Below are 60948 nucleotides of genomic sequence, written 5' to 3'. Positions count from 1 at the left end.
GGAGGAGTGTAAACAGTGGCAGGCCCCCTACTGCTTGGTGGAGAGCTAGTGCCCTTATATTCTAGTTGCCCTTTTAAACCATGGCTTCTTATCTGTATCCCAAAACAGATAAATCTCACAGGCCCTCAATTTTATCCCTCCCCACTGCAGTTTACACTGTTAGACATGATAATAACTGGAAACCCCAATCCCTACCTCTTTTGCTGTTCTCTAGGTGTTCCCTCCAACCTCTGTTGTGCAGAAGGTGTCTAGTCAGCCCTCGGTTCTCCAGGAGGAACTGCTATCTATGGAGAGATAGATTCACCGTGTCCATGCAGAAGGTGAGATCAAGGTTTTCCTACTTCACAAACTTCACTCACTATTTCGTTTCCACTAGAAATTAGAGTTTCTAAGTGTTAAGAATCCAAATTAGTGAGTTAAAGCTACGCAAAATAAGGGAAACAATTCTGTGTACAAGGAAATTGTTTTCAATAAGAAAATGGTATGTGGTGGCAATACATTTTTGTTGAAAGAAAACTTTGGACAAAATCTTAATGTAAAAAAGACAGTTTATAGGTTTATAGAAAAGAATTTTATATATGGCCAGTAATGGCTAAGACTAGAATAAATTTAAGTTTTAACATTAAAAAGTTTGGTTTATAGGGGTGCCTTAGTTGAGCATGTGACCTTGGCTCAGATCATGATCTCATGGTTTGTGAGTTTGAGCCCCGTGTTGAGTCCTATGCTAACAGCTCAGAGCCTGGAGTCTGCTTCAGATTCAGTGTCTCCCTCTCTCAAAAATACACGTTAAAAACAAGCATTCAGGAAAACTGAGTCATCAATATTAAAAGAGACAAGCTTTGCTCACAATTATGTAACCTTCTATATTTGCCTTTAAAATCTTTTATTGTCACTTTGGTTAGATAGTTCATAATGATCTGTGATCCTATTTAATAAAATGTACAAACTTCCCCCAATTAAATTCTAAAAAGTCTTTTCATCACAATCTAACCAAAATATTCCAGAGGGCCCATGGCATATTTCAAAACATTTGGTTTCCTTATATAAAAAAAGAGATTACACTAATTAATCTTGTTGAGTTACATGGGAAACACTGTCAAATGAGTGATACTAAACCCTCTCAGATTATATTTACATAGCCAGACAATAAAAACTGTATGAAACTCCTAGAAATCAGGTTATGTCCTATTATCTTGAAATGTGTGTCAAAGAAGTAACCAAATTTCCCTGTCAACTGCATCGTAATGAACACTACTCAGATCTTTAGCTATGGGCGTTTTTAAGTCTTTTGTCATTTACAACACCTATAACTTAGATGTGGTTACAAAGCTTCCTGCAAATGTGTTTCATCTGCACTGATACTCATGGAAAGAAATCTGAGTACAGGTTTCTGATAACATTAAGATCACACAACTGAACTGGGTAAGGATTTCCAGAACTAATAAAAGAACTAGATGTAAGCAAAACAAGAGTAACATGGGACTGAATGAACTGAGGATTATAATTTTTAGGATTTTCATTTGTTGAAACATTTTTTTTTTAATGATTTGTTTTTCCAGATTAAAAGAAATTTTTTCTCTTAAGCTAACTATAACTTACATCAATTTGATAAATGTTTTGTTTCACAAAGGCATATTTTGTCTTTTTTCCCTGATCCCTTCAGAAGTCAAAAAAAACTCTGTGTTCTTACATTTTCATAATATAGTAAAACCCCGGATTGCGAGTGACTGGTTCTGAGTGTTCTGCAACACAAGCAAACATTTCTTACAAATTTTAACTTGATAAATGAGTGATGAGGAGTGGTATGTGACACCTAATGTCACATGATCACAACTGAGCCAATGCTTCTTGAAATTCGCTTTGATATAGGAGTGCTTTGGATTTCAAGCATGTTTCCGGAATGAATTATGCTCGCAACCCAAGGTTTTACTGTGCATTCATCTGCACAAGTTCAATAGTAAGAGTACCAGGACACAATTAGAAACACTGGTTATATTACCAAGGCTTTGACTGGAATGTCATATTTGAAGGAAACATGCATAAACTCAGATCTAACCAGACAGCTTAAGCAACTATGATTGGCCTTATGGAACCAATAGAGCCCCTTGGAAAGATAGCTTGACACCTTGCTTACAGGGTTCCCATCAGACTTACCAGGTGAACAGAGAAGGTCACTTCTGGGCAGGTGCAAGAACCTGCACCTTGAGAAGAAATTAGCCCAATCTGCATGTGTTACAGGCGAAGTCTGTGGCACGTATCTGGCCTGGCTTTAGACCTTGAGAGGCTGTTAAAGTTCAGTCTGAAAACAGCCTATACAATCAATCGCTATTCTTGATGCACTTATGTAAATAATCAGACCAAGTTTTAAAAAACTAGACTTCCTTGGCAAACAAATTTTAATTAGCTGTCTTTGGTAAAAAGGAGTGTGATTGTAAAAATTGTTTTAATAACATACCTTTGTGAATATTATATTCTAATACATTTCATTATAAACTGGATGAGATCCTGATGTCTTCTGGTTTTCTCCAATGCCTGGCTACAACTCTCCAAACCAACATGTTGGGTTTTTGCCCATCTTTTGTACTTGGAATAATCTGATAAAACTGCCCTGTTTCCTGAAGCCCTGCAAACTGAATATAAACAACTTAATGTAAACTTAACAGAAATCACAACAGCTCATATGTAGACATTTTCCATGTCTGTTGCTCTATGGGCTTCTCAAAAAAAAAATCATCAGACACTCAAACTACAAACCAAGAATATATGCCAGATTGTCACTGCCTTCCATCTAGAAATTCACTTGACTGGCTACCCTCAGAAACTGGTTTATAATTTGATCCAATCATTAATCATTGCTTTTGTTTCCACAGAAATGGATTTTCATTACCTGATTTGAACCATCGGACTTTGAGAACACATCACCACCTCCTGAAATGAGTTTAACTAAACTGACCTATTCTCAAGAACTCAGAAACTGGTTCATGGAGACAGAACAACCTACCAGGTCAACTTTTATTTTTTTGAGAGAGAGTGCGAGCAGGGGAGGGGCTGAGGGAGAGAATCTAGAGCAGGCTCTATGCTCAGGGCAGAGTTTGAGCTCACGACCATGAGATCATGACCTGAGCTGAAGTCAAGAGTTGGATGCTTAACCAAATGAGCCACCCAGGTGCCCCCAACTCAACTTTTAATGTGTGAAACTTCCTGGGAAGTTTCAGAGGAGGGAAATGTAGGGGCCAAGGACAGGCCCCCTTAATGTCCCACAATGGCATACTGATCATTTTGAATTGAAGCTATGTGGTAAATAGCCAGTGCAAGGACACTCAGACCCTCCTCTGCCCTTTTGAAAGAAAATAAATCTCTCACATGAAAGGTAGCCTCCCTGCTCTAGGAACTAAAATTACATCTTTATTTTAAAGTTTATTTACTTTGAAAGAGAGAGGGGTAAGAGAATCCCAAGGAGACTCCACACTGTCAGCACAGAGCCCGATGCAGGGCTCAAACTCATGAACTGTGAGGCCATGACCTGAGCTGAAATCAAGAGTCGAATGCTTAACCAACTGAGCCACACAGGTGCCCCAAACGACAAACCAAGAGGGGTGCCTGGGTGGCTGCTGGTTGAGCATCTGGCTTTGGCTCAGGTCATGATCTTGTGGTTTATGGGTTTAAGCCTCGTATCGAGCTCTGTGCTGACGGCTCAGAGCCTGGAGCCTGCCTCGGATTCTGTGTCTCCCTCTCTCTCTGCTCCCTCCCTGCTCACACTCTGTCACTCTCTCTCAAAAATAATAAACGTTAATAAAAAACAAATCTGCAGAAATAAACTTGCTTACATTTTTACTAATCTACAACCACAGCCCGAGACCTTACTAATGCTCCCAAACATTCATTTTCTTTTCCTATCAATTCCTGACAGATTTACTGTCTAAAATGTATGTATTTTTTAAGTGCCTGCTTTAGTCTTTCATTTGGGTGTCAGTTTCATTATGGGTACTGTGTGCACAAAATAAAACTGATTTTTTTTTCTCCTCTTAATCGGTCTCATGTAAATTTAATTTCGAGTCCAGCAGGAAGAACCTTGGACAGAGGAAAATTTCTTCCTCCCCTTCACTCTAACATGCCAACTGGTCCACCCATGAGCAGGCCCACAGCTAACTCATGGGCTTTGAATACTTCCTGAGGTTTCCCACCCCCCGCCCACACCCTCATAGGCGTTTGGCACTGTTGAATAAAGTCAGCTCAAGGTGGGTGAAAAGAGCAAGAAAAATTATTTTCCAAACACAGAAGGGAATGGTAGTTAAGATTCTCAGCCCCAGTTTGAGGTAACAAAATATATAAACATTTTTACATTAACCCTTATGTTCATACTTAGCTATACATATACTCACATATGGGCCAGATATTCTCACACTCCAAGTATCAATGCTGCTAACCATGTATAACAAATACGTGCTACACAGATATAAATACCTTGTAAAAACCCACAAAAACATCTGAGAGGCCCCAAAGAATAGAGGCCTAAACATACAAGATTATAGGTGTTGCTCAGTAGAAAACTACACACGTGAACACAAGCTGCAGTGAAGAAACTGGAGGTGGTGCTGAGGAGAGGAAAAAAAATAGGGCAAAGGTGCTCAAGAAATGACCCCAAGATATTAGAACCTTTTAAAAATGTCCATTAATCTTCCCAGAAGAATACAGTACTGTAGCATTTCATTTAGGATAACTGCGCAGGAAGAAGGGGGAAAGACGAGAGTATGTCCTAGTACTTTAAAACTTGCAAGTTTCTATCAAGCGTTAATAATTGCTTTTGTTGGATGAAAAGGAAAATACAGGATCAAAAATAAATTAATGAAAAGTGAAAAAGACAGCATTTATAATGTGACAACGGAACTGTGGTAAAGGCTACGGAGACACTATGTTAATATAATTCAAATATCTACCATTTTCTCCTGTTACTTTACGATACCAGTCAAGGTGTTAAAACGGGTACACACACGCACACAATACTTTCTCGCTAGTGTCATCCTATTTGATCTTTGCTCTTAAACACCAAACCTCTTTTGTAAACAAACTATCTATGGGGTACAAAGTTACATAGTCTTGACCCAGAGAAAGAAGAGAAGCATTTAATAGACAATTCTCTTCTGGTTACATGGGTCCGGTTTTCTACAAAATGGTTTATTTGCCCCTTTAATACAAGTTGAAATTAATTTCAACCTGGAATGAAAAGCCAGTTATCTAATGGAAATAAATGGTCCCCCCCCCCCCAAAAAGTTTCTAATGAAAGTATTAACTAGTGTCCATTAGACATCTATTTCTTACATTCTGGCCACTAGACAGAAAAATCAACTCACAGGGCATTTGAGACATTCTGTTATGTGTTCTATTTTATTGTGTGAGTGCACTAATCTGTCCACGTATAACCTCTGGTTAATAAAACCAGCAGAGGTATTCATCTGAGAGGAACATATACTCCCTAAAACCAGAATCTAAAACCGAATAGACTCAGTTAAATGCTCTCTGGGGACACCAATACATTTCGATTACTACAAATTTTCATCGACATAAAAAGGACACTAAGTTAGGTAAGGTTCTAGCCTGTTAAGACTCCAGACACTTGCAATCCGATAGCCCCCAGGGGCAGGTTCTTCTATTAAGTGATTTTTTTTTTTTACAAAAGTAGCTTTTATTTTTGTTTTTAAGAGGATATTTAACAGATGCTATTCATAGCACCATCAGTCTGAGGAGCTCTACGTATTTCAAAGAAAATGCCTTTTGGTTCTATAAATGGGTTCATACCAAATTCACCATCTTTTAGAATAAATCACTACCAGCACTAGAAAGTTGTCCATGTCCAGAACGACATATCAGTCTGAAAACCCTGTGACTTAGATGGAGAAACAATATCCACGTTATGGAACGAGCGAGGCAACTTAAGTTACTTCCCCAGAGCGACCCAAAGATTCTAGAACACTTATGTCAGACCCCCTCAGACAAAAGCTGCAGAAAGAGAAGGAAACACGACACACCACAGAGTGAGCCACGGGGACCCGGAGAGCCACGTCGCAATTTAAGATCACAATCCGCGTCCAGAAAAACATGAAAGGCCTTTGTGTGCAAAAAAGAAAAGCATGTGCTTGTGGGAGGTTAATGAAGGTCTGGGGCGGAGTGAAGAACAAGAAAATAAAAGAACAGATTTTCACGCTCTTCTCTCCTCCAATATTATCACACAAGCTACGCGAGTGCGCACACACCTCTACACTCTACGTTCACATTGTTCCTCTTTCTCCAAAGTTTCCCAGGGAGGGAAACTACACCTCCGACGTGATCAGCCAAAGGGGGGCAGGTTTCTACACGGAGTAAAACACACGACCTCCCAAGCCCCCGCAGATTACCCATCAAGAACATTAAGATACCTCATAGGAAAAAAAAACCCAAAAAACTTTTCATTTTAGTTGTGATTTGACCTGACTTACACACCACAACCCACACCCACCATGTATCAGTCTACTCCTTAGCCTGACGGACCAGGACTTTTACCAGACTGACCGGCAGGGCTGAATCTCTCTGGTGAAGAAGCCTTTCGAACATTTAGCTGTGGCTCTCTCGGTGCTGACGAGGGCCAGCTTCTCCCCGCCATCCTGGCGTCACCATCGCATCTCTGAGCTAACGGGGTTCATGTAGAAGACACGGAGAACGTCTCTCCCAATTCATACACGACCTTTCTTTCTTATTAACTTTGTGCCATAGAGATATGCTGCAGGTTTGTTTCCAGCACAGAAAATAGAAGACTTTTGCATAGGGGGAAAAAAAAAAAAAAAGCTGTGGGAAAGGATTCCCATCAGTCCTGCTCCAGCGTTACCAGGGCTCAGCTCACAGGATGACTGTTTCCTTCCCAGGCCAACGTCCTTGGTGTCTCCGTTCACCTGGCCACTCAGTTGTTCCTGATGATGATCCCTGGAGCGTCTGACTGGCTGAAAGTGCTGCTGGGGTTGGGGGGGAGGGGGGAGGGGAAAGGTGACAAAAAAAAAAAAAAGGGACGAGGCCACAGGATGATAAGGACTGTATGGCAGAGAACCATCAGAATAGCAACAAGAGATCATCTTGCCCAAGACCACGGATAAAAAACTAGAAGCTCTGAGGACTCAGAATTCAATAAACAAGTAACAGTACTAAATATTCTGGTAAACAAGTAACAACCCAACTGGCTGTTCAATAGTGGACAACTGTTCTTACTTCTATTTCAGGGTTGCGGGGTTTCCATTCAGAGTCCACAAACGTTGGTGTCTACAGCAGTAAGAAATCTGAGGCGTCCCTCGTTCTGAGGGTTCTCTGGTACATGGCTGGTTCAATACTTCAGCATTAACAAAAGCGAAACGGTGGCCAGACCTTCACCAGACCCTGGCCCATTTTGACACTGGTCTCTCTGTTCCAGGGTGACCTCAGTTCTTCTTGTCCTCCTTCTGAAGCTGGCTTTTTGTGGTCCCTAGGTTGTTCCACACCTCTGTGTACATTAGGGTCCCAACGAAGACAAACAAGGTACCCAGCCAGTGCCACAGAGTGAAAGGGTTCTGGAAGTACAAGATGGAAAAGATGAGGCTGACAAACTTGCGCAGAGTCACGACAAGGGTGACGGTAAGGGAGGCGCATTCTGTGGTGAGGATAAAGACACCCCGGATGCACACGTACCTGGAGTGGTGGGTTAAGGTGGTTTTCTGTAGACTGCCAAGAGAACCCCAGGGAGAACCTTCTGGCATGGTTTAAATGTTCATATTCTAAGAACCAGAAAACGCAGGGATGGGTGATGGCTGCTCTGAGTCTCCTCCCTGGTAGAATATCCTGCAGAATGAATGTCCTGCCATTCGTTGGTGGACCCTAGCTTGAAACTGCCCGAAGGCATGAATTCTTGTTCTGAATTCTTCCCACTGCTTACAGTGAGGGTCCCCTCCCCCATAGTGACAGGAGGTAACACTTTCAGGAAAGGTCAGCAAACCTACTTCATAGGACCTGGCCCTCAGCCCTTCGACCCTCTCGTCCCAAAAGGAACTCCGCGGGCAAATCTCTGAGGTGACTTCGGAGGAATGAGATCGAGCTCCATCTGTTTCATTGTTTCAAAGACTTAACGGTTTTTATAGTGTACTTAAGGTCGTTCAAGAGAGCCATTTACAAAATTAGGCTTTAATTAGTTTGAAATTTCGGGCAGAATTTTGTGGCAGCTGGTGAAATGTCCGAGGCTGCTGAAAAACTCCAGGAGAAATCACAGAGCATTCTTGTCACATACCAATACTGAATTATCCACGGATTTCTCCACGCCACCCACAGCAACTCCTTTATGTGCCCAATGACCTGCTGACCTGCAGCGCTACCAACTCTGGCTGTTCCCAAAAGCCCAGGCTGGATGGGAATCTCTGTCTCCTGCAGTTCAGATCAAGGCAGACGCGAAACTCAGGTCACCGCACCATTAGGAATACAAACCTTCTCTGTGTTACTTTGACACAAGAGGAGGGCATGGCAGAGGGGTGCAAAGGATACTGAGTGATGACATTCATGAGGAGGTAGAACCACATGATGGGCACTGTCACACCAATGAAGGGAACTTGGTATAATTCTGCAAAGATTAAAAGGGGATACAGTCATACATTTAGGACAGCGTAAGTCTTCATCTTTTTGGACAAAGTGATACAGACTGAACATAATAGAGACAGTAACGTTACTCCCCTAGCGAAGAGATTTGGATCGTACACCATTTCACTTGCCCTGATTCCACGCTACACCAGTCTTAAATTCTAATTTATTTTTTATTTTGAGAGCAAGCGAGCATGCGAGTGAACAAGAGGGGAAGGGGGAGAGAGAATCTTAAGCATTAGGTTATCATTAATTTTAATTGTAAAATAAGCTCTCTACCATTCACCTGAATAGGACCCCACTTTACAAAGAAAGACTCAAGTACAGAGCAGTGAAAAATGACATGGTCTCAGCTGACAATTAACACAAGAATAAAGACAACTAGGGGCTCCTGGGTGGCTCAGTCGGTTGAGCGGCTGACTTCGGCTCAGGGCATGATCTCCCAGCTTTGTGAGTTCAAGACCCGCGTCGGGCTCTGTGCTGACAGCTCGTAGCCTGGAGCCTGCTTCGGATTCTGTGTCTCCCTCTCTCTCAGCCCCCAACCCATTCGCATTCTGTCTCTGTCTCTCAAAAATAAATAAATATTCTTAAAAAAGAAAAAAAAAAAAAGAATAAAGACAACTAGTAACTAAATGCCATCTGAAAATATATTCAATCCTACTAGTGATGAGAGAATTCTAAATTAAAAAAGGCTCTACCATTTTATATTTATTAAAACAGCGGTTAAAAATTTGTAAAATCCTGGGCGCCTGGGTGTCTCAGTGGGTTAAAGTGTCCGACTCTTGATTTCAGCTCAGGTCACGATCTCAGGGTCGTGGGATGGAGACCTGCGTCAGGCTCTGTGCTGAGTGTGGAGCCTGCTTGCGATTCTCTCTCTCCCTCTCTGCCTGTGCTCACTTGCATGCACGTGCTTGCTTTCTCTCTCAAAATAAATAACCATTAAAAAAAAAATGATGAGGGGCGCCTGGGTGGCTCAGTCAGTTGGGCGACCGACTTTGGCTCAGGTCATGATCTCGCGGTTTGTGAGTTCGAGCCCCGCATCGGGCTCTGGTGCTGACAGCTCGGAGCCTGGAGCCTGCTTCGGATTCTGTGTCTCCCCCTCTCTCCGGCCCTCCCCTGCTCACGCTCTGTGTCTCTCTGTCTCTCAATAATAAATAAACGTCAAAAAAAAAAAAAAAGATGAAATCCTAATCTGGAATGGTGGCAGTGGAACCAGCAGCCTCGGCTGGCAGTAGCAATTGGTGCATTTTTGTAAAAAAAAATCAATTTCATAATTCTTAAGGGGCAATAAAGTATTTATATGCATTCTTGGGAATTGATCCTCACTAATTCAAAAGATGAAAAATAGTTCTCCATTGATGACAGTACTATTTATGATAAAACACTGAATCAATCTAAATGGCCAATCTTAGAGCAATGGCTATGTATGGCAAAGGAACTTTAAATAAGGCATTAAAAAATTAAAATTAAAAAAATCATGAAGATTATATGCAGTCATATAAAGAAGGAAAGTGAAAAAGCAAGTATAAAATAAAATTTAAAAAATCATGATTATATACAGTCATATAAAGAAGGAAAGTGAAAAAGCAAGTATAAAATAAAATTTAAAAAATCATGATTATATACAGTCATATAAAGAAAGAAAGTGAAAAAGCAAGTACAAAATAAAATTTAAAAAATCATGAAGATTATATACAGTCATATAAAGAAGGAAAGTGAAAAAGCAAGTATAAAACTATATCCGTGCTAGGATGACAACTAGGCAAGAATATACATAAACAATATCTGGAAGGAAACTGGGAAAATGAAATTAGCTGACGTGTCAGGCAACGGAATGGTAACTCTTCTTCTCTTAAATATGTTCTCATATTAGTTTTATATAATCAAGGCTTGCACAGTAAATATTTGGGAGGAAACAAAATAATCAAGATCAAAGAGAATTTTAAGTTTCCAATTTTGTAGCTTAAGATATTTCAGTTTTTATTTATTCATTTTGAGAGACACAGCAAGGGAGGCGGGGCAGAGAGAGAAAGGCAGAGAGAAAATCCCAAGCAGGCTCCGCACTGTCAGCATGGAGCCCGATGTGGGACTTGAACTCACGACCCGTGAGATCATGACCTGAGCTGCAATCAGGAATCAGAGGTTTAACCAAGTGAGCCACCCAGGTGCCCCTTCATCACTTTTTTGAAATTGCTCAATTGTTTGTGGGGTCTGAATTATACAGAATAACTTGGGAAATTCGGACAGTGATATTGAAACCTGGTTAGTAAATGAACGTTACTTTTCTTTTGCAAAAAAATAAAAAGCCATGTATGTAAAGATAATTTGCTATAACTGTATGTCTGGACTAGTGGGAAATCCCCATAATCTGGCATTCTACTGTCTTTGAAACACTTAGCATGTACTGAAATGAAAAGAAAGTTAACAAGTATTATTACTGTTTAATAACTTCAGAGATCCACTGTATCGATTTGCTGGGAAAAGAATCAATCAGTAGGACTTAAAATATTTAGGTGGATTTTTAGTTCTCTTAGCAAATTCAAGGATAACAGGTTCATCTGAGACAACCTCAAAGCAAGCAAGAGAAAGAAGCATATATTCAACGCAGGTATGAGCTGAAGGCAGATTCTAAAAGAGATTTTATATAAACACCCATCCCTGTGACTTTTAGAAGAGCGCTCTAGGAACGAAATCAAATCAATCCCAAGGAATCTGATGTTTATTTTAATAGCCCTTTGCTGTGTGGGGACTCTCAAGGGACCTTAAAAATCATTGTGACAAAAATGGCTATATGTCAATGAGATCTCCAAAAAAAACCCCGAAAATCAGAAATGGAGTAATTCAGAGCCTTAGAAACTTTAACACACTACCTTCATTACACATTTTTTTTTGTGGGCAAATGGGACAGGCAAACACAGCAAACTCAAACAGAAAGCAGTCACAATCACAACCTCACAATATGCATGTTCAGACTTCAGAGGGCAAACAAGTTTTACAGAGCACACACTGCCATTCTACAAAATGTCCTCACCATTTTAGGTACGAGCCACGTAAAGCCTTAATTCTACAAACGTGTATCTGTTCCTGTGTGTTCATTTGTCTGTATAACGCCATGTCTTTTAGTAGATATTCACGTGAGATAAGTAATTTCTTTCAAGTTAGTTGGCAATTTATAGCTAGCTTATTAACTCGCCACTTTAACAAGGAATGGCTAACTTACCCTGCAGACATTTGAACTAATTTTGCTTATTCCTGCTGCCTACCTACCCTGTACCTTGGAAAAAAGCCCCCTCGTGGTTTTTGCTTCCCCTTGCTCCCAGGTGGCTAGGCTAGGACTGGGTCTGTGAGCAGGTCCGCCTTCACCAGCCAAAAAAAAGATGTGCGGGAACACAGAGCTGGACTGCTGCCCGGCTTCTCGTGGTCCCACCCCTGCAGTGTGTTATTGCTAGGTCTTTGCATCCTCAAAACACCAAACGTGCCACATGCAAATGCAAACACACACATTCCAAAGCGTTCTGTGGTGAGGATGAAGACACTTAGAAAATCTGAAGGCAGTTCTCTAACTTCGTTGGCAAGTATCTGAGAAGCACCCGTAAAAGCTTTTGCTGCTGCAACTGCTCATTAACAGCACTATATTCCCGGAAGGCGGAACAGGGAGGTTCGAAACCAGGGATTTGGATAAGACCGTGAAAAGAAGCGGTGGTCAAGTCAATAGGAAAACTGAGAGCTGATCCCAGAAACTGTCAGGTAATTCTCCCAGAGATGCCCACACTCACCAGACTTATTGAACAGAACCGCATGGTCATAAATGTCAGAAGCCAGGAAGATGAAACCCGGGAGGGGAAGGGCGTGCTGTGGGAAGGAAGACGTCATGTAAATTGAAATGCAAACACATCACAGAACATTTACAGCGGCTTTACAGTGACTTTAAGTTTTACAAGGTGTTTGACAAGCAGTGTCAAGAAAAGGAATTTAGACTCGCTAAATTAAATATTTGTATCCAGTGCTTCCGCCCACGTGACCCTGAAAGGCGTGCTGTCAACCCCAAACTACAGCTCTTGCCCTTATGGAACAGAATCAGATGATCATCACTAAACATCACTAAACAAAAAAATGGAGCCGGCATCCTTCCCTCAACAAAAGGGAAATTAACTCCCAGTCATCTTGCCCACAGGATTTGCTGTATTTTGCTACTTTTGAAAATGGCTGAGCAAATACAAGGATTTAAAAGTTATAAAGCAAAGGCAAATTTCAGGGAGTTTAGGAAACTCGAGGGAAAAAGAGATTTGAGGACAATATGAGGTCAGGGAAAATAAAATGAAGACAAGAATAAAAAGGGGTTGAAGAAGACACAACAGGTCGGCACAGATGAATGAACGAGCCTGACAATAACCCACCACAATAAGGAATCAGAGCTAACGTTACAGGCAGTTACTCTGTGCCGAGTACCGTTCTAAAACAAAGGTGTGAACCGGACCGATTGTTCCTTATTTTTTAAATTCCCAGACACATACTCCAGCTCCCATTAAATATCTCAAATTGATGGTCTGCAACTTTAGTACAGAAAGCTGGCGGTGAAGGAATCTCTGAATACAGACCCCGAAGGCGTCCCTACCAGCCAGGACGGTGAGGGGCTGTGCTTTGGATGTTATCTCCACAGGAGAGACGCTGGAGGAAGAGGACAGTTAGAGGAGGTGGCTCTCGCTCAGCAGTTTTACAACAAAAAAGTGGAAGCACACAGAACTTGCTAATGAAACTCTCCATCAAAGGAAGACAGCCACTGGGAGGGACTCCGCACCTCCCACCCCCCCACCGCCAAATGCCTGCCTGGCTGCAGACATCCTCCCTGGCATGTTGCTTTGGGACTCATTTTCCTGTTCCAAGTTTCCATATTGCTTTTAATTTGACTTCACCTACAGGGACCTGGGGGGTGAAGGTTCTTCATCCCCGGGGGTCGTTCCTGCCTAGCAGACACACGAGGTTCACACCGACTGAGCACAATAGTCTCCTATAGAGAACTGTGGCTCAGAATACACCATTAGTAGCCTACTAAAAGTACTTGGTCCTTCAACGACATCAGAAAAACGTGTATTTCATTTGAAATGACATGTGACGACTCAGTACTTTTTGTCTTCCCCAGGTTCAAAAAATTGCTTACATTATAAAACAAAGCCTCCTTCGAGTGCTTCCCAAATTGTTTGTATAGGGTCTCCTGGAAAATACCCATCCTTGCTGACATCAGAAGAGCAAAAGTCAGTGCCCCTATACCTAAAAAACAAAAATTGGGTTATAAGAATTAGATTTGCTCATTTCCAGACATTTTCCTAAAGAACATTGATTGTTTAAGGTTCTACATATATTACAAACTAGTTGTAGAACATGCACAAAATTTTTAAAAGAAATAAAAATTAACTACAATATTACTACCCACTCCTTAATAGCTTGCTCTATCTCCCTACATACATTTATTTACTTATTTTATGCAAAAAAAACAGGATCATAATGAATATACAATTTTATATCTTGCTTTCTTCATGATCTTTTTCTTGGATTTTCCTTCAAGTCGTTTATTAAAATTTTTTCAAAGGTATGAATTAATGGCTCCATATTATTGTAGCACATAGAAACCATAGTTAAATGTATTATTATAACATGAGCCTCATTAGGTTACTTCCAGTTATTTTACCATTAAAATCACTGTCCATCTTTCTACCTAAATCTTTAAACAAAATGTTGATTATTTCCTTAGGACAGACTTTCCAAAATGGAATTACTGACTCAAAAGTTGTAGCTATTTTAAAAACTCAATACATCCATTTTTTCCAGAAAGGCTATGTCAATTTCTACCATAAACAGGTTATACAAAAATGGTTGTCTTACTTCACCCTCAGCAGCAATGAGGATAATAATAAATGATTATCCAATTTGATAGAGCGAAAATAAAAAGGGACTGCATTTTGGTTTCAATTTGCATTTCTTTGATGCCAAGACTACTGAGGCCGAACATACAATGATCAGACACTAATGTTTTCCCCATGAATTGTGTGTTCGTATCCTTTGCAACTTTTTCTTGTTGGATAAAGTGTTTTTCCAACAGCTCATAAAGATCTTTCTATGTTAAGAACAACAACCTAAAAGGATGAAGTCTCAAAGCCAAGAAGCACGGAGAACAGAGACCTTTCATTGCTACTTCTCTTCCACTTGGTCTCAATCTGGTACTGCTGCTACCTGGCTAAGCAGGAAAGAGTTTCACCTCCGTGTCATCCAGTGTGAGGCCAGAGCTCTGCAGGGGTTGTCTCGTGACTTCCACAAAGAGATACTTGTATTTTTAAAGATTCCCTAGGAGACTCTGCTGATCAGTCAGGTTTGGGAACACTCATTAGGGAAAAGCTAACTTATGAAGAAAATGAATCTAAGATTCAGAAATGAGCCCCTTGGAAATTTCAAGAGCCAACTGCTCTAACGTGCCCTTCGTATGTAGAAGCTCCTGCTCAGCAGACAGCTCATGAAGTAATGGACACTCGAAGCAGTGCTCCCAGTGAGTGTGACAGGCAACCAGAAACTATTCCAGTGGCAGCCGTGGAAATGTGGATCCATGTTGTAGAACACGCTACCCTGAACACGGACATTGTCTTTCTTTCATGTTCCGAACACCAAAGTTCAGAGACAGATGACGACCCCGGGTGCCTCTCTCCTCTGTGGCATCATCTGTGTAGCCAAAGCTTCTTGCCAACAAACCTGTCCCTTAGGAGAAAGTTCAGCCAACAGAACTGCAGAGGCAATTAGCTTCATTGTAATTACTGTACTTGCCTAGTAACCACCTTAGAAATGCCTGGAATCCGTCATTCTCGCTGGAGCTGGACTGGGAGGTCTAGGAAATAAGAAAAATACTCGGTATAGAGTCTAGAACTACATGCAAGGTGCTTGGGTACAAAGGAAATATCTGTGTTACCCAGTCACCTCCACTCTTTTCTTGCAGAGACCCGAATCCTTCTATTGCATAAGCATTTAAGTTTATTGCGTCAATAATAGGTACCTGTGCCCCCACGGCAAGGAGTGAACATAAATAATTTGTGAAGTGATTCTTACCACCTGCTTTGCTGACATGAAAGTGCAAATAAATATCCCCACAGACACCAGGGCAATGGAGGTATATTTGAATATGCTGTATCTGCAAAAACAAGAACCAGAACACCTTAGGAAAAAAGCACACATCTGAATTTCCACACTATGTTCACAGTCAGATGGAGCCTAAGAGTAAAAATCACCAAAACATGGCTGAGGGGATCACTTTCTAGCAGACTTCCCACGTAAGGCCATGTGAGAAAGAATCAGGATGCTGGCTGGTGTCTAAACAACACCCAATCTTAGCGCTGCTTAAAAGAGTTTCCATTGGTCGGTGGACCGATAGATCGTTTCATCAGAAAACAAGAACCAAAAATGACACAGACCAGACATGACATTCCATTCTGCTCAAGAGTCCAAATGAAAGCCCGACTGAGATCTTAACTGCCACCTGTTTCCCCTGTCTTCAGGGGGCCCAGACCTGAGTGTCAAGGGACACAACACACAAGAGGAAGAACAGAATATCATGGCCAAGTAGCAGGATTCAGTGCTCAAAAAAAAAAAAAGAAAAAGAAATCATTCAACTTGTCCATTTTCAGGAAAGGATTTTGTAAATCATGTCTGAATGACTCGACTGTTGCTTTTATTTTATTATTATTATTTTTTTATTTTAGAGAGAGAGCATGTGTCCAAGTGGGGGAAAGTCGGAGGGGGGAGGGGGAGGGGGAGGGAGAGGATCTTAAGCAGCTGAGTGTGGAGCCAGACTCAGGGCTTGATCCCACAAGCCTGGGCTCATGATCTGAGCCAAAATCAAGAGTCGGACACCCAACTGACTAAGCCACCCAGGCGCTCCTCTAATGTTTTTAAATGCTGGCACAGTTGGATAAAGGGAGGACTATGACACTAATAGGACTACTAACAGTAAGAACGGTAGCATTTCCTATTAACTGGAACAACATCGTTAACATCCCTCTTGGGCTCTTAGTGATAAAGCAAAAGGACTCAGGCAAGAATGAAAGGAACTTAAACTTATAGGAGGAACCATCAGAGGTTTTCCAGTCAAATACTTTGTACTCTTCTGGTCATATCACCTCATAAAAGGCCAAAAGGACTGGCTGAGCAGCAGCTCAAGGGGCCAACAGCACCACGCCAGAGGAGAGGGGCAGGGTGAGGAAACAGGTGCTGGAGGAGGCAGATACAAAAGTAAGGGAACTCTTCGGTCTGGAAAGATCAAGATCGGGAGAGGTTTGGAATTGTGGCCTGAAAATTCATGAAAATTAACGAGTATGGACTTGGTCTTCAAAGCCTAGAAAGAGGAAAACACTGTGAACCTAAGAGGCTCTACTCAGGTTAAACAAGAGGAGATACTAACTTACTAAGTCATGGTAGTAGATAGTTACCTTAGGGAAATACCTGCTTTTTGGGGAGCACACACCAAGGAGCGTCAAAAAGGCTTACTTGGATAGATTCAAGATAGCAGACCCAAAATAAGTTCTTAAGGGAAACGGAGATGTTTGAGAAAGGCCCAGGACATTTCGGAGCACTGTCAGGAGAATACATTCCTTTTAAAACATGTCCTTTGGTATCCCTGTTATGAGCAAAATCAAAGGCTGGAAGGACTGTAGGTCTGTCCCAACGTGAATTCTACACATTATCAAGAAGCGTGGCAGTCACTTCGATGTAACGAACCTGACCAGTATATATGAATGCTTACCTGGAGAGAACCTAGAAATCTGTTACAATCATACCTATCTGGGGGAATACAGAAGCCTCAGAAGATAAAGGGTTTGTGATAAGGAGCCTATCAAGACAGGACAACTATCTTTCTCGTGACACAGCCCTTATTTCTTAAAAACTCTAGATTCCCACAGAGAGTTCTAATACTGGAGTCTAGGACAGAAAAGTTGGCATAAGCTTGTACAGTTGTGATCTTAACAGCGAGGGTGAACTTTCCCTGAGAAATGTTCCAGACTGAATGTGCTGACTCTCCCCAGTGCCTCACCTCCTTGGGGGCATGGGGTAAGGCTCAGGACACAAGTGGAAGGCAAACACTTTGAGAAAGCATCTCAGGGCCTTCTGGTATTCCCAACCATATCCTAGAGAAAGCCACTGGCGACAACCACATAGAACAATCCTGAAACTTTTCATTCTATCTTCTTGGCCATTTGGGCCCTTTGTTAGGAATTTTCTTTCTAACATGGATGATCATGCTATACTCATAAACACCTTCTATGACACCACTGTCCCAGCACTTCCATGAAGCTGAAAATGTTCCATATCTGGGTTCTCCAACACGGTCACCACCGGCCACATGGGCTATAGGCAGGTAAAATGTGACTACTGGGACCAAGATACAAGTATTTATTTAATTAAATTTAAATGTAAACGGTCTCATGTAGCTAGGAGAGACTACACAGGAGTGACGTTCTAAATCAATTGGTTATGTAGGTTACTGTGGTACTAAAGACTCAATGATGACAAGAGTTCCACCCAGAGAAAATGCTGCTCCAAAGCAACAGATGGGGCCCCTTACCTGGTCCACGGCTTCAAGATGCATGTCACTGTTACAGAGAGAGCTGAGAAACAAGGAATTATCAAGAGCAAACTTATCATCACTACAAGAAAAGGAATCCAGCTGATGGATGGGGCTCAAGATAGCCTTGCTAGACATAAAATACAAAAGTTTGTTGTTTAGGGGTGCCTGGGTGGCTCAGTCGGTTAAGCGTCCGACTTCAGCTCAGGTCACGATCTCACGGTCTGTGAGTTCGAGCCCTGCGTCGGGCTCTGGGCTGATGGCTCGGAGCCTGGAGCCTGCTTCCGATTCTGTGTCTCCCTCTCTCTCTGCCCCTCCCCTGTTCATGCTCTGTCTCTCTGTCTCAAAAATAAAATAAACGTTAAAAAAAAAAAAAGTATATTGTTTACCTTTTCTTCAAAATGATAATTCCTAGGATCATGTTGGCAATTAGAGAACCCTACAAAAGGAGACAACAGTAACAGTTTTAGTGCCCCAGGAAAGCAAATAATTCCAGATAAATATGAACATGGACAAGTGGGCAAAAGAGCCGAGGAGGAGGAGGTCAGGATGAATAATAAGGTTCACTTGTTCTTATAATGGCAAAAAGTACAAACCACATATATCTCTTATGTAAAATAATAAAATCTTTCAAAGATAACAACAAGAAAAATGGCCAATTCTCTAAATACCGGTCAGAGCAGAAACTAAGGCTAGCCGAAATAAATTATATTGTAGACTTATTGTGAAATTTTCCATCTAAATTATGAGAGTTTTAATAAACTTCTCCTCACCCTCGGTTTTAAATAATGAAAGAAGTCATGCAGGGATGTCTTTCTCTTCTTTGGAAAGGTGGCGATCAATCAGCAAGTCTTTACTGAAAGTCTACTACACGTCCAATGCTTTGAAGGTTATCTACGTAATTATAATTAGGGCTGAAAAGTCCCTTTGGGGGTAGCACCTTCGATCTCACAAAAATCTCAAGACTACACAGAAGTGCTGTAATTCCAATGACAACCCATCTTGCATTTTTCTGCAATTCTAACTACACTCCCCTTGAAGTCTTCCCTGTTCTTCAGGGAGCACACTGTTCTTATTTATATACCAAACTACATGCAGATCTCCCACCAAACACTAGTGGAAGAAGAAAATGTCTGCTGCTTTGGGAGAAACCCTACCTTCATCAAAAATTTCCCTTTAATTGTCTCAAGTCTCTTGCTTAAAAAAAAAAAAATTGATTATATATATATACACACATATACACATATATACATGTGTATATATACACACGCATGTATATACACATATGTGTATATACACGCGTGTGTATATATACACATGTGTGTATGTATACACGCGTGTATATACACATATGTGTATGTATACACGTGTATATATATGTGTGTGTATATATATATATAATCAGAAAAGGGATGTATCTATTTTATGTACTAAGAGTAAATGTAATTTTATGAAAGAAACCAAAATTGATGAGTAATAAGTTAAATAACATTCATACCAAGTCTGAATATAAAATCAGCCAGATGAAAGAAATTTAACATAAAATCTGTGTCCCGGCAACATTTCAGCTCCTTTTACTGATCATTCTTAAGACTTCAGAGGGATAAAAGTCAACTGTCTACCTTTTACCTTACTTTGCAGATGAAAGCCAGCCTATGCTCACTCATCCAGGACATCTATTCTTATACCCTAGACTTTACTTACTACAAGACTTTTCTACTTTTGCCAAGTGTTCAATCTACCCTCTTGGCTTCATCTTCTGAAAGAACATACACATGGGAGCCGGCAGCACTTACAGATCTAAATATCATATGCAGGGGCATGGCGATGTTGAGATTCAGGGCATAGTTGTTCACCACGCTGACAGTGAAGAACATGGTGACCATCACAGCATAGTACCTGAAATGCAGACATCACAGCACATCACACAAAATCTACTTCAAGAAAATCAAGGGTAGAAGGAAATCAATCTTTGTGGTTAGAAAGGTTATTTTGTTTTAGTTCCTCTATATTAAGAGACTGTATCACTATTATAATGTGAAGTCAATACTAAGTACATATAAAAATACATCACAAAGCTAGACTAAGATGGAAAAAGTCTGAATTATAGAGTATGTTTCGAGGAATACTATTTTAATCTTTTTCAAGGACACTCTCTAAGTATTTTTCAAGCAATTTAAAACTAGTATTCAAAAAATGTTATCTGATGGGGCGCCTGGGTCACTTAGTTGGCTAGGCGTCCAACTATCGATTTTGGCTCACATCATGATCTCACAGTTCATAGGTTCGAGCCCCGTGTCAGGCTCTGGGCTGACAGCACGAGCCTGCTTAGGATTATCTCTCCCTCTCTCTCTGCCCTTCCTCTGCTTGAGTGCACGCACGCTTTCTCTCAAAATAAATAAACATTTTAAAAAATGTTATCTGATAGACATCAACAGATTTTTTTTTTAATTTTTTTTTTTATTTTTGAGACAGAGAGAGACAGAGCATGAACAGGGGAGGGGCAGAGAGAGAGGGAGACACAGAATCGGAAACAGGCTCCAGGCTCTGAGTGGTCAGCACAGAGCCCGACGCGGGGCTAGAACTCACAGACCGCGAGATCATGACCTGAGCCGAAGTCGGACGCTCAACCGACGGAGCCACCCAGGCGCCCCTCAACAGATTTTTTTAAGTGAATGCACAATTATCATCATCAGTTCTTTGTATGGAATGGTCAATTCTCTCAACTATTTCTTCTACACACTTGTTTCTCCTATTAATTTTCACTACTCTTTTCTAAAGTAAAGATTTGCTAAATTAAGGATGACTGTTAAGATTATCTCACATTCCGAACCAGTGGCCTCCGAATTAATGAGGATATTATTTGGCATAGATCTGTATTTAAAATCACAGTCCCTGTTTTTGACAGTTTATAGGTCTTTAAATAATAATAAAAGCAAAAGCTAAAAAAAAATTTAAAAAAATCAGTAACCCTAATCACTTAGAAAGATAAAGGGACAAATACAAACGAACAATTATGAACAAATAAATGAATTGAATCAAATAAGTAACTTTGCGCTTGTATGTCCCATTTTTATCTAGAAAATACTTCAAATGCCTTTCATCCCTATCAGGTTAAGCCATATGAAACTGCCATTTTTTTGGTAGGTCAAAAGGGCTGAAAAGCAGCAATTTCATATGATTCAACCTCATACATTCAAAAGGAGAAAAAAATAATATTTAAAATAAATGACTAAAGAATGCATGGCAAAGGAAAGTAAGTGGTTCCAAATCCTTCAGGACATGTTCAAAGTCCTTGAGCACAGACCCCCTCCCCCCCCCCCCCCACCTTTCTTGTCTTTTCACGGGTGAAGAACCACAGCACCGAGACTCCAGGGATCTTCCTCGACAAGAATCTACTTGATGATGCTGGTTAGACGTGGAGCTGAATGCCCTAACAAGCAGCCATGCCAGGGCTAAGCTAACACAGTCTGGAGAGTTTGACAAGTTTCACGATGAACGCAGGACACAGCATTACACACACTCAAAGTTACTGGTTATCGAAAGAAAACCACAGGCCCCAAACGGTGCCACTTAGGTTAAGGACCCGAGTCAGTAAACCAAGACTTAATTCCTAACCCAACTGCAGTTTCAATCCCCCAAGAATGTAACCCTGAACCAGTCAATGTAGAGTTTCCTGGTCAATACTAGGGAGTTTACTGATCGACCCCTTCTATTCCCCTTAGAAGGCAACCTTGCCTAAACAGCACACATTTTGCTAATAAATTCCGTTCTTTTTTAATTTTAATTTTTTTAAGTTTATTTTGAGAGAGAAAGAGTGCATAAGTGGGGGGCAGGGGGCAGAGAGAGGTAGAAAGAGAGTATCCCAAGCAGGCTCCACACTGTCAGCACAGAGCCCTACACTGGGCTTGAATTCACGAGCCAGGAGATCATGACCTAAGCCGAAACCAAGAGTCGGATGCTTAACTGACTGAACCACCCAAGCGTCCCTCCTTTCTTTTTTTAAAATGCCTTCTCTCTGAGGGCACCTGGGTGGCTCAGTTGGTTAAGCATCTGACTCTTGATCTGGGCTCAGGTCATGATTCATGGTTCAGGAGACTGAGTTCCCTATAGGGCTCTGTACTGACAGCTAAGGCCTCCTCCACTCTCTCTCTCTCCCAAAATAAACAAATAAACATTTTTTTAAAAAAATAAATGCCTTCTGGGGCGCCTGGGTGGCTCAGTCGGTTAAGCGTCCGACTTTGGCTCAGGTCGTGATCTCGCGGTCCGTGAGTTCGAGCCCCGCATCGGGCTCTGTGCTAACAGCTCAGAACGTGGAGCCTGTTTCCGATTCTGTGTCTCCCTCTCTCTGACCCTCCCCCGTTCATGCTCTCTGTCTCAAAAATAAATAAACGTTTAAAAAAAAATTTTTAAATAAATGCCTTCTCTCTGCCCTTAAAAACCATTTTCTTGTTTACTTGGTGGAGCTCCCCTCTACTTGCTAGATAGAATGCTGTCCATTCATGAAGAGTTTAAGAAAGCCTATTAAATCTTCAAGTTCATTTGGTTAAATTTTTTTTCTAAACACATTTGGTAGCAACGTCAGGATCCAAAGGGAACTTCTGATGGTGTTCAGGGACAGGCAGAAACACAGGCATGGCGCCCTGAGAACTCTTCTGAGTTTTCTCTTTCTGGCCATTTCCAAGAGCCAGTGGTAAGTCCCTCCTGGTTTCAGCTCTGCTCTTTCTGCATTTGAGCTACCAATCTAATGAGCTTCCCAGAACAGAGTTAACAGGTCTAGAGGGACAGGAGGATCTAACAGCACTGGTCCTTAGCTCTGGGTTCGGTCTGCAGTACCACATTGTAATCCCTTCCCCAGTTCCAGTCCACGCCCCCCATTTACCAGAGTTTGGAGTTTTAGTCCTTTACCCCTTTCCAGTGCGCAGTCTCCCTGAAGGGAGTCTGCTGGTTTGGTCTACGTGGGCAATTGTTAGTTTTGTCCCTGGTCTTTTCTTGGCCAGTGCAGAGTAACATCTTTTGCTGACTCCTGGTGTGTTAAGGGACACGTCTTTGTTGGTCGTTTTGTGTAAACAAAGGCTTAGCCTGGAGATCCTTAAATTCAACGGAGTCAAGCCCACCACCTTCTGGCAAGGCTGCCTATTTTAGGTCTAAAAACTATGGTGCCAGAAGCTGCGAACAGCAACAGAAATAGCGATACTAAAAAGAACCTAGAATTACAATGGCCAGGATGGAGAACGTTCCAGTTAGGTGAGGCCATTTAAGAAGTGCATTTGAAAGAAAGGATTCCCAAATTAGGCACAACGGGATACCTATTTTACATGGCAAGCACAAGCCTCCAAAACGTTTCAAAATTCCAAAGTTTTTATTAAAAAGATTCAGCGTAAAAAGCTCGTGAAAATGAGAAAAGGTACTTAAAACGAGACTGTAAGGCCAGTGTCACCCTACTGTTCCCCTCTAGCCTTTGAGTACTCATCCTGGTCAACCTGGGTGAACTGCCTTTTACTCTAAAGAGACTATTAAGCAGTCACTTGCAGAATAAGACTAATTGAGGCTATCGGTGATACTCTTCAGATATCTTTCACTCCGTGGTCAAAGGTCAAACTAAAGTCCATACTTGAATAATTTTTTTAATGTTTATTTATCTTTGAGAGAGACAGAGAGAGAGAGAGAGAATGCAAGCAGAGGAGGGGCACAACGAGAGACAGAGACAGAGAGAGAGAGAGACAGAGAGAGAGAGAGAATCTGAAGCATGTTCCAGGCTCTGAGCTGTCAGCACAGAGCCTGACGCAGGGCTTGAACTAGTGAGGTGCAGGATCATAACCTGAGCCAAAGTCGGACGCTTAACCAACTGAGCCACCCAGGACCCCCTTTAGTTGAATAATTTCTTAAACCTAGGGAGGATCCTCAAGAGTTTTTGTAAATATATTACCTGAGCCCAGCTGAGAGAGGAAAATAAAAATCTGCATTGTCTCTTCCTTTCCAAATCCAGTTCCAATGGTTACTGATCCTTTCTCTCACGGAAACAGCTATTTCCCTGCTTGTCTCCTTTTATATCCTAAGAACTTGACTGGCTTTCTGCCTGCCTGGGGCATGCAGGCAGTTGATTCTTTCCTCGGCTATTGTTGAGAGTGATCTAGATTCTCCTAAGACAGTATCTTTTACACCCTTTCTGAGGACCCCTCTTGGGTTCATTGTTTAATCCTCCCAGAATTATTTACTGTTTGCCCTGACAAAATATTTGAAAGGATTTAATAACTTTATAATCAAGAATTGGTTGCTGATATTCACAGCCTGACAGCAATTTTTATGTCAAGGCCTTCTCCCCCAAGCTATTATGAACCTGGAGACAAAGAAGACATTCTCATTTTTTTAAGACTTTTTAAAAGTAATCTCTATACTCAGGAGCTGGAACTCACAACCCTGTGATCAAGAGTCACAAGCTCTATCAACTGAGCAAGCCAGGCACCCTGAAAGAAGACATTCTTTTTTTTTTTAAGTTTATTTATTTATTTTGAGAGAGACGGAGAGAGCGAGCAGGGGAGGGATAGAGAGAGAGGGAGAGAGAGAATCCCAAGCAGGCTCCATGCTGTCAGTACAGAGCCCCAGATGGGGCTTGAACTAACAACCCGTGAGACCATGACCTGAGCCAAAACCAAGAGTCAGACGCTTAACCAACCTTAACCAACCGAGCCACCCAGCCGCCCAAAGAAGATACTCTTATAGCTAGATGGGTGTGTCAGTACTTTGATATCATTTAGGGGGCAATCCAATTGTTTGAGGAATTAATAGCTGTTCTTGTTTTAGAAATCTAGTCTTTACAAGACCAGAGCTGTGGTTCAAAACTATTCAAAGACTACCAATCCCTTTTGCCAATCCCCAAACCTACCCTATCTCAAAAGTCTTGTAAGTGTAAAAATTCCGGCTTTAAGGGAACAAAAATCCTAGTAAGAGAAGCTTTTATTCTTTCTCAGTGCCTTTAAGATGTAAATGTCCAATGTTCTCCAAGGTCTTCTCTAGGAAATTCTATCTGGTCCATCCCTTTAAAATGCAAATTTCAGAAGCGCCTGGGTGGCTCGGCTGGTTAAGCAGTTAAGCGTCCAACTTTCCGCTTAGGTCATGATCTCACGGTTTGTGAGTTCAAGCCCTGCATCGAGCTCTGAGCCTGCGGCCTGCTCTGGATTCTCTGTCTCCCTCTCTCTCTGACCCTCCCCCACTTACACTCTGTGTGTGTGCCTCTCTCAAAAATAAACAAACATTTAAAAAAATTTTTTTAAATGCAAATTTCAGGTGGGGCGCCTGGATGGCTCATACAGTTAAGCTTCCGACTTCAGCTCAGGTCATGATCTGGTGATTAGTGAGTTGGAGCTCAGTGACAGGCTCTATGCTGAAAGCTCAGAGCCTGGAGCCTGCTCCAGACATCAGATTCTGTGTCTCCCTCTCTCTCTGCCCCTCCCCAACTCGCATTGTCTGTCTCTCTCTCTCAAAAATAAAAAAAAACATTCTTAAAAAATTTTTTTAAAAAGAAAAAAGGAAAAAACAAAAGGAGGAGAGGTTATTTGGAACTCGACTTGCCAAAGAGAAATACAAATCTTAGGTGTCTTCATAAATACTAGAAAAATCTTTAGCTATCTAGACTGATAACCTTATCCCACCTACCAGAAAAACTTGGATCTAACTTTTAGAATTAGTAAATTCCGTATCTATTTCACAGCAATACTTTAAAACCTGAAGCTATAAGGGCTCTCTGTCTATATGTTCACGTGTACCTGTATTTACATGCTGTAATTCTGTGCTATTTTCTACTTCTAGATGGTATTGCTAAAATTAATTTGTAAGAGCTCTATTCAGTTGGTTTGAGGGCAAGCATTTGTAAGGATTGGGCATTCTAAAATTCTCAAATAGACACTAATCCAAACATATTACAAGTTCACATGGTCTGAAAAGAAATATTCGATATAAAAGCTAGTTTAAGGTTGATGGCTTAATTAAAACAGATATGTCTTTACAGTTAAAACACTACATATAAAACGTATTCTCCTTGAGTTTACTAGCCAAGTAAGTTCATATTGTCTCTTATAAGATCTGTCAACAAAAATTAATAGCTTAGGATAATGGCTGACTTTGTCTAATGTTTAATACAGCTTTTACAGGTAATCTAAAAATAGTTACCAGGGCACCTGACTCACTCAGTTGGTAGAACATGCGACTGATCTCAGGGTCAAGTTCAAACCCCACACTGGGCATAGAGCTTACTTAAAAATAATCATAGTTATTAAAGACAAGTAAATTAAACAACATAAAAGTTTATAGATGAGCTTTTCTATGGTATTTATGTCTACTTATAGAGTTTTCCCTTTTTTTTTTTTTGGTAAGCTAAAACCTTAAAGTTTTGCTGAGTTAGGTTAAATGATGAGTTAAGCTAAAATCATTAAAAATCTAGATCATTTCTGGAAGTAGAAGTGATGAAGGAGCATAAGGCAAGCGGACACCCTACAAACTCTCTCCCCCCACCCCCATCCCTAGGTGGGATATGTTTTATATTCCTCAGGCACTCCTTGCTGCCCAAGAACAAAGCAAAGGACAGAAAACAAATGGTTAAACTGACAGTCTCCATCAGTTTACAAATATCTTAGTAAATTACAAGAAAAAGGCAATCTTATCAATAGCCTAACCTCCATGAACTCCCTCCCATCTTAATGATAATGCTTTGCTAGAGGGAAAAACCACCTTAGCTTGATAATAGCTAGGCCTCCAGTAATTATCTTTAGCATATGGAAAATCCCTTTAAAAAAACCTCCTCTTGACTTAATCTCTCCTAACTCCACAGTATATAACCCCAGTGCAACTCTTTCTGCCCAGGGGTCCTGTCCCATGCTTTATTTAATAAAATCACCTTTTTGCACAGAAGCCGTCTTCAAGAATTCTTTCTTGGCCATCAGCTCTGAACCCCACCATCACTCCAAAACCCCACCAGGAAGATCCTAGGCTCTCCTCATACTAGAAAACTATCAAATCACCCTAAGTACCCAGAAATTGACCTGAAGACTAGCAGACGAAGTCCACAACTAAAGGTAGAGAAGAGCCACATCAAAGAAGGTAGGAAGTGCGGATATAAGGTTTGGGAGAGACATGAATCCAGGCCACTATGGTGGGGAAGGAGCTGTGGTCACGGAGAAGGACAAGAGATAGAGTAACATGTGGGAACAGACTAACCCAAACATATTACAAGTTCACATGGTCTGAAAAAAAATATTCGAGATAAAAGCTAGTTTAAGGTTGATGGCTTAATTAAAACAGACCTGTCTTTACAATTACATGGGGAGAGCGTGGGGAAAACAAATCCCCACAGCAACTGGCCTGGACAGTGAGAGGGGCTGAATTTCATGAGTTCTTGCAACCAGGCTTAAAGCCTGGAGTTCTAAAGGTCAGCAGGCTTGGCTCCGACAGAGCCCCAAGGCACTGGGCCTGCTCTTAGACCCAAGGCAGGGTAAACAGCCTGAGGACATACAGTGATTTGAAGAGTGCCTGGGGCACACAGTGCTGAGGTTAGTTGCTCCTCTGAGACTCCTCCCAGAGAGGCAGCTAACAGAGAGACCCCTCTGGGAGTACAAAGGAACTGGCAGGAGGCTTTCCCTCCCCTGCCCCTCAGCATAAACACAGAACCATGTCCAAGAACCAGCCCAGCAGACACTGGCCACCTAACCTGCTGACAAGGCTGGAACTGCCCCTCCTGGTCATGCTTGCCTCAGACCCAGCAAGGCGGGCCCCCAGAAGACCAGCCCAAACCCGGGCCCACAGCACCTATCTTCTGACCTGGAAGTTTGGCAGGGCCTTGGTTCCAGCAGCAGTGGCTCAGTTCACAAGCAGACCGCAGCACTAGTTAAAGCGCACCACATTCAGGCCAGAGACTAAACACTGCCCACAACAGGCAAAGAAAGGCTCTGCAGAGGTCTGAAGGATAAAGCAGTCAGAACACAACAGCGAAGCACGAGCAGCACGCATTGGAGAAACTCCCTGAAGCAGCAGGCCCTGGGTAACAGGGGACACTACGCTGTAGGGCACTGCACGACCTCTTCTTCAGAAGGCCAATACCCTCAAGATCAAGAGACATAGCGGAGAGAAATAGGCACAGAGACTTAGACAAAATGAAAAGACAGGCATCTGTCCCAAATGACAGGACAAGGCCATGGACAGAGATCTAAGTGAAACATATGTAAGTAATATGCCTGACAAAGAGTTTAAAGCAATGATCATAAAAATACTCTCTAGACTTTAAGATAGAGTAATGAAAAGTAACCATGCTGAACAACAACAAAAATTATGCAAAACGAGAACAGACTTAGGGAACTCAGTGACTCCATTAAACATAAATGCATTTGCATTATAGGATTCCCACAAGAAGAAGAAGAAAGAAAAAAGGGGTAGAAAATTTATTTTCAGAGATAATATCTGAAAAGTTCTCTAATCTGAGGAAGGAAACACATCCAGATCCAGGAGGCACAGAAAACCCCTAACAAAATCAACAAAGGGAGATCCAGACCGACACATATTATATTAAAATGGCAAAACACTAATAAAGAAAAAAATTTAAAGCAGCAAATAAAATAAAATAAAATCAGCAAAACAAGAGAGTTACATATAAGGGAAACTCCATAAGGCTATTGGGATTTTTCAGCAGAAACTTTCCAAGCCACAAATGAGTGGCATGACATATTTAAACGTCTGAATGGGAAAAATATGCAACCAAGAATACTCTATCCAGTAAGGCTATCACTCAGAATAGAGAGAGAAAGAGTTTCCCAAACAAAACAAGAAAACAGGTAATAAAATGGCAATAAATACATATCTATCATAATTACTTTGAATGTGAATGGACTAAATGCTTCAATCAAAAGACACAGGGTGAAAGAATGAATAAAAAAAAAAAAAAGACCCCTCTATATGCTACCTACAAAAGACTCATTTTAGGCCTAAAGACATCCACACATCAAAAGTGAGGGGATAGAGAAACGTTTGTTATGAAAATAGATGTCAAAAGAAAGCTGGAGCAGTAACACTTATGTTGAACAAAGTAAACTTTAAAAACAAAGACTGTAAAAAGTAAAGACTATAACAAGAGACAAAGAAGAACATTAAGTAATAATAATAATGACAATCCAACAAGATCTAACAACTGTAAATATTTATGCACCCAACATGGAGGCACCCAAATATATAAAACAGTTAATAACAAACATAAAAGAACTAAGTGATAATAATACAATAATAGGTGATTTTAATACCCACTTATATGAATAAATCATCTAAACAGAAAACCAAACAAGAAAACAATGGCTTTCAATGACACACTGGAACAGATGGATTTAGCAGACATATCCAGAACATTCCATCCTAAAACAGCAAAATACATTCTTTTCAAGTACACATGGAACATTCTCCAGAACAGATCACATATTAAGCCACAAAATAAGCCTCAACAAATTCAAAAAGGCTGAAGTCATACCATACATCTTTTCTGACCACAAGGCTATGATACTAGAAGTTAACCACAAGAAAAAATCTGGAAAGATCACAAATTCGTGGGGGTTAAATAACACGGTACTAAATAGTGAATGGGTCAATCAGGAAATAAAAGAGGAAATTTTAAAAGTACACAAAAACAAGTTAAAATGAAAACACAATGGTTTAAAACCTTTGGGATAGGGCTTCTGAAGTGGCTCATTTAGGTAAGTGGCCGACTTCGCCTCAGGTCATGATCTGGCAGTTCGTAAGTTTGAGCCCCACATCAGGCTCTACATTGACTGCTCAGAGCCTGGAGCTTGCCTCAGAATCTGTGTCTCCTTCTCTCTCTCTGCCCCTCCCCCAAACGTGCACGTGTGCAAGCTCTCTCAAAAATAAACCTTAAAAGAAAACGTAAAAAAATAAATAAAACCTTTGGGATGCAGCAAAGCAGTTCTAAGAAGGAAGGTTTTTTGTTTTTTGTTTTTTTTTAAGTTTATTTTTAAGACAGAGAGTGAGTGAGCAAGCTCAGGGGAGGGGCAGAAGAGAGAGCAAGAAAGAGAATTCCAAGCAGGCTCTGTGCTGACAGCACAGAGCCCCCATGCAGGGCTCAATGTCACAAACCATGAGATCACAACCTGAGCTGAAATCAAGAGTCAGACGCTTAACCAACTGAGCCACCCAGGTACCCTAAGAAGAAAGTTTATTGCAGTACAGGCCTACCTCAAGAAGCAAGAAAAATCTCAAGTAAACAACCTACCCTTACATCTAAAGGAGCTAGAAAAAGAACAAATGAAGCCTAAAGCCAGCAGGAAGAATGAAAATAATAAATATTACAGCAGAAATAAATGATATAGAAACCATATTTATATACATATATGTATATATAGTGTGTGTACATGCATACATATACTATATATGTATATGTATAAAATAAATCAATGAAACTAGAAGCTGGTTCTTTGAAACAATTAATAAAACTGATAAACCTCTAGCTAGACTTATCAAAAAAAGGAACCAAATAAATCAAATCACAAATGAGAGAGAAAAAACAACCAACATGACAGAAATATAAACAATTGTAAGAGAATATTATTAAAAACTATATGCCAACAAATTGGACAACCTAGGAAAAAATGAATACCTAGAAACTTGTAAGTTACCAAAACTGAAACAGGAAGAAATAGAAAACCGGAACAGACTAATACAAGAAACTGAATCAGTAATAAAAAAATCTCCCAATAAACAAAAGTCCAGGACCAGACGGCTTTACAGGTGAATTCTACCAAACATTTAAAGAAGAGTTAATACATATTCTTCTCAAACTGTTCCAAAAAAAAAGAAGGGAAGGAAAATTCCAAATTCATTCTATGAGGCCAGCATTACCCTGATACCAAAACCAGATAAAGACACCACACACACAAAAAAGAAAAAAAGACAGAGAGAGAGAGAGAGAGACAATGAACTATAGGCCAACATCTCTAATGAACACAGATGCAAAAATCCTCAACAAAAATACTAGCAAACTGAATCCAACAATACATTAAAAAAAATCATTCACCAGGATCAAGTAAGATTCATTCTTGGTTTGCAAGGGTAGTTCAATATTCACAAATCAATCAACATGATACATCACATCAATAAGAGAAAGGATGAGAACCATACAATCATTTCAATAGATGCAGAAAAAGCATTTGACAAAATACAACATCTATTCATGATAAAAACTCTCAACAAAGTAGGTGTAGAGGGAACACACCTCAACATAATAAAGGTCATATATGAAAAGCCCACAGCTACAACCATCATTAATTAGGAAAAACTGAGAACTTTTCCCCTAAGATCAGGAACAAGATAAGGATATCCATCCCACTCCTTTTATTCAACTTAGTACTGGAAGTCCTAGCCACAGCAATTAGACAACAAAAAGAAAAAAAGCATCCAAAGCGATAAGGAGGAAGTAAAATGTTCACTATTTGTAGATGACATGTTACTCTATACACAAAACCCTAAAAGACTCCATCAAAACATTGCTGGAACTAATACACGAATTCTGTAAAGTCTGAGGGTACAAAATCAATCTATAGAAATCTACTGCATTTCTATACAACAACAATGAAGCAGCAGAAAGAAAAATTAAGAAAACAATCCCATATATAATTGCAGCAAAAGTAATATGATACCTAGGAATAAACTTAACTAAAGAAGTGAAAGACCTGTATTCTAAAAACTATAAAGAAATTTGGAAATGACATAAAGAAACGAAAAGATATTCTGTGCTCATGGACTGGAAGAAAAAATATTGTTATAATATCAATACTACCCAAAGTAATCTACACACTCAATCTACACATTCAATGCAATCCCTATCAAAATACGAAGAACATTTTTCACAAAACTAGAACTAACAATCCTGAAATTTGTATGGAACCACAAAGGACCCCTAATAGCCAAAACAATCTTGAAAAAGAAAAGTAAAGCTGGAGGCATCACCACAACTCCAGACTTCAAATTATGTTACAAAGTTATAGTAATGAAAACAGTAGGATACCGGTACAAAAACAGACACAGAGATCAGTGGAACAGAACAGAAAATCCAGAAATGGACCCACAATTATATGGTCGACTAATCTTTGACAAAGCTGGAAAGACCATCCAATGGAAAAAAGAGTCTCTTCAACAAATGGTGTTGGGAGAACTAGACAGCAACATGCAAAAGAATGAAACTAGGCCACTTTCTTACACCAGACACAAAAATAAATTCAAAATGGATTAAGGACCTAAATGTGAGATCAGACACCATAAAAATCCAGGATGAGAGCACAGGCAGTAACTTCTCAGATGCTCGCTGTAGCAGCTTTTTTCTAGACAGGTTCCCCAAGGCAAGGGAAACAAAAGCAAAAATAAACTATTGGCACTACATCAAAATAAAAAGCTTCTGCACAGCAAAGGAATCAATCAACAAAACTAAAAGGCAGTCTATGGAATGAGAGAAGATATTTGTGAATGACATATCTGAAAAAGGGTTAGTATACAAAATACATAAAGAACTTATAAAACTCAACAGCAAAAAACAAATAATCCAATTAAAAAATTAAAAAATAGGCAAAAGACATGAACAGACATTTTTTTCCAAAGAAGACATACAGATGGCCAACGGACAATGAAAAGATGCTCAGTGTCACTGATCATCAGGGAAATGGAAATCAAAACTACAATGAGATATCACCTCACACCTGTTAGAAAGGCTAGTCAACAATGCAAGAAACAAAGGTGTTGGCAAAGATGTGGAGAGAAAGGAACGCTCTTGCACAGTTGGTGGGAATGCCAACTGGTGCAGCCACTGTGGAAGACAATAGGGAGGTTCCTCAAAAAGTTAAACACAGAATTATTCTACGATCCAGTAATTAAACTAGTTACCCAAGGAATACAAAAACACTAACTCAGAGGGATACATGCACCCGGATGTTTACGGAATTATTTATAATAGCGAAGATATGGAAGCAGCCCAACTGTCCATCAGTTGATGAATAAAGAATAAAAAAGAATGAAAATCTTTTCAGCCATAAAAAAGAATGAAATCTTGCCATTTGCAACAACATGGGTGGAGCTAGAGGATATAATGTTAAGCGAAGTCAGTCAGAGAAAGACCAATACCATATGATTTCACTCCCTTTGGGAGGGAGAGAGAAAAACCAAGAAGCCGACTCTTAACTGCAGAGAACAAACTGGTGGTTATCAGAGGGGTGGGGGAGTGAAGGATGGGTGAAGTAGGTGATGGGGGCTAAGGAGTGCACTGGTCATGAGGAGTACCTGGTGATCCACAGAACTGCTGAATCACCATACTGTACGTGAAAAATTACTGTAACGCTGTATGTTAACTAACTGGAATTAAAAACTTTTACAAGATCTAGATCATTTCCAAATAAGACAAAATACTAAAACATTAATTAACATAAGTTTCTCTAATTTTGGCCTCTTATTGAAGAGAAACTAAAAGATATGTGGATGTTAAGACTGCATTGGAAAATTTTAAAAGGCATACGCTTTTTAAATTTTGAAATGTATTCAATTCTAATCAATGTATGTAATTAAAGCTACTAAAAATAATCAAAATAAAAAATAAATAAAAATAGTAAGGAAAACATTTCTGTGTGGCAGGAAAGTAGGATGTGTTTTCAGGAGAAAAAGGTATGAGAAACGGAGATCATGTAGCTGGGGCACAGGCGTGCACAAGCGCATGCGTGGCTCTGGGGGTGCCAAACAGACCAGGTTCAGCCACTGGCCACTGAGGGAATCCAAAGGCAGAGAGACGAGGGGTGGTGGCACGAGGAATTTATTTCAGTGATGCCAAGGGCAGGAAGACAGGGGACTAGCATCTGAGAGACTATCTCCCAAGTGCTGAAAATACTCTCAGGTTTATATAAAGAAAATGTGGGCAAAGTGGGTGAGTACGTGCAGGTGGGCAGAGGGAGTCAAACTGGCCACTATCTTGGAGTCAATCATGGGTGGGGTCTTGCTGGTCCTTACTGCTTGAGGGGGCAGTTTCAGTTCCCTTCATGGGACACTTTGCCCGCTGGATCTTCAGCCTGAGCCAAGAGACAAGCTAGAGAGAAGAACCCAGCTAGAATTTGAGGTCAAAATGGAGTCAGCAGAAGTTCTCTTTCAATACAGTTTTTGTTAAGGGGAAAGGAAGTCGCTTTGTCCTAAAACGAGGCTGGTTGTTTAAAGAGAAAAGAAAAAACATAGGACAAAATTGGAACGTAGGGGGAAAAAAGTTGTAGGTTTGCAGAAAAAAGAATCTTTAAACAGGAATTTTCATGTGTGGTCAAGCTGGTTAAGATGAAAATAAATGTATTTTAAAAAATGAGTTTTGGGGGTGCCTCTTGGCTCAACTGGGGTATGTGTTCAACTCTTGATTTCCACTTAGGTCATGATCTCAAGGTTTGTGAGATCAAGGCCAGTGTGGAGCATGAATCCTGCTTGAGATTGTCTCTCCCCCTCTCTCTCTGCCCCTCCCCTGCTCTCTCTCAAAATAAATAAATAAACATTAAAAAAAGGAATTATAAGCTGGCACTAAATAAGAATTTGGTTTTCTTTCTGTTAAAAGGACAAAGTTTTCTTGGGCTTTTGATCTGATTTAGGTAAGACTAAAAACTTATTTTAAGTATTGGGTTTCATAATCATCTGTGATCTTATTTAGGGAAGTGCTTTAAAACCTTTTTAAAAAATATTTTTGTCTAACTTCCTAAATGAAGTCCTTTTCACTTAGAATATTTCAAAGCACTTGCTAAATGAATTAGGTTTATATGTATATTACATGGAAAGCATTGTCAAAAAAGTAACACTAAGCCTTTATGTCATATTTGTAAGACTGTGGCACATGTGAATAAAGTCTATTCCCCTCACTGCCAGACTTTTGCCATCCTAATGTCCTTGTAACTTGGCAACCTCTGATATTTAAACAACCTTTATTTCAGGATAAACAATCTCCCTGCGCACCTAACTTTTCACAAACAAAATTAGAATCTCATTGTCAACTCCCCTAAATTGACACTGCTGAGTTAAAGAGCACCTACCAGAAGATATTCATGATTTATAATTCACTCCTTTTGACAGGTCCCTGTTTCCCTGATTTGGGATAGATGCATGAGGCTATGATAAAGAACTGCTCCTTAATTCTTAAAATTACTGCAAAAACCTGTTAAAACAATAGCAGCTCAACAAATATCCTTAAACTCTCTAGCCAAAGCTCTCCCTGATAATGGAATAATTCTTAATTATCTATTGGCTGACCAAAGAGGTGTCCATGCTGTGGCAAACACCACCAGCTATGCCTAGACTGACACTTCTGGGGACACTGAAACTCAATTATATAAGATCGCTTGGCTTAAGAAGGTGACTCTTTCCAAAGGGTCTTTCTTTGACTTATTTGATTTTGATTGGTTTGGGTCTTGGGGACCACGGCTCTAAAGTGCACTCCATATACTGGGATTTATCCTGCTTATAGTAATGATAATAATCTCCCTGCTGCACTGTATTCTTTCAAAAGCTTTAAATGCATATAGGCGCTAACCACCAAGCAAATGATCTCCCTAAGACCAGAACATTTAAGGAACAAAGAAAATAACCGATATAAGGAGCATGAAGCTGTGACCTGTGAATATCATAGAGGTTAAGACCTATGGATACCACAAAAAGGAACAACCAAAACTTCAAGAACTTTAGAGCGGTAACTGAAAGTGATGCTAACGCCTTAAATTTTTATCACATATCTCAGCTAAGCTGACAGTCTGATCAAAAGGCGATAATTTGTTAAAAGAAAACGGCAGGCCCAAAATGGTGCCACTTAGGTTATGAACCCAAGTCAGTAAACGGAGACCTAATTCCTAACCCAACTGCAATTTCAACCCTCCACCCCTCCCCACCCCCCGGAATACAATCTTTTATCAGTCAACATAGAATTTCCTGGCCAATACTAGGGAATTTTCTGATAGACCCGTTCTCCCCTTAAGAGACAACCTTGCCTAAACGATTCATATCTTGCTAATAAACTCCTTTCTTCTTCTTTAATGTCCTCTGCCTTTAAAAGCCTTTCTCCAGCTCAGTGGAGTTCCCCTCTACTTGCTAGATGTGATAAGGCCTGATTCATGAATCATTTAATAAAACCAATCAGATCTTCAAATTTACTTAGTTGAATTTTTTTTAACACTGGGAACAACTATTTTCACAGTTTCTAAATAATATACTATTGGTGACTTCACAAGGTTTCTTGGCAAATTTTCTTAGTCCTATCTTGAAAGGATGCCATTTGGAGATAAAGAGAGTTCATCAAGGTCTTTTAGGATAGTGAATTCCAACTATTCCACATTGCTGTCTACATAGCACAGCCTAGAAATTGCTCCTGGCAATGAAGGACATGCCCATGATGTCAAGATTTTGATGGTAGCTTCTTCTCACATAGAAAATAAAACAGCCAGCACAATGGACACACGTGGAAGTATGACTGTTAGGGCAAGACCCTGGGGGGGCTTCAAAAGGCAGGTTAGGCAGCTAGGCTCCCCTCTGAGCCTACTGGTGACCCCTGAGTGCTTGGGGGAGGTGGGGGGCGGTGTCACAATACAATGGTAGGAAATCAAAACAGGGATGCAGGGGTGGGAGACAAGAGGCCGGCCAGCTAGGGCACCATTTATAAAAGCTAATGATGAGGGTGAACGTGTTCCTGAACTGTGCTAGTGGCAGCCAGAATGGAAAGAGATAGTGGGAGGAAGGGGGAAAGGGTCAGAGGAATCAAAAATGCTGGGGCTCCTGCTCGGATAGAAATGTTGGTCTCAGGAGCAGAAAGTTTTATGTCGATATTAAAGCCAATGGAAAACAATGTGTTCAAGAATACTTAGCATTGCACTGGGAAACTCAGAAGTACAGTATTAGTAACAAAATTCAGCCAGATTCTCTACAGCAGACTACTCAGGAATGCTGCAAAACAATACCAACAAGGATGAGCCTTAACTAGTCCTCTGATACATTCACACCAGAAAACCCCTGTCAAAGGAATTTAGTAACAGGATTCTACTACAGACTGACAACTGGATGCATTACATTTTTACCTCAAGTCCGTCTCAGCGAGAATGCTGAATTTCCAACACGCTGTTCACTAGAAGAACTGTCCTGTTTCCTATTTGACCCCATGAGTACAGTTATGCAAATGTGGACAAAGGGGTGGAGGTCTGGAATTAACAATTTTGCCTTAGCTTACCTTTCATTTTCTTTTAATTGAGGGGAAGTTCACGAAACACAAAATCAACCGTTCTGAAGTGAATAATTCGGTAGCGTTCAGTATTCACAAGGCTGCGTAACCACCATTTCTGTTTATTCCCCAAACCCCGTCATTTTTAAAAAGGAACAATAATACCGCTCTTAGTGTATCTGATAACTTTACCAACATGAGGATAGCATACATAACTATTAAAAAAAAAATCTGTGGTCACACTAAGCCTTTAACCAACCATTTACTACACACACACACGCACACACACAGTGTTGTCTCCATCGTAATTCATAATTCATTTTCTGCATTTAATATGTTGTGAAACTACAGGAGTTTTATTCTAAAAATAGTCTCCCTGTAGTTTCACAACATATTAAATGCAGAAAATGAATTACCCTTATTATTCTTCTAATACCTTTGACACAGATCTTATGCACAGATGCCTCATTCTCCTTTATCTAGGTACCAGAAAAGTTCTGAACTTCTTTAAAACAAAGGCGAAAAGAGACTTCAAAGTGCCATACCTGATTGGGATGGCTGGCCGCTTCCTTCCCAAATCAGCTTCAAAGAGGAAGCCTTCCACGGCAATAAATAAAAACTGTGCAAATGTCACAATGTTCCCACATCCTGGATGCTTCCTGTGTAGTAAATGACAAAAAGGTAAATAAGGTACGAAAAGCTGAGATAAGGGCACCAACACTTGTTATACTGATAGTTCAAAATAACAGGGAGGCCTGATTTCCATTACCCACTGTGCTTTATCTCCGGTTTCACAGCCTGTGGATCACACACAACCATCAACCGAGCTCACAGAGAAGAGTGTCAAGGTTTCTTATTTCACTCTTCCCTGGTTGTAGCAGGCCACGAGTAAGAAGCACTCTGATGCATTCATTCTTAGGACCACGATACAACTTTCCTGGTAAGCTGGAGGAAGTGCTCGTATGTGGGATCCTCAGTGAAGCACAAGGACTTTAGGCAGGATCCCAGTCAGCTTGAGCAGCAAAGTCCAGCACAGAAATACACCGAGGTCTCCGGGAACGTTCACGTAGCCTCCTGACCAGGAACCACGGAGACTACCATTAATGGAAGACATGCACCCGCTTTGGTGACAGGGCCACCACCTTAGATAAGGTAGGTCCCCAAGGGACAGCTGGTTCTTGGGGCGGAGAGATTCATAATACTCTTTCTAAGTCTCAAGCACAGATATGCATACAGCACATGAACCGGTATCTGATGCATCTGCGGAGGGGTGATCAGGAAGAAAATGTCTACAGACAAAGGATCTCTGGCCAGAGTAAGGAGAGATAAGGAGCAAAACGAAGAAAAGACTGAAGAACACTCCCATCATCTACCGTTCCCCACAACTCTTAACACAGATCTATCAGGTACTCAACAGATGGTGAAACTGGATCGAACCTCTTCAGGGATCCATGCAAGGGTTGAACAATCTTCCACAGTGACTGTTAGGAACATATTTATAAGACAGAAAAAAAAAATCCTTCTGACCTCCCTCTTGAAACACTCTGCGAAAACTGGTCACTTAAAAGGCCTGTGGTTTTGAGTCTGTCTTCTATTAGGTTCTGCTCAGTCACTGGAAGAAGTACAAAGCGAACCGTTGTCTTTGTTTCTGTGAAGCTTCCAGATTTCTCATATGACCAGTATTTTTCAGGCTTCATATTCTGTGTTCTCATCTTGACCAAGGACATTTATTTACCAGAGGCTAGTGAGTAGAGGGATTCTTGTATTGCAAATGTACTATCACATTGAAAATAATGCTATTTAGGGGCGCCTGGGTGGCTCAGTCGGTTGAGCGTCCGACTTCAGCTCGGGTCATGATCTTACAGTCTGTGAGTTCGAGCCCCGCATCGGGCTCTGTGCTGACAGCTCAGAGCCCGGGGCCTGTTTCAGATTCTGTGTCTCCCTCTCTCTCTGACCCTCCCCCTTTCATGCTCTGTCTCGGTCTCAAAAATAAGTAAACGTTAAAAAAATAAAAATAAAAAAAAATAATGCTATTTATTAAAAACAACCCCAATTCTCTCTTGGTGGTGTTAAGATTAAACTGCAGTGCCAAGGAGACAAGCTCTTAAATATGCCCATCAGGCGTAAAAGGGACAACTCAACATGAGCCTCTCCCGTGCAGAGCTCTGCTTACCATTTGGAACAGAACCACTGTTCCTCTTCAGTCTCTACCGCCTGTGGAGGTGTCTCTGAAAACGACTGCTTTATGTTCAACCATCTCTTTTAGTATTTACGTTCAAGGGACAGGGATAAACGAGGCACAAAACCATAAATAATCACGTAAGACATCTACCTCCCTTGAAGAGCTAATTAGAACCATTAGCCGACATAGGGGTGACGGGAGAAGGTACTTCAGCTCTAGATAGTTCCTGGCACGGTTCTTGTTCAACTCAGGCTAGGCTGCTCTTTAAAACCCCATGTGCCTGAGAAGCCTCACCGCTTCCCGCCCCCTCCCCCAGGTCCGCTCAGACTGCTGTGGCGTAGGACCCTGGAACCCGGACTTTTCAAAGCTTTCCACTTGATTCTACCGGGCAGCCAGAGCTGAGAACCACTAGTGTAGGTCTAGGGAGAGGGCGGAAGATGTGGGGGGAGGTGTGTGTGTACCCACCCATGTAAGATGTGCGGGTAATTCTCATATGCTCTCAGAGTTGAGAACCACTGTAGTCCATGGTGGTTAAAAGAACACAATGGCTGGGGCACTGGGTGGCTCAGTTGGTTAAGCGTCAGACTTCGGCTCAGGTCATGATCTCACAGTTTGGGAGTTCAAGCCCCGCATCCGGCTCTGTGCTGACAGCTCAGAGCCTGCAGCCTGCTTTGGATTCTGTGCCTCCCTCTCTCTCTCTCTGCCCCTCCCCTGCTCAGGCTCTGTCTCCACCTAAGATAAATTAAAAAGAAAAAAAAAAAGGAAAAAAAAAAAAGCACACAATGACACATAGGATCCAGGTCTCTACCACTTACTGTGTGAGAGTAGAAGTTTATTCCCCTAAGTCTTGTTTCCTTATTTTGAAAATGGGAACAGTATTAGTTCCTATCTCACCTCACTAGTTTATTGTAGACAAGCCAGTCCCTGAAAAGTACTTAATAGCGTGCCACAGAGGCAAAAAGGCCCTAGGATCTCGCACACTGAAGGCCTTCAATCAAAGTATAGTTAACTCTTCTAAAAAGGCATTTATCTTGACCAATTTTTCTCACTTACAAAAATGCAAGTGATACAGTTTTCAGTTTGTAGCGAGGATCCAATGAGAGAATATGTATCAAGTGCCAAACACAAGACTTAGTCCAAAAGGGGCTCATCAAGCTTCCTCGCTTCCTCCTGTTTCCTTTTTACCAACAGATTAGGTCATTCCCATTAAAGAACAATTACGGAGGGGTGCCTGGGTGGCTCTGTTGGTTAAGCCCTCGACTTCAGCTCCGGTCACCATCTTGTGGTTCGTGGGTCTGAGCCCTGCCTCAGGCTCTCTGCCGTCAGCACAAAGCCCGCTTCTGATCCTGTCTCCCCCTCTGCCCTTCCCCCTTTCCCACTCTCTCTCAAAATAAATAAATAAACATTAAAAAACAAAAGGACAATTATGGAGAACCTATTGTGTGTCAAATATGGTGCTAGGGAGCTCCCAATGTGAAGACCTGATCCCTGAGTCCTTAAGGATGTGACAATGTACTGAGGAAGCCAAACATGGAATCTGAAAACAGTAAGCACCTGATGCCACACAGAGAAGGTCAGAGGACTGCCCGTGTCCAATTCGTCTTCACGCCCCTACTCTCTGGGCACAGCATCTGGCCTTCACTCAAGGAGCTGAAGGGGAGGGTGCCTCCCTTTAAGCAAATAGGACCTAAAATAGTAGTACTGTATGAAAGATAAAAAGAAACCATTTATTTCAAAAAATGATTCACAAGTGTATTCCTCACAGGACCTTTGAAAAGGCATAATGATTTTTAATTTTATCTTTATTTTACAGAGGTAGTTATTATTACGCCCATTTCATTGCTAAGGGCACTGAGGGCCACGTGGCACTGACTCAGGTAAGTCTCCCAGAGCCACATGGCGCATAAATGATGCGTGCAGACTCCCTTATATTATTGTTTACAATTCAGTGGTTTCTCGTATATTTAAAACTGTGCAGCCATTACCATTTTAGGGCATTTCCAAAAGAAATCCCATACCCTCCCCCTATCCCTTGACAACCCTATTCTACTTCATCTCTATCTCCATAGGATTTTTAAATCTCCCTAATGTACTCACATAATTAATTTTTTTAAAAAAATCAACAGCATTTTCGGGAACACACCACTGCCAGTGGAACTATTTGTTTTAACTTGAATAATTCATGTTTTTTTTCATTTTAAAACTTCAGCATTAAAAACTTGGATCCTTTTCCCTAAATCACTTGTTCTCTTGGACTTTATTCCTTAGAAATTATAATCACCAATGGCAAACAGTTTCTCTTACTTTGAATTCTCTTTGGCAAGAATTCAAATTTTGACTTCAAAGATGAGCAACTCCGAAGGGAAAGAAATCTACGCCTTTCGTATTTCTTATTCTAGATTTAGGAAACTTCCTTACTTGAGTCAACGTTACGCACTTGATCGTAAAACCAAATGGAAAAAAGAAAATGTTGCAGACTGTTCTCCCAACGTAAGGCACGTAATACCTTCCCTGGCTAGTTAGCTGATATGGGCGCATCCTGTTTCCAAGCTCTTTCAGGAGGGAGATGAAGGCATCCATTCATTACTTCACATCTGTTCTGTACACTGCATGGAGCTTTTTATTTTAGTATAGGTCCCAATTATAGATATAAAAATCAGAAAGAAAAACCTAAATTTATTTTCCAATTTGGGTAAGATGGATAAAGACGTGTGCTTCTTCCTACAGGTCACTCTAGCTTTCCATGTGTATTTAGTGTCCTAGTTGCCTCTTTATTAGGGCACATAATGGTTCCAAGGAAGCCATAGGAGAAGCAGAGTTCCTGCTCTATAAAAATTTATGAGCTTTCCACCGTGATGTCCCAAGATAAAGTCAAAAGTGATGAGGAGGCCAAATCTACAAAGAACCATAAAGGCCATCTGGTTCAACCAGCTCTCATTTTATTGATCTTTAGCATGGTAAGTCGTGAGTTGCCCAAGCAAATCAGGAAAAAGCTGCTACTCAGCCTGATGTATGCCACCCACTACATTAACAAATGTACCCCTCACAGCTTTATGAAAACCCACTGCTGTACTGCAAAGAGCCAGATTTATAAAAAAGGTTAAAGAAGGAGGATTTGTTTATAAATTATTCAGACTGTTCTACATAGAAGCTCCTACAATTCACAGAAGCATTAGATTTATCCACGGCTTTTCATGAGCAGCTCATAAAGCAAGGTTTACCTGTACTGAAAGTTTAGAAGGGGAAGGTCAGTGTGCTTCAGGCGCTTTGCACGTGCATCTCATTCAATCCTTCAAAACCCTGTGGGTCTGGCAGAGCGACCACCAGCCTTTTGAAGTTCAAAGAGCAGACTCAGGAGATGAAGTAATTTAGCCAAGAGCTCACACTTAGTCAAGAGGACCTTCAGTTGCTACATACTCTGAAGTCACACAGCCTTTGGTAGGATTTAACTTAATGACATATGCAACACAACTATTACACTATTATTCTCTGACTTTCATTTCCATGGCTGGCCTGATTTTATCATCTTAATATTTTTAAGTCAATTTCCGAAGTGATCTTACTTTGAAGTTTGTAAGACTAACAACCAGATACATTTTTTCTTTCCATTTTTAAACCTCTCTCCACCTACTCCCCAAAGTGACAGATCTTTATCAACACTTTCTGCATAAAATTTCAAGCTCTTTAACAGCAAAAATTAACCCACACCGTAAGTAAACTGATTGCTTCAGAATGACGTATCAATGGGATCATGAAAATAAAATACATTTCCAGTAGCCTCCACGTGAGAAACTGACCAAAATTCTGTGGGACGCTCAAGTTCAAAAATAACAGAGGGGCTGCAGAAGGTACTAGACTAGAGTTTAGGTATCCTGGATTCTAGTTCTGGTTCTGCCACTTAAATTTACAGTAAAAGACCATCTACCTTCTTGGGACCTGTCTCACTTTCAGTAAAAGAGATTATAATTTCTGACCTATTTGGTACCCAAGATTGTTCGGATGATCAGTAGAGATGTCCAGATTCAGAAACATGGCCACAGATATTATTTTATTTTACAGGCAGAAAAGGGAGACCCCAGAACCAAGACTTGAGATTTTTTAATGCTGAGCCTTTTCTAGTCTACCTGTTACCTTTTCTGTAACAGCAGTTTCCATCCACTGAACTTTACGCACTACTCAGTATCGAGTGCCACCTCAATAAAGCCAACCTGGTTTCCTTTTGGGAACGTGTCATAATCATTCTTAAAGTTACGCTTCCAAATGCATGCTTCTCAATTCAAAGGCTGTAACATCTTAGAGCTGGAATTCCTCTCTCCGGTCAAGGGGACGGGCTCTCTGAATAAAAATCCACGCTACTACATCGCTGGGAGGTATGCTGGGTCGAGTGCTCCCAGCCATCTCTAAAGCCAATAAAACAAACGTTTTGGAGAGCCACATTAAAGAAACTTTCTTTGCAGGGAGTACAAAATCAGACTGCTTTAGAAGTCAAAAAGCTTTGCCCAAGTCAAACGCGTGGCATTAACGGAATCGAGAAGAGGTGGAAGAAACCTGGGTTCTGCCACGAGCTTCCTGCCGACCTTGGACCCGTCACGAGAAAAACTGCAGGCTTCGGTCCCCAGTGCGTGAGGACGGCACCCGGGGCGCTCCCCTCCGAGGGATGCTGTGAAGCTGGTGGACGGGACAGCGGGCAGCGCGCGGGACCACGGGGCAGCCGACTCCGCTGGCCGTGCTACCCGGGCCCCCGCGCGCCGCCAGCGGGGGTGCGGCCCGCGAAGGTCACTTACCGGGCCAGGAGCTCTAGGAAGATCACGTTACTGCAGCAGCCTGCGAACACCAGGCCCACCGCGAACGCCGGGCGCATGACCGGTGCCGGGGAAGGAGAGCGAGCGCGCACAAGCAGGCGCCCGCTTATACCGCCACCCTAAGAAGCCCGGCTGCTGCGTTCGCCGCGGCACAGAACATCCCCACCGCCCTGCAGCGCAGCTCTCCTCCGGGGCCACCACCGACGCTGCCGGCCGAGGAGCTGTAGTTCGCAGTCGGCTCCGGCCCCATTCATCCGAGGGGGTGTCCCGGTCCCGGCCAGACTACACATCCCAGGATGCCGCGCGCCGTTCCCGCCTCAAGGTTCTTCCGCCAGAGAAGAGAGCGGGAGGAGACGCCCGTCATGCCTAGCGCGGTAGGAGGACGCGGGGCTTGCTGGGAAATGAAGTTCCAATGCTGTCAACGCGGTTTCTCGCCAGGCCTCCCAGGCTCAGGAAGGGATTCAACCCTCGCTGTAACAACAAACTCAAAGCTGATGGCACTAGAACTACAGACCTGTGATTAATTGATTGTCAGAAGCGTTACCACCTGAAACAATTCTCCTGAATTGAGTGAAAGTAGAAATCCCTGTGAACTTGCTTGTCTACGAATAGAAACTTGGCTGAGCCCCTAATCATCTCCGCTATCCCAGGCAACTTCTTTGAGCCTGAGTATCATCCTAGCTAAAGATGGGAACGGTAATGCCTATCTTACCTGGTTGTTGTGAGGCGCCACAATCACATCACCTGTGGATCTTGTTTAAATGCAGACTATGATTCCCTAGAACTGTGGTGTTTCCTGAGATTCTGCGTTTCTAGTATGTTCCCAGGTCACGCTGATGCTACTGGTCTGTGGACCACACTTGGAAGAACAGACACCCATAAAACAGATGACTCTGGAGACCCCTCTATCCCACCCCTCCCACTGGTTCAGGGACTTTCTGCCAGCCAACCTGTCTTTAGTCTCCTCCTTCCTCATAGCTTGTGATTGTTCTCAAACAAACTTATTTTTGTTGTTCGTTTTGCCATCAGATATCTTTAAAGAGTAATCTAAATTCATAGTTGCTGCTTTTGACTCCGATCAAAGCGAGATTATTGAAAGTAGTCTCATTCAGACCTCTCTAATAACCTCCTAATTGTCAAAGCCATGCACCACGGGCTTAGTTTACTTGACGTTGCAGTGGCTTTTGACAATGAAAACTCTATCTTCTTGACATTCTCTTGTCCATCTGCTTATAAGACATGGGTCTCCTGTTTCTCTTGCTACTTCTCTGACTTATGTCTTTCAGTTTTGTTTGCAGGCTTTTCCTCCTCTGCCCCAAGTCTTCCGAAATTCCATGATGTGTCCCTCTTCTGGTAGCGCTAAACGCTTTCTATTGGTGATCGCATCTCTAATTTCAACCATCATTACATGTAACTGTGAGCCTGTGTGTGTATATGTGTACATGTTCAGCCCCAATTTCCTATGTGCCTTAAATAAAACTGCTCATTTGACTTCTTCACCAATATATCCTTGTAAACCCTTCAGCTTAAGCATGTACACAGTTCATTATCTATGTCCCATAAAGCCCCTTATTTCTATTATGGACATTGTCCACACCTATTCTCTTTGGGCAAAAACGTGAAAGATTTTCACAGTCTTCCTCTCCCTCCCACCACACGTTTATTTGATCTCTACGTCCTGTCAGTTCTCCAGATTCCAGACTCTCCATCCAATTATCCTCCTGTAAAAAAACCTTTGAACACATCTTGGTACCTTCAGCCTCTGCCTTCTTCAACCCATCCTCCACGCTGTCCCCAGACTGTGTTTCAAAAAAAAAAAAAAAAACTCTCTATGTCACACTGCTATTCCAAACTGTTCTAGTTGTCTAGTGCTGTGTAATAAACCACCCTGAAATGTAGTGATTCATGATACAGCGTAGAGCTGAAAAAATTCTTTCTTACAGTTCTTATGTTGACCACGTTCAACACATTCTCCATTGGGGTTTCTGATGCAGTTGTGGTCAGATGTCAGCCGAAGTTGGAGTCACCTGAAAGCTTGACTGGGCTGAGGAATAGTTCTTCTCACATGGTGTCTCTTAAGCTGTGTTTCCTCACAATATCGTGGACTCAGGATAGCTGGACTTCTTATACGATGACAGGCTCCCCTTGAAACAAGTTTTCCAAGAAATCGAGGCAGAAGCCACAATGGCCTCAGGAGTCACGCAGTGTCACTTATAACCAGATTCTATTGGTTTCATTGGCCAACCCAGATTCACTGTGGGAGAGGACTAAAAAAGGCATCAGGAGTGTGTGGTGGGCAGGGGTGGGGGCAGAAGGGCATCTGTGAAGGCTATCTATACAGCATTTGTTGGCTCCTCATGCAAAACTCACACTTGTAGAAGGTGTACAAACGTGTCACAATCAGACCTCAGCTCACCTCTGTGGTTTCATCTTTTGCCATTTTTTCCAGTGCTACCAGGAATCCTGCCACATCAAATGCTCTCTATTCTCTGCATTTATGGTGACTTTCAAAATTCACATCTCTGCACATGCTTAGAACACCCTTACCCTTTTCTCTTTGGCCACCTCTTACTCATCCTTTTACAGAGGACAGTGGAGCGAGTATATGCTTCTACACTGTGCAGAGGGAAGGTCCCCTCTCAGACACCACTTTTCTTTTAAAAAAAAGTTTTTAATTTTTTAATGTTTATTTATTTTTGAGAGAGAGAGAGAGCGAGACAGCATGGGGGAGGGGCAGAGAGAGAAAGAGAGGGAGACACAGAACCCAAAACAGCTCCAGGCTCTGAGCTGTCAGCACAGAGCCAGATGTGGGACTCGAACTCACGGACTGTGAGATCATGCCCTGAGCCGAAGTTGGACGCTTAATTGACTGAGCCACCCAGGTGCCTCAAAGACGCCACTTTTCTATGTGTAGCTTTTCAATTCTTGGCTCCCTCTTCCACCTGCAGCACTCCATCTATGCCTAAATTAATCCACGAATCACATTGTATTATAGTTGTCATTTTCAACTTGTCCCTTTATGGACAGAGCCAAGAATAACTAATTCATCTCTAGAGCCTCAGCACCATATACAGTGAGTGGTATATAATACATTCATATGTTTTTGTTGAATGAGTGAGCCTGACTTTATTATTTGAATCAAATAACTATAGCTCATAAATATGTATGTTTTTATTACATATTTATTAAATAGATAATACTTTTCAGCGTGACTAATTTCGAAACATCAAAAATGCACTGCTCAATTAATTTGCATAAACAATGATCTACATAACCGATGCCCTGGCCAAGAAATAGAACATTGCCAGCATCCCAGAGCCCCTTGTTCCCCCTTCCAACCACTAGTCCCCTCCAGGAATAACCACTTTTCTTGCTTTCTAGCACCAGAATTAGTTTTGCCTGTGTTTAAACCTCACCTAAATGGAATCATCCGCATGTTTTCTTTTGTTTCTGCTTCTTTCGCTCAACATTATATTTCTATTTGTTTGTGTTGTTGCATGTGTTTGTAGTTTATTTACTCTCATTGTTCTATAGCATTCCTTTCCATGAATATACCGCAAATTATTTATCTCTTCCCCTTATGGACATTTTAGCCATTATGAATAGTGCTACCATAGAATTTCTTGTACATAGCTTTTGATGAACTATGAAGCACACATCTCTGTTTGATAGGAGTATATTAATCAAGGTCTAGTCAAGAAACAGAAATCACACAGCAATGAACAGGGAAAGTTTAATGTGAAGAATTACTAACCAGTCACAGAGAATTCGTTACTATAAGGAGTTAAGAAACTCCCAAGATTATACAAATAACAGATACAAAGAGCAGCTCTTACCTAGGACTGAGGCAGACCACCCAAGGAAGGAACAAACTTGGAAGAGGGCTTTATGATAGCCAAATTGAGATGCAGGCCTTATTGAAGAGGGTGCGGTTATGGCCCTCTGGCTAGCAAAGAAGTTCAGTGAGATGCTGATTACATTCCACCCTCTGGCATCCAGTTGGATCGCTGGCCAACTGCTCAGGAAGTTGCAGGTGGGGGGCATCGTACTTTCTAGGAAGCCAGCTGGGGCTCTGGCAGAAATCTCTAGTAACCTTCACCTGTAAGGGGACTGCTGAATCGACGGAGATGAGTGCCACAGGATGTCCCCGCTGCTGCAGGAACAAGGAGAGAGAGGAAAACACCAGAACCAGGAAGGCAAACCACCGCCTCCCTCACCTCTTCTGCAGCACCCCCTGTGACAAAGCTCTGCATCGGGCCACCTGGCAGAGCACAAAGGTCCTCAGGATCCGGCTCCAGCACCATGTGCAAAGCCATGAAGAGAGAATTTGGAGCTGAGAGGCTATAAATCACCAACTGGGACACCCCAGGGCTTTATTAGGGGCCATTTCAACGTCAATATTTTCATTGTTTCCTCGTAAAACCAAAGTTATACAGTGTAGGCCAGGCTTCGTCTCCCAGACTTTTTCTCCTCTTTCCCCCGAGTTCAAAATTCTAGCGTCCTAGAATGAATAGAATTTCTTAGCAGCTGGGCTCAACGTGTTAAACCTTCATACAACCGTCTTCCCTCATGAAGAAGGATCTGTCGCTTTGGGAACGTTCATCATCTCCGCCCCCTTGTCTGTCAGCAGGAAACGCTATCAAGGTTGTTTTAAAGACCATTTTTGCTTCTAGTTCCAGCCACTCAGACATATTTTGAATCATTTATAAAATCCACTTAACCAAGTTGTTGACAAAAAAATTAAGTAAGATGACTCCTGTGGGGATACTGCTTGACAAGTGTCCTCAAGTTGATAATCCTACCGAGATTTGTCACTTGATTTTTTTTTAACCCATTTTCCATATGTATCACACGAGGATGATTTTCTTCTCTGTATATCACATAAATCTTCAGATGCTTGGAGCTGCGTCCTGGAAAGACACACTGTAAATATACTTAAGGTATTATTTATAAAGTCAAAATATTTCTGTTGCTTGTTTCAGGGGTCAGATTCAAGCAATGCCCCAGTGTGTTGATAGATGTATGCACTCTAGCTTCTCCAAGGACATTATTCGAGGACAGATGTTCTTTTTCAGAGCACCACATGAAAACACATAGAGTTTTGGAGTTTTGGCTAGGAAGGCAGCCTTCCCGACCAGAATGTTAGTGGCAAAGGTCGAGGACTTTGTTTTATTAGACACCGTATCTTCTACATCTAGATTTGTTTGGCTTATAGCAGATGTCCAGTAAGCAATAGTTCGATGGTAGGAAGGAAGGAAGGTAAAAAGAAAGGAAAGAAGGAATGGAAGGATGGAGGGACAGACAGAAGGACAAATAGAGGGTAAATGGAAGCAAGAAGGATCTTAAGTAAAACCAGCTCCTTTCTATGGAACTCTTAAAAAAAATTTTTTTTTAATGTTTTATTGATTTTTGAGAGCAAGAGAGACAGAGCACGAGCAGGGGAGGGGACGAGCAAAGAGAGGGAGACACAGAATCCGAAACAGGCTCCAGGCTCTGAGCCATCAGCACAGAACCCCAAGCGGGGCTCAAACTCACAGACCGCGAGATCATGACCTGAGCCGAAGTTGGACGCCCAACCGATGGAACCACCCAGGCTCCCCAGGGAACTCTTACACACAAACAAGAAAGAGATTGAAAAAGCTACCTGCCATGGCAGAAAACAACTCCACAGAATCATCGCCTGAAGTGCCTTAGTGCCACTAAGTGCCAGTCCGTAGCGTCTGGGGCCGTGGGCGAGGTCCTGAATGTCAGGAACCTTGGGTACTTCATCTCTGTGCCTCGCGGTTTCCTCCTTCATTTCCGTTTAAATTGATATTTGTTAAACTGTCTTCTGGAATTGAGGTGGAAATTCTAACAAGGAGGAAAAGACACTGTTATCCCACTTCTGATGAAAATGATGTCAGAAAACCAAGTTTTCTACATGGTGTAACATGTCTCAAAATTACATCCCGTGCTTCCCCCTCTGCCACTCAAGCCGGAATGACCGGTCATATTTTAAGGGGGAAAAAAACCACACCCATGGGATCATTTAATTTCAGTTTCCTTCCACTGGTTCTGTCACCTTTTGCCCACCTCAGGCATTAAGTGCCTGTGAAGCCGTCACTAACCCGTGTACCGAGACATGCTTTGATCTGTTCCAGGAGGTGAACGCGATACCTCACAGTGTGTGACTTTGTTCTTTTTTATAGTGAATTCCTTTTGCAATGTTTTTTTTTTTTCCTTTGGAAAAAAATGTTGATTTCTTTTTGAGAAACAGGGAGGAAGGGGAGGGGCAGAGAGAGAGGGAAGTGAAGGATCTGAAGCGGGCTCTGTGATGACAGCGGAGAGTCTGGTGTGGGGCTCAAACCCACCAACCATGAGATCATGACCTGAGCGGACCTCAGACACTTAACCGACTGAGCCAGCCAGGCACCAACTATTTCGGCTTGTAAACGCTTCCATATGTAACTCATCTACCCCTCTGTCAATTATGTAAGGTAGATAGGGATTATTATTACTAGGAGAAAATTTGAGGGTCGAAAATGTTAAATACATTTTCCGAGGCTCACAAATTTAAATGCACATGGGGCCAGGCAGGTAAGGCAAACGCGCAAAACTGATTTTTGAGGTAAATGTGTGAACCAGGGTGCAAAACATAGGAATCTTGTTGAGGAATTGGAAAGCGTTAACTCTGAACACATTCAAATTCATATTTAAAACATTTATTTTGGGGGTGCCTGGGTGACTCAGTCGGTTAAGCGTCCGACGTCGGCTCAGGTCGTGATCTCCCGGTTGGTGAGTTTGAGCCCTGCGTCGGCCTCTGTGCCGACAGCTCAGAGCCTGGAACCTGCTTCAGATTCCCCTTCCCTCTCTGCTCCTCTCCTCCTTGCACCTCTGTCTCTCTCTCTCTCTCAAAAATAAACATTAAAAAATTGAAGTAAATAAAAAAATTATTTTTAGTTGTATAACATACATATAACATAAAATTCACCATTTTAATCACTTATGCGTTTACAGTTCAGTGGCATTAAAGACTTTTACATCATTGTGCAATTATCACAACCATTATCCCCAGAGCTCTTTTCATCTTGCAAAACTGGAACTCAGGACTCGTTAAACAATTACTCCGTATTCTCTCCCCGTCCCCTGGCTCCCCGTCCTTAACAGCCATCCCATTTTTTGGCTCTATAAATTTGGTTAGTCTAGGTACCTCACGTAAGTGGAAACATACAGTGTTTGTCTTTTGGTGACTGGCTTATTTCACTTAGCAGAATGTCCTCCAGATTCATCCACGCGCGAGTATATGTCAGAATTTCCTTCCTTTTTACGGCTGAATAATATTCCGTTGTATGTATAGACCACGTTTTGTTCATCCACTTACCCACTGGTGGACATTTGGGTTCCTCTCACCTTCTGGCTGTTGGGAACCATGCTGCTATGAACGTGGGTATACAAATATCTCCTTGACACTCTGTGTTTAATACTTTTGGGTACATACCCAGAAGTGGAATTGCTGGATCATGCCATGCGATCAGGATCATTCTATGTTTAGTTTTTCTGAGGAACCATCACATGTTGTCCACCGCAGCCACACCATTTTCTATTTCCAGCAACAGTGCACAAGAGTTCCCTTTTCTCCATATATCTCCCCAACTCTTGTTATTTTCGGGGTTTTTTGTTGGTTGGTTTGTTTGCTTGCTTAATAGTGGCGATCGTGGTGGATGTGAGGCAGAATTTCGTTGTGGTGTTGATGTGCATTTCCCTAATCGTTCGTGATGTTGAGCATTTTTGGCCACTAGTCTGTCTTCTTTGGAGAAATGTGCCCTCAAGTTCTTTGAATCCACATTTTAAAAGCATGGAGCACGCCCATCTTTGAGACAGATTCTCCATGCAGGCTGATGGCTTATGACTGCTGATCATACCCATCTGACATTGCCAAAGCAAGGAGGAGGCAGCCCTCACTTGACAGCTGCCCAGTTCGTGCCTCCATTTTACCGCAACATGTCCCCCTTGGGATCGATGATGATCCTTTTTATTTTTTCTTCATTTAAAATTTTGTTTGCAGATTTGTTTTTGACTGTGTAACACATAACAATTTACCAGTGTAAAATAATTTTCTTTCCTCTCCTAAACTCCAGTCACCCAGCACCCCTACCATTGTGACTACTGTTTTGTGCATCCTTCCACTTATTACAAAGTATGGGTTTTTAAAGTTTAGATGCTATTTTCCCCCTTAATATATCTTGGAGAAGCTTCCATATTAGCACAGTCTTGTTCTTGTTCTTTTTCTTTTTTGAAATCTTTTTTTAAACGTTTGTTTGTTTATTTATTTATTTTGAGTCAGAGAGATACTGTGCACAGGAGTGTGTGAGGGGAGGTGCAGAAAGAGAGATGCGGGGCTCAAACTCATGAACATGAGATCATGACCTGAGCTGAAATCAAGAGTTGGACGCTTAACCTCCTGAGCCACCCAGACGCCCCAATCTTGTTCTTTTTAATGACTGCATAATATTCCACACGTGGATTTGCCATCTTTTATTTAACCAGTCCTCTGTTGTTGGATCTTTAGATTGTTCTCAGTCTTTTGCTCCAACAAACAGCGTTGTGTAGAATATCAACAGCATGTACTTCTGAGTAAACCACACAGGTGGACTACTGGCCGTTTCTTAGTTACGAATCATAGTCAAGTTAACGGACTTACTCACGTTTTAGATTCAAAACTGCAACATTAATGGTACCACACTTACATAGAACTGCCGTAGCTAAGAATGCTTCTTCCTCAACTGTCTCCCTATGACCAGATAGTTAAAAGAAAAGACCAAAGTAGGTATTTAATTTCATACTTATGTATAATACAAAATATTATATAGTATACCTCATTCATTATCTGAAAACTATGGCCTAACACTAATCCCCCATAGATCTAATGTCACTAGGAAATAAATGTTAGTATCACAAGGGCAAGATTTCAACTAAGCCAAAATTTCCAAGTAATGCAAACTTAAGAGCTGAAAGGGAACTGGAGATTGTACTGAAATCATTTTGAGTGGACATCTGCACGTACTTCCCCACCTTATCGAATATAACACAGGGAACATTGGTTATCCTTGTCTTGTGCACTCAGCGTCATGGTTTTGAGCATCCGGTTTTGCAGCGTGATGATTCTTACGGAGTCACTGGAGGAACCGTGGCCTGAGGGCCCTGATACTAACATGCCCCTCCTCCCCCATTTCCTCCATGAAATGGTCTATGTTGGCCCAAGACTGATTGGTGCTCCTCCAGCGCCCCCTACTGTCTAGTACTCGCTCTGGCCCATTGTCTCACCCGCTGTTGAGATGGTTCCCTTGCCTGTCCCGTCACCTTGCGGTAAGCCCTGTGAGGGCAGGGATACCGTTCTTGGTATTTTTGTGTACCCGGGTCCCAACAACAGTGCCTAGCTTACAAGAGTCACTCATAAGTATTTGTTCGGTGAATGAATTATCGAATAAACAAACCAAGGCGTGAGTGAATAGATTCCTGTATTCCTTTTTTTGAATTCTCCTCTCCGCTTTTTAGTGTGACTTTTGTCTTCTTGTGCACCGCTGCCCTCTTTACAATCAGCGCATCAGCCTTCGGCCACTGTCCCTTCCAACCCCCTGGAACCTGAGAAACCTGACTGACTGAGCATGTGATTGGGTTTAAAAGCGTGTCAGGAATGAAGAACTCTCTGTGATTCAAGTTTATAGCTTTAGTGCGTCATCTTTCTGACAGGTGTTTTGGGAATTCAAAGACCTATTTTCTTTTCTTTCCGGTTCTCGGGTTCTGCATAGAGTTATCAGTCAGCTGGTTGCTAGGTTAGAAAGTTATTGCTGTCTTGTAAGTCTATAAAAATTAATTAAGAGTCGAGTTATGTGCTCAACACACACATGGGAAGTACGGGGATTATACATCACAAAGCTTGCAAAGGTAAGGGCTTAATATGTATTTGTTGATTAATAAAGGAAAAGTGCACAGAATAGTCCTGCTGCCCTTAATAATAATAGTTAACATATGCAGCACTTAATGCTGGGCACTTTACTAAAATTATCTCATTTAATCTTCATAAAACTCCAGTGAGATAGGCACTATTATTGTCTTCATTTTACAGAAGAGAATATTAGGCTTAGAGAGATTAAGAGACCTTTTCCATGTGATATAAAGTTGGGAGCTTGGCTAACATCCAGATCCATGTGATACTTGTCACTGCTCTGCTCCGCTGACCCAGGAGATTTTCAGTTTCATCAGAGACGCAGGATAAACACGCATGAAACCACCAACACTTCTGAAAACACTCGAACTTATGACCCAGCCCCTGGGACTTCTCTTCCACTCACCCATCCCTCTTCCCTGTGCAGCCTGCTCTCTGGCCACACTGAGTTCCTTGCCGTTCCTGCAGTATGCTGAGCACGTACCTGCCCCGGGGCCTTTGCACTTGCCGTTCCCGCGACAATTGCCCTCATTTCATTAAGTTCTGTGCTTAGATGTTACTTCCTCAGAGAGACATTCCCTGACCACCATATGTGAAGTAACATTCTCTGACAGACTTTCCGACCTTATCCTGCTTTATTTTCTTTATTTTACCATTACCCAACATGATATTAGCTATCTTTTTATAGATTTATTTTATTTCTGTGTCTTTCACTAGATAGTAGACTCCAGAAATCCAGGGGCTTCGTATGTACCCCCCAGCGACTAGAACAGTGCCTGGCACATAGCAGCACTCAATAGATACTTGCCAAACGAACAAATTACTTTATTATATGGCAATTATCTTTAAGATAATTTATAAATATTGAACAGCAGCTCTGCATCAGGCGTTTTGCCAGATGTTTTACATTGTACTATCTCATATGTTACTTTGTCACACCCCGATGAGAGAAGCATATCATCATCTTCTCATTTTACAGACTCAGATAAGAACACCGAAGTTCAGAGAAGTTGAACCATGGGCTCCTGGGCTCACTGGCTGAGCTAGGATCTGGATGTGCTCTTTCCCGTTATGAATTATGTCCTGAGAGTTCATTTCTTAGGGCTTAGTTTTCTTGCAGACTATAGTCTATTGTCCGTAAAGCTTTCAGCCGACAGTGGTTCCTCTTTCATTTGGCACCGATGGTATTTCAACAAGTTCGAACAGGACAGAGAAGAAGGGTGGATCACGGGCTTTTCAAGCGCTGGCCTAACGTCTAAAGTACCACTTCCCAAGGATCAGGTCACAGGGCAGCTGTTCATCCAGGACCAGATTTCCTCCAGGATGTTTCAGATGCCCCAACTTTTTTTCAGCCATGACAGATGGCTTAAGAAAGGAAAAATAACTGGGACACTTGGGTGGCTCAGTTGGTTGAGTGTCCAGCTCTTGATTTCGTCTCAGGTCATGATCCCGAGGATTGTGGGATCCAGCCCCATATGTGGCTGAGTGTGGAGCCTGCTTAAGATTCTCTCTCTCTCTCTCTCTCTCTCTCTCTGCCCCTCTTCCCCACTTGTGTGCTCTCTCTCTCAAAAAAACAAATAAATTTAAAGGCAAATGTTTAAAAATAAAACAGAACAAATAACTCAGAGCAACTCCACAGCAGAGAGGACTTTGTGTCACTGCCCACCTCTCTGACACGAGGAAAGCTTATTCCTCCACAGAATGTTTTCCGAAGTTCCCAATGATGTGGCAAAAGGTTTTTTTGTTTGTTTGCTTGTTTCGAGTTGTGATTTTTGCCACCAGCCTTACTGGCACAGCTCTGATTGCTGGCCATCGCATCATGCCCTCTGAAAGTGGAGAGTCTGTCCCTGATCTCCTGCCGGAGAATAATCATACTCTGAATGCACCCCTGGAAGGTTCCACCTGTAACAAGCCTACTTCATTCACTTTAGCTTGTTCTCAGGGAAAGGGGTGAGGGAAGGTGGTTCTTTCACGCAAAATCAAAACCACTCAGAATTAATACCAACTGTGTTTCCCACGGCGGCTTGGGTTTTTGTTACCAATAGAAGTTTTGCCCGCCCCCCCCAACTTTTAAAAATTTTTTTAAATGTGTATTCATTTTTTGTGAGAGAGAGAGACAGAGACAGAGTGTGAGTGGGGAAGGAGCAGAGAGAGAGGGAAACACAGAATCAGAAGCAGGCTCCAGACTGAGCTGTCAGCACAGAGCCCCACGTGGGGCCCGAACTCATGAACCGCGGCCACATCATGACACGGCCGAAGTCAGACGCTTAGCTTGACCGAATGAGCCCCCCCCTGACATTTCTTTATTAACAAACTCTGGAGCAGCATGGCTGCTTTTTGTCCTTGTTCCAGAGTCAGCATTGGTTCCCCCCACCCCGGGTCCCCAACACCCATAATTCCACGGAACGGTGCAGGTGGGGGGGGGTTGTTAAAGAGGAGGGAGTGGATTTGCAAAAAGGAAGGTCCAGATGGCTCAGCGTCAAGACGGTGGTGGTGACAGCTGAGAGAGGGAAGGGGCGGCAGGCACCTCCTGAGAAGGCGAGCGCTGAGGGGACAGCCTGGTAGGCCAGGCCGCTAAGGCGTGTGCGCGCACGCGCAGATCCGCGAGGGGAGCCCGGTTATCAGCGCTTCGCGGTGGCCAAACCACACGGAAGTTCAGAGAGGCTGCTAGTTAACTTGAAGTCAACACCTAAATTCTCTGCTTCTCTGCTCCTGAGCCTTCATTGAGCTCCTGCGTCTCTACCGGAAAACCCCAAACTTCCTTCCAGGGCCCTGCACGCCGTGTCTTCCCAGCCTCATTTCACGCCCGCTGCCACCTGCACCAGACCCTGGGTTATGAGAACCGCCTGGGCCTCCCTGAGCACAAGCGCGACGACCTTCGTCGCTTTGCATCTGTTGAGGTCACCGGTGCCTTTAGGGCCACCTGGCAAGTGTCTGCTCTCGGCTTCAGGCCTGCTCAGGAGTGGCCTCCTCTCCTGCGATGCTCCCCCACCCTCATCCTGAGTCGGGGCTCCGTCTTCACAGCTTCTATAGCGCCCCGGGTGTCATCCACCAGACCGCCGCAACGTGCAGCCAACACAACTCTGACCGGTCCTTTTCAGACTGACCGACACTCTTCAGTGGCTTCCCAGTGCCCACACAGTATGATCCAAAGCATGGCCTCTGAGCGATGGCCCTCCTGCCGTGAACCACTGCCCCAGCCTTCTCTTCTGGAATTGCACCGTCCAACTTGGTAGCTACTAGCCCCGTGTGGCTATTTAAATTTAAATTTAAACAGAAGGAGATATCTGTGCTTTTGTCAGATTGGCCACTCAACAGAAACATGTGGTTGTGGCTGCCATTTTGGATAGATTTACAGAACATTTCCGTCATCATAGAAAGTTCTCTGGACAGCACTGTTCTAGAGCCATCTACTCCCACTTTTTGCATCATTTTGCTTGTGCTGGTCCTTCTGCTTGGACTGCCCTTTCCATCCTTATTCTTCTGCATATATCTCCCAAATATAAGTTCAGGCATTTATCCTTGAGGAAGCTTTCCATTAATCCTGACTGGGTTAAGTGCCCCTTTTGGGTGCTTATAGCTTCCTCTGCCTCCCTGTCTTATAATACTTACTCTCTTGGGTACTCAATGTATCCGAATTGGGGAAACTTCAAGGGCAAGGAGCCTAAGCCTTATTCATCTATTTCTGGTGTGTCCATATAAGCAGGGCTGTGCTCATCTTTTTCAGCACTGCAAACCTAGTGCTTAGCATAGTAATTGGCTCATAATAATAGATGCTCGATAAATACTTGCTAAATGAATGAATGAATGAATGAATGAATGAATGAATGACTCTGTGTAGGTAGCAGTAACACATCCTTGGGAGAGCCTGGAGTGGTAAACTTTGAGATTTTCCTGAACAATAAAGTGTGCTGTTAGAACAGATCTCCCTTTTCTTTTTTCTTCTTATTTTTTTTCCCTGTTTGCCGTAGAATAAAAGGAACGTACAGAAAAATATCCAGAAAGAAATAATTGCCCAGAGATCACAACCTTCCAACATCTTCTTTTTTTTAAACTGTGTTATTATCTTTCTCTTGGTATTCATTGATTCTGTATTTGTTGTTCAGTTTTTACCTGGTTTAACATTTGCCCTCAGCAGATGGGACACAGGGCAACTGGATGTAAGAAGCCCTTTCCAACAAATCTGGAGAAGGAACTTTAAGGTTATTCTCTGAAAAGAGCCACTTTCTGTAGGACCACTACTAGTATATCCAGAAAATACTCTTTTCTAGTTTCTTGGCCCAAAAAGATATGGGGAAAGGGAAGTTTAAAAGAATATTGATCGATTCATGAAAACTAGTCAGCATTTCAGTGGACTAGCCATGCTTCACCTTACCATAGAAAACTGTGCTGGTCATTCTCCATTGTCCTTCTGGGTCCCTTTCCCACTTTTCCCTGTCCTGCTTTGGGGCCTGGGAATTCTGCTCAACTGGAATACATCAACCAGGATCTCTTGCTCACTGGTTTCCTGCTGAGTTTGGCAAATAGAAGACACCAGTCAGGCGATCAGACGGCAGGAAGAGAGAGAAGCTGGGTCTTTATTCTCCCTGCCCTTCATCCCTTGGGCCCTGGTTCAAGCAACGGCTTCATCTTTCTATCTACAGCCCTAATCCCTGATAGAGATTCCTTTCCCATGAATATAGCTCATGCCATGTTCCAATAATAATGTTCTTCCCTTTGTTCCTTTAGGCCTAGGGTAGGCAACTGCTTCCCAGTGTTGCCAGTCCCTGTAAGTTTCACCATCCTTCATTGGCTCTCTTAGCTCTGCACATTTCAGCGGGAAGTCCTGCCATAAAACTCTGTTTAGTTAACTCTTTGAGGGTGTCATCTGTTTCCCTCTGGGATCTTGAAAGAGATAACATCAAGTTATGTTCCATCTTCTTTGGGGCCAAACTGTCCCCCAACTTAAAGCAGCCATTGGTTTTGTTGGCAAGACATCATAGACCAAGAGTTGGAAAATTCCAAATGGGAGAGGCGATGTAGATCCATCCACTGCCTGTTTTTGTCAGTAGAGTTTTATTGGACCCCAGCCACGCTACAATAGCAAAGTTGAGTAGTTGTGACAAAGCCTAAAATAAAACTGTATGACCCTTCACAGAATGTTATATACCTCTTCTAGACTTATCCCATATTGGAATTACGGTTTGTATCCACAAACTTATGAAAGACACATAGCCTTGGCACATGATGAACCCATTCCTGTCTCCGGCGCTGTTCAGCAAACATTTTGCTGCGTACACAGGAGTGTGTAACTCAGACCACAGGCTATGGCATCAGACAGACCTGGATTCAAGTCTCAGCTCTGGCATCTACTGGGTGACCTTGGACAAATTTTTAGAATTCTCTAAACTGACCTTAGTTTCTTAATCTATAAAAGGGGAATAAGAATTCTACTATCTTTTTCTCCCCTAGACTTGTAATGAGAAATGAATAAGGCGATATGATGTAAAATTCTTACCACAGGGCGTGGTGCCCAGTGAATGCTTCAACACTGTTAGCTCTGCGCTAGGAAAGGTGGGAAGATAAAGACATTAGAGATATAGTCTTATGCCTCAAGGAGCGCACAGATACGGTGAAGGAGAGGCTTGGCTTCACTGCAGAGATTTTTCTCATGTTCAATATGCGAAATGAGCACAGCCTGAACAGCCTTCGTCCCTAGCCCCAGGTCCTTTTCAATTGTCCAAGTCTGCCCTTTCTAGCCCCAGCTGGGCAAACTGCAGAATCTCATGCTTGGGAGAATGGCCTTCATTATTGCCAGTGCCCTGTCTTCATCCTATCAGGTGATAGAGGGGTTCTGCTCCATCGAAGGTGATTTGTGCTCCATTTGGAAATTATTATTTCAAGGCCACAAACATCCATTGGTTTGAGTAGAAATACACAGCTCCTATGGAACGTTTCTTACCTTCTGTTGACCTGGGACCCATGACTCATCTGCAGCAGCAGCTTCCAGACCAGCATATTATCAAAAAAGATCTTGGCATACTTATTGGCATTCCATAGAAGGCTTAGCGACAATACGGAGCTGATGGAAGGGTCTTATGCGTCATGAATATGAATATCATCATTCAAATTACTGTGGTGGATGTCAAAGATAAAAGGAAATGTTTTATTTTGTGTTCATTAAGCACTAGAGGGTATGTTTCCCCTGGATGCCAACTCATTATATCTGTAATGGTTAATGGGAGTTAAATTCCAACATCACATCAAGGGGGGAAAAAACGATCCCTCAAGTATTCGGAAATTCCTTCCTCCAAATTGCAGATCAAAGCTAGGTTGTGAACTCCTAGGCTGTCTTGCTAATGGATTTGACTAGCTGTATTCTTTGCATTTTTCCCCCTCCAAACACTAACTTTCCCTAAGTAGAGATGATTACAGAAATTTGTAAGCATGAGATATTATGAGGTCTCTCAGAGCCAGGTCCCCTTTGGAGACTTCCCCCCCACCAGGGGAGAAAAGCTAATATTGAATGAATGAGCTAAGTATCAGGGACTTTACTTATGCCTCTCTTACTTCCATTTCACAAAACCCCCAATG

General features: G+C 42.0%; 1 protein-coding gene across 4 annotated transcripts; it reads right to left on the bottom strand.

Moving 5' to 3' along the window:
• Positions 1 to 5658: 5658 nt before the first annotated feature.
• Positions 5659 to 44727, bottom strand: SLC35B4 (solute carrier family 35 member B4). Of its 4 annotated transcripts, XR_008296623.1 has the most exons (11): positions 44433 to 44727; positions 38012 to 38125; positions 20017 to 20119; positions 18610 to 18659; positions 15712 to 15793; positions 15433 to 15493; positions 13781 to 13890; positions 12399 to 12474; positions 8473 to 8605; positions 7687 to 7836; positions 7438 to 7568 (listed from the first exon to the last, which is right to left on the bottom strand). XR_008296623.1 is itself a non-coding variant. In XM_027075505.2 (10 exons), the coding sequence occupies exons 1-10, from the start codon at positions 44507 to 44509 to the stop codon at positions 7440 to 7442; spliced, it is 996 nt and encodes a 331-aa protein (XP_026931306.1). In that variant the 5' UTR covers positions 44510 to 44727; the 3' UTR covers positions 5659 to 7439. The 4 variants fall into 4 exon arrangements, 3 of the variants coding, with proteins under 3 accessions (XP_026931306.1, XP_053074034.1, XP_053074035.1); XM_027075505.2 differs by lacking the exon at positions 7687 to 7836 and having other exon boundaries at positions 5659 to 7686; positions 8530 to 8605; XM_053218059.1 differs by lacking the exon at positions 7687 to 7836 and having other exon boundaries at positions 6768 to 7568.
• Between the last annotated feature and the right edge of the window lie 16221 nt (positions 44728 to 60948).

This window comes from Acinonyx jubatus, chromosome A2 (genome assembly GCF_027475565.1).
Source record: "Acinonyx jubatus isolate Ajub_Pintada_27869175 chromosome A2, VMU_Ajub_asm_v1.0, whole genome shotgun sequence".
In the NCBI taxonomy this organism is placed as follows: domain Eukaryota; kingdom Metazoa; phylum Chordata; class Mammalia; order Carnivora; family Felidae; genus Acinonyx; species Acinonyx jubatus.
This window is presented reverse-complemented; position numbering and strand designations above follow the sequence as displayed.

Excerpts from the sequence above, each read along its gene's own strand:
- SLC35B4 (XM_027075505.2), bottom strand. The coding sequence starts at position 44,509 with ATGCGCCCGGCGTTCGCGGTGGGCCTGGTGTTCGCAGGCTGCTGCAGT. Across the intron at positions 15,494-15,711 it reads TCATGTCAGCAAAGCAGGTG|ACCTCCCAGTCCAGCTCCAG; the intron begins GTAAGAATCACT and ends CTTATTTCCTAG. Across the intron at positions 7,687-8,529 it reads CTCATGAATGTCATCACTCA|GTACGTGTGCATCCGGGGTG; the intron begins GTATCCTTTGCA and ends CCACCACTCCAG.